We start from the raw sequence: 70,859 nt of genomic DNA on the forward strand, positions 1-70,859 counted from the left end.
ATGTTTGGATTGTAATAAAGCATTATATACTTTTGTTTATTCATCTCATTTCCAATGACATTTCTATACACTTATTTATGCAATTAGTACGTATTACGTCAACCTTTAATATTTCTTTGGATATTTTCAGCACTAGATTTGCTACTTCCTGAAAAGGTTTATAGATTTTTTCATTCATTAAAGTGAATTAAGCAGGTGTAAGTAATATGGGAAGCTGTTGATTAATTAAGTTTGCATACTGTTTGTGTTTTCTGTATAACGTCACAGCTTCATCAATGTCAGTCTTTTCCCCTTAAAGTTTATATTAATATAGTAATTAAAAATTTAAAAATAAAGGAACAAATTATGCATTTTTTCTTTCATTGGTTTCTATAATATATAGAACACGCATATAAATAGAGATGTGCTTAAAATATGGATATTGCGAATTGCGAAAAGAGAAAAACAGCCAGTATATAATTCCAATAGGAATTAACTCATCTAATTTTCATAATAAAAATCGTCACGAAACTATTTTTATATGAATAGAAATGGAAATAAATGAAAAGTGACCAATACAAGCGAACTGGAAATGAAACTGTTCTAAAACATTACTTAACGTTGATCACTAAGTAGTCAAAAATATGTTTTGAGAAAATTAAACTGAAGTTCAAGTTTTTCTATGAGTTTCTTGTAAAATTTGAGGCTATGTATATTATTACAAATAATCCCTGGTTCCTTCTGAAACTACCATCAAGACGAACCTTCAGACAAAAATTTTAGACAAGAATCGGAGATATATAGGTCGGACAATTTTATAACATTGACATTGAGGAGTGTCCAGCGGCTTAAGTTTTTTTTTGTTTGGCAGATATAAAGTGCAGCTAAAGTGGCATAGAGCCTGACCCAATTAACTTAGATAATTGGAAAATTTGCTCTTTGTTAATAGCGCCCCTAGTTGTTATATTGGGAACTTGCGATGTATAGAAGAAGGTGTGGTATTTTGCGATAGCCTTCATAAACGCCGTCATTTATTCTAAAATTCGGACAATTAGAACTTAGAACCTTAACTAGATTTATTTTATGAAAAAAAAAAATTTGACCCCTACTACCTCGGGTCAGGAGGGTCGGGGGTGTTAGATTTTTTGAGTCTAAAATTTGAGTCCAATTATTGCCATAGGGGCTGAAAACCATTTTAGGGTTTTCAAAATGGAGGAAAGAACGGTGGGGATTTGAGGATCAATACACCAAGTTGCAATTTTAATTTGATATAAAAACTTTACTGAAAATCACAAGTTGATATTTATCTTTGTTTCAGAGATATTAAGCTCTAAATAACGGCCGGACGGACGGATGGAAAATTTTTTATTGATCCATATATTCGTGATCAGGAAGTAGCAAAACACATTTTGACAAAATTTGGGGCTGTATCGAAGGACATGGAAATCTTGTGACGGTTGTACGTGTCCATTAATTCTGTATCACCTTATAGGCAAAAATGAAAATCAACTTACGAATTTCACTAATGATCTCCAGGTAATTCGTATGGAGTCGTATATTTTTATAAAAAGAAAATTTTATTATCTTATTCAAACAAAATGACTTACTTGTTTTGGACTATGACTCAGGAATGACAATCTTCATTCTCATATCTTAGAAAATCTCTGGATGGCATTATATCAAAATATTGATAATGTTTTCTAGGACTAAAACTATAATTAAGAGATATTACACATTTTGTTTCCTAGGACCAAGTAAATACTAGACAGAACATATCTATCTTGATTTTTGGGCTTTAGGTTGAATACAGGCGTTATAGTATTATAAGATATATAAATAATGGGAAAACAATAAAATCAGAACGTCATTTCGCTATCTTTTCATTATTTCATTTGCATAAACTTGAAAATGCATAAGAGATCGAATTCTGTATCGATAACATTCAATCTAGATTTGTTTTATAGACAGACGGCTGCTGTAAATTAGTACATAACATACAGTGCTCAACGAGATGAACCAATCTTAGTCATTTTATTGTATTTTTTATTATGTAAATAGCAAATTAAACTGTATTTTTTATCCCTTCAAAAGTTTTAGTAAATAATCTAAACAAAATTTAGAGATTAAATATAATATCATTACAACATAGCAGGCTTTGCGTACAAACTAGAAGCATTCCCATTATTAAATTTAAGAAACATAATTTTGAAAGGAAAAAAACGAAAAGACACGCTGAAATCATTTAACTGTAATAACATTAATATTTTTTTTCGTTGATGTAAAATGATACATATTGTAATAATATTGTACGTAGGATATAATCATATTTCGAATAAAATTCATACTTTGGTAAGGTCAATGTTGCAATAAGAAGTTTCCCAACAGATAATACATAAGTAGATTCATTATAAACCCATGCGTATTGCAAGGGAAAAATCTCTAGTTATTTTCAACAATATGCTTCATTTTATTACTAAATTTTTATTGCAAATAAATATCATAAGGTAACACCTTTTATTTTTGACAATTTCAAGTTTTTAGTAAAAGATATGGTCATATTTAAAACTACATAAGCCTAAGGTTCCAGAAAACTTAATTCTTAACCTACAGAGTAGAGTGGGGCAGTTTCAGGAACTTTAAGTGTTTTTTAAGACTCCTTTGCTATAGGCTTATAGACTATAGGTATAAACAAAATAAATTAGTCCAGCTAATTTCTCTTACGTATTGGCTTATATAGGGGAAAGTGCTCATGCTTTACATTACACAGTCCCAAGCTTTATAATGACTAATTTTTCGTATGTTTTCAAATAAATGTGACTCATCGCACCAATATTTTAAAAACTAGAGGAAAGTGTCCTGTTTTTAAAATATAATGCAGAGGCACATTTATTCAAAAACATAGGAAAAATTTAGTCATTATGTAGCTTGGGATCATGTAAAGCATGGGTACTTTCCCCTACAGAACATTTCCCATATATCAATTTATTATCACAAAATTATATAATTTTATAAAGTCATGCATGCTTGAAAATAAGCAAAATCTTGATCAAGAAAATTATTTTAATTTCCTAATTTTAAATGAATTAGAAAAAATTCCTAAATTTTTGAATAAGAAAATTATATTCTCAAAGAGAAGGATAACACAAAAAGAAACTTCAAAAGAATTAATAAATTTGAAACTAGATTAATTTGAACCACAACTCAAGAATCTAATAGATAATATTTAGAGAAGAGCGTAGTCCAAGCTTTTACAAATTTAACATCAGATAATAAATCAAGAAAATTACTATCACTTTGTTCACAATGAAATTATATGTTTTCACTTTTCCTAGCAACAAGTGAAGACTGTTTTAATAGACTTATAGGAAATACACACCTTTAAAACAAATAGTATCTGTGTCCTACAATAAAAAAATCCTGTTTTCCTTTATTTGGCTTTAACTGGCACTTTGTGGGATTGTCACATAAAGCTTTGTGCGAAATCTACTACTTTCTTCTTGAAACGAAATTCCATATATTGTAATGTATTATTTGCATAAGACTACAATAACAAAAATATCTGACAAATTTTTCTTATTAAAGAACTAAATATTCTGAACTACGGGTGATCGATCGCGTCCGTTGTGTTTGAACTCCAAGATCACACTGGCGTATATACTGAAGAGTACAGTAGAGTTTCCCTACTATGTGATCGTGCACATAGCGAAAACCTTGTCTGGGTCGCTTCGGCTGATTATCGCAGGCCTTTCTCCCCTGCCGAAATATATATTGTGCAATTTACATGTAATGCGAGATTACCGATTCTCGTGTACTTAATTTAATTTATCTAATTGATGACGAACCCGAGTGTTAATTCTTTCGGTCTTTACTTAAATTCGATAATTGCTAAAGTCAAATCTATTATATATTGATTCTATACTCATTATGGTCGTCAAGCTTGAGACGTTATAAACATTTGCAATGTTTTTGTACAACATATAGCAATAATAAATTATACTTGTACACTCATATGAGTCTGTAAATAATTCTTGCTTTTGCATTCCTGACTTGAGATCAGCAAATGAGATGAGAAAAAGGATGAATAAAAAGTGTAATAAAACGCAGTGTAAAGAGGATCACTCGGTTGGTGCAATAAATAGAAGATGGTCAAGGTGGAAAATTTCTACTTGTTCTCAAGTAAATCTTCATCATCTGCCATACTACGTATAGTTTATTATAAAACATCTATTTTTACATTATCGCTATATATAGTTCTCTATAGCATAAGATATTTAACACATTTTCTCTTAAGATTTGCTGGCAGTATTTCAATAATAAAGTCACAGTTTTTGCAAGTAATTTCTCAGCCTTTATTTATTAAAGGAGCACAAAAATCAAATCTGATAATAGTATTTCAAATACACTTATATTTTGGTATTATATCAATGATGATTTCATATGCAAAATTATTTATATTGAAAATGATAATTATAATGCAAAATTAATATTTAAAAAATTTCATGATTTTCAGTATCAAGTTAAAAAACTAAACATGTAGTATTTACAAAATTTCTCTTCTATTGTATTATCCCAAAGATATTTCTAAAAATAACAAAAAAAAAGTCCAATAGATCTAACAAACCTTAAAATAATAGGCTAGTGAAATTAAGGGCATCCGTAAAAATAATTTGACTCACACATGTGACTATTTTAAACAATCTTGTTAAATTGAAAATGTCAATATTAGCTTTTTCCCAGATTTAACAAAATAAAATTACATTGATTGTGTATCTGCACAATTAAGTCAATAGCAACACATTTTAGCACATTATTATCATGTTAATTTCAATAATATTTTTAGCAGTGGCCTTACTATATGATTCATTTGTTTGTCTCGTGAAAGAAAATATAAAGAACTCGAGAATTATTCTTCCTGTATTTAAATTTAAATACCTATGTAGGGAGAAATGGAGTATCTTTGGAATGGGGCACCTTTAAAAAATACGATCTTTTCTCCTATTTATAAATGGAACTGAATTTTATTGTGATATAATCAAGCTCTATAAACCAATTGTAAAATTAAATTGCATCATGATATGTCTCAATTTCATTTAAAAATAGGAGAAAAAGCTCAATTTGAAAGTTACCCCAATTCGAAGGTACCCCACTTTCCCCTATGTACGAAACCTGAAAGACTTCCCCTAGTGTCGATCAAATATCCGTCGCAATAAATATAAGTAATTTAAAAATTAACTTAAGAATTAGACCAATTACAATTTTATTCTAAGGACTTTATCAACCTTTAATACAACTTTCAAATATACTAGGAGGAAATTATTCTACTGGAGTGCTCGTATTCCCGAGATCCGGGGAATATTAGATAATGATTTAACACTAACATGTTAGGATTTGTTATTATGGATATTATCTGTTTTTGATTGAATAGGATGTCTGTTAAAGAACGCGAGAACATTAAGAATCAAAACATTTTGCAGTTACTTTTATGAAGGCGATTCAAATTTAGAGTTTTTTTTTATTTAATTCGTTTTATTTTAAAAGAGCCATAATGTTGAATTAAGATGACTGACTATATTAACATTTGTTAGATGGCGCCATTAAAAAGCTTTTGGCAAAAGTTCAGATTCGTGCTGTTTTCTTTTTATTGGCGTTACATCGACCAATCACAATCTTCCATCTGTAGCCGCCATATGTGAGAAATATATTTATCTCATTCTGACCAATATTTTGCACATTGTAAATATTTTATAGGTAACTAGTCTTCTCGCTTTACGCTGAGCTTTCGTGTGAGACTGGAAATCACTTCGTGTGCACATCACTCTTGGCTTGTCATTTCAAAAGTGTGGTTGCTGATAAATTATTTTAATATTAAAGTAATTACAGATAAGTAGAACTTTGCAATATATCCAGGTGCAAGAGGAATAAATATGAAATTTAGTGCGATTGCTATTTTACTCGTGGCTAGTTTGGCAGCCACAAAATGTGAAGTGTTTTTCGAGGAGAAATTCTTAGACGGTAAGTTTTGCCGGGTGTTTAGTGGAAAATGGAATGATGGGTGTGTGTTGGAGCGATAGAAAATCAAATGAAAAATGTGGGGAAAGTGAAGAGATGAGTAATTTTTCATTTAACCCAATCAGACACGTGGCAGGAGACGTGGACGTATAGCAAACATCCAGGAAAGGAATTTGGTAAATTCGTGCGTACTAGTGGAAAGTTCTTCAATGACGAGGAGGCCGACAAAGGTAAATGGACCTGCCTGAATACGTGTCACTTTTCCCTGATGTCTCTGGGCATGATGAAAAGTGATTTTCTACAATAATGCCTAGTATACTGCCACTGACCGCTTTGTCTATATGCTATTTTAGGCCTTCAGACTTCCGAGGATGCCCGCTTTTATGCGCTTTCCACAAAATTCACACCATTCACCAACAAAGACAAGCCACTCGTTGTGCAATTTTCTGTTAAGCATGAGCAGAACATTGACTGCGGTGGTGGATACCTCAAAGTGTTCGACTGCTCCCTGGAGGAGAAGGATATGCATGGAGAGAGTCCTTACTTGATTATGTTTGGTCCTGACATCTGTGGTCCAGGCACCAAAAAAGTCCATGTGATCTTCAATTACAATGGCAAGAATCATTTGATCAATAAGGAGATTCGCTGCAAAGATGACGTCTACACTCATTTCTACACGCTGATCGTCCAACCCGATGGTACTTATCAAGTTCTAATTGACAATGAGAAGGTGGAATCTGGTGTGTTGGAGGAAGACTGGGACTTCTTGCCACCCAAGAAAATTAAGGATCCCGAAGCCAAGAAACCTGAAGATTGGGATGAAAGGGTAAGTGTCAATCTAACACGCGAGGAATTATTGTAACACGTGATTCAGATAAGATATCCCAAAAAAAAAAAATTTGGTGTCTTATCAAGGCGGGTCAGGAAAGCAATATATCATTTCTAATGTCTTTGTAGGCCACAATCCCCGATCCAGATGATAAGAAACCAGAAGATTGGGACAAACCCGAACACATTCCCGATCCTGATGCCACAAAGCCTGATGATTGGGACGAAGAGATGGACGGTGAGTGGGAACCACCCATGATTGACAATCCTGAGTACAAGGGTGAATGGGCACCAAAGCAGATTGACAATCCAAACTACAAGGGTATCTGGAAGCATCCTGAAATTGACAATCCAGAATACACTCCAGATGAGAATCTCTACTTGCACGAGGAGGTTTGCGCTGTGGGTCTGGATCTGTGGCAAGTGAAGTCTGGTACGATCTTCGACAACTTCCTCATCACAGATGATCTCAAGTATGCTGCTAGTGCAGCTGAAACTGCGAAGAATACCCAGGCTGGTGAGAAGAAAATGAAGGAGGAACAGGATGAGGAGGAAAGGAAGAAGATGGAGGCTGAGGCTAAGGCCGCTAAGCCTGAGGATGACGAAGATGAGGATGAAGATGATGAAGATGTTGCTATTCCTGGCGAAGTTGAGGATGCCGAGGGTGAACACGATGAATTGTAGACACAACAATGAATTTGTTTCAATTTCTCTTTTCCGATGAAGGGTGATTCCAGGATTTCTCCTTTTTTTCTGAACAAAATACTAAAAACAAGAAAAAAAAATATTTTTTTATCTTTACAATCAGTCCTCGTTATAATTTTTTTTTGCATCAGAATTTATAGGTTCGGATTGAAGTAAAATATATTTGCAAGTTTGAGAGAAACATATACTTCGGATTATCGAAACGCAAATGTCTCTTTCGCAAGTAACAGGAGGTTAAAAATCATTTTTATACACTAATTGTAGAATGTATATAATATAAAAGCGGATGCTATTGTGGCTATACTATAGAAAATTTTGTTCTAAAAAACAAAATTTTTAGTAAACTGAATGTGAAATGTTTTTGTTTGAAATTTTGCAGAAAATAATGTCTGGTTACACTTATTTATATATATATTTAAAAAAAACAATAAATATTGCAACTAATTATAAGCAGAATTGAAGTTAGGATATAAAAAGGTCACATCTAGAATTATGACATCTAAAAACTTTAAAAACTTTCTATGAAAAGAAATATTTGGTTTCAATCGTGGTTCAAATATTTGGATTATTTTACATAGACCAAGCAAAAGTAATTTAGTAAATGTTCAAAATATTGGTATGTCCATTAAATATTCATTATATTCTTTTCTAGAAATCATTTTGAAACTATTAAAAATAAATTTCCACAAAGGCATTGAAGTATATTTATAAAAAAAAATGGAAATAAAAATCCGAAATGATTGACTCAAAGTCAATTATACAATTGAATCTTTTTTTTCCAATTAAAATTTTCGAAAATGTGAGCCAGACATTACAGTAATTTTTAAAGAAAAATCTATAAAATCTACATGGATATAAAACACTCTAGTAAATTCCAGAAGCCAATAATTTATTCAGAGATATAACTTGCAGAATTACCGTCAAAAATATATATTCCTTGTGTTTTTATACTACATGAAAAAAGAAATACTTATAATACAAGTAATATAAAAGAACATTTAGGTTTAAAATGTATGACTGATATAAGATTAGAATAATTTGTATTTTCTGAGAGAGTAAACACAAGAAAAATGAAAGCGTGATGAGTCAAAATAAAATATAAATTAATTGAAATAATACATGTTTTATTCCTCGTGATGAAAAAAAAATCATATGCAAAGTTTTAAATTTTATGAAGGAATTAATTTTCTGCTATAAATAAATTAACTGAGACTTTCATATCCAATTAATTTACCACTTAAAAAGTTTAATGAGTGATGAAACTTTAGTTTTCAATCAGTTCTTTTGCACATAATTGTTATATTCAGATATAAAATGCTGAGAACTATTTTTTTTTACATATTCTTTTTCAATCCAGCATTTATTTAAGTTGTTCGGAATTAATTAGGTTGTAGGCGGGCGCTCCTGGGTTTAACAATATCTCTTCTAAAGCTTGTAATGCAAAATGCATCTTAATTCTTATTCACACTTTAAGAAGTGCAAGTTTATTATGAGTGTTCAGATGTATTTGTTCAGTTGTTGCAACAATTGAATAAATAAACATAAAATCAAAAACTAATATGAGAATTTTATTTGATTCTCTTCGAACACAGACAGAAAAAAAAATTAGCTATCTAATTTTGGGATTGTTTAGTTTAAGTAAATAATTTTGTAAAAACAATTGTTAACGTTGTAAATAATGCAACAATTCAGGAAAATATTATCAAGAAACGTTAAAGAGACTTCACTCAACTTATTTAAGGCGACTGCCAGCATTTTTTGAGGATTCTTCATATATGTACCTATATTAATCTAAGCTCTTTGAAGCAGTGTCTGGACCATTTGTTGCAAATGTCCGGCTACATTGACTTATGCTATATAGCATTCACTTTTCTACTACTCAATACACATACATTTATTGTATTTATTTATATCTTCTGACGAGATTTTCTCCATGGTTTTGTGAAGCAACACAATCACTTTCATGGTAGGAGGAATGTAACTTTGCTGTCTTCTCGACTATCCAGAAATTGTAGACTGTATTGTGGACCAAAATGGGTTTTTTTTTTTTAAATTATTTCATATTAAAAATAATTATTTCCAGAGTTGATTACAGTAGACTCTCTCAAATTCGGGCATTTGGGACCGAAATGTCACCCGAATTACAGAGAAATTCGGGCGACAAACATTTTGAAATACAACGATTTTCTGTTCATCTGCATACACATATTGAGTTTACATACTCATATAAATATATCGTAAATTGCATGAAAATCCCTTAATAATGCTAAATCACATCAAAACTAAGACAAACCATGCCAAATTTGAGCATATTTGATTCATTCGATAATCATAATCAAATTTGAAAAATGACAACTTTTTCAAATGTAACTCCTGCCTGAATTAGAAAGTAGCCCGATCTTAAAAGAGCCGAATTAGAGAGAGTCTACTATATTTTTCATCGGCTAAAAGTTTCTTGATAGATTTGGAAAAGTGACACAAAATATTCAAATACGTAGGATGACGGCATTAACTTGTGGCTTATCTTTACTTCTGGCCTCGTTGCAGTTTTTGTCAGAAAATGATTCTGAAATCCAAAAAAAAAATGTGTGTTTTATGCGCTTATCTCTATTGGAGTCCCGGGCCTATGACATCCAAATTAGCAGCCCACTCTTGTCGATCCTCCGCCACTTCAGGGAGTTGTTCGGGTCGATTTCAAAGCGGTCCAAGGCAAGATTCTGAATTTGATTTAGCTACCTTGTCCTAGGTCTGCCTCAAGGTCGACGCCTCCTCACAATGTCTTGTTAACTCGTAAATAATGTGTGTTAATTATAATATTTTTAATTTTCAGGTTTTTCTAAATAATTTTGTGACATTCTTAAGTCTTTTGCGAGGAGGCCATAAGTAGAGACAGAGGCCACAAGTGATGCCGACACCCTACAGCTAATTTCTAATTCCTTTTAATCCTGTTATTTTTTAAGTTATATCATCTGATATGCACTTTTCTAAAGTTTGCAATGGTCAATTTATTCATATAAAAGTATGATAAATATTCATAAAATATAAGTATTTTTTGGAGTAAGAACTTGAATTACTTTTTTATTATGTTGGAAAAAAAAACTAAGGAAAATATGCTTAGTCTTCGTGAGCCAAGCAACTTCTTAATAACAAAGATTCACTCTCCTTTACTGAAATAATACAGCGAGATCGAGTAACAATTGTGAGTTCCCCGCGGCTCCGTAAACACTCGACGTCTCACATTGGTTCAGCTACAGTCAGTGATTCAGTTGTATCCACAGTGTTGAAGTTAACGGTAAGATCACAGAGATCTTTTCGTTCTCAGTTTTTCTTCAGATTAAAAAAAATCAGTTTGTGTGACAAAGAATTTATTTTTATTTAAACACTTATAAAATTTTGTGGGTAGAAGAAAGTTTAATAATTAAAAATGAAATTTATTGCATTAGAACTCGTAGAATAAGGTACATTAAAGAAAGACAATGCATATCCGGAACTTTGTTGAGAATGTGAAAGACTGCTGAATAGAAGTGACGTTGTGTGTTTCCTCTTGTGAAATTTAATGCTAAACTATTTAACAACTAGAGAGAGGAGTATTAGTTGTATTTTCTTTATTGTGGAGAAGAGATCTTCAGTGACTACAGTAATCATCTTGAGACAGCAATCTTCAGTTCTTTGCTGAACTTTGCAAAACTTAAAATTCGTGAATTATTGGAATACATTCCTCAATGGGTAGTACTCATGATTCTCCACAATAATCTGTGGCTGCTGCAGAAGAAAATGCCAAGGCGACGACAAGGGAATGCACTCCTCGTCCTCTACTCCTCGTAATTTATTCATCTGTTGGTAAAGAAAAGGTAGTGCATTCACGTGATCTACAATAATAATTATATATAAATATAGCAAAGTTACTATATAAATAATTTTACAATTTTTACTCTATTTCTATCAGTTCCTACTTTTCTCCTTGTTGGCACTATTGAAAATAATTTACATGAAGCTGTATGTGGCCCTGATCAATTGCTATTAACCATATTAATATAAATTCGATCATTTGGATACACAGAGGTTTACAGATGATCCGGATGATCTTTTTCTTCTTTTTAGAAATCTCTTTGTCTTATACGTAATATGAATTGACTCATGTTCCATTATTTTGCCTTGCAGTTTCTCTTGAGTGATCAAATTCTTGAAATCCCTAAAAAGTGAGCGAAAAAAATTGTAATTTTATCTCAACGTCCAAAACTTCGCGCTCTGATTACTTTTTAACGGAATGAAATACTCTGGCAGAGTATTTTATTGAATAAAAGAAAAAAAAACTAATGAAAAAACAACAAATATTTACTTGAATTGCATTCACCTTTTGTTACACTGAGATCGAGGTGAATTGAAAAATTTCTTTTATGTTGAAACAATCTCTTAATCTTATACATCTGGTGACTTAGAACATTATGCACTTTACATTGCACATATATTTAGATGAGATTTTATTTAATGGAAGATTAGTGAGGTTCAATTATGTGGGTTTATAATAAAAACAATTATTCTTTTGATCAAATAGTGTGCAAAATATAATGAGAAATTCTACCATTAAAATGCTAATGATTTGCGATTTATGAAAAATCTCATTAATTATTCTATGTGTATTTTAAGCAAGAGCAGATTACATTGTTGAAGAATATACAATTATTAATATATGTATAGTGGCATCACTGAAATTATGTTACCTATCTCTAAATGGTTCGGTGATTGCAATTCTTCCATATATATGGCTCACTTGTATAGTCTTTCCTTCGCTAGATAGAAATAAAAATATGTATAATCGTAAAAGAAAGAAAGCAAGATGGAATTCTCAAACTCACAAATCCGATATTACTCCCTTGCCTTTGAAACAAAGCGTACGTCAGGAAGAAAGTAAAGCTTGAGAATTGGTTTTATGTATTAGGTGAGATTCTTAACAATCTCACATCATATTTATTTGAAATATCATCGTAAATCATATTTATTTGAAATATTGGCAGGAATATTAGAGTCCAACTACGATGGTAAGTTGAGTAACACTTTTTTTTTTAAATATATACATATTTTCCGCATATTTTTAAAATGAACCTCGATATGCAATTAAAAACTAGACTTCGGTAAGGGACGATATAATTTCAGGATACTTTGGATGCCATTTTCAATTTGTTCTTTATTTTTGCATCTCTTCTCTCAATAAATGAATGATATAGTTTTAAAACGTTCCACCTATTTAAATTATGGTAAATTTTAAAACATTCATTGCCGGTCATAACCGAGTGGAGTCGGTTCAGGCTTGTAAGGAATTCCAAGACCTTTCCAATAAGCTCAATCATGATACCATTAGGTTGAGAAATGTGCTGTTTTTAGAGCCTTTTTAGCCTTTGACCTTTAAAATCCGTTATTAGAAATGTATTTTCGTCTTTCGTATATGGACGAATGTTCTCCTAATAAATCTCTAAAAGATATCCAAAAATGAAAAAAATCGCACGACGCGTTTTCGAACAACCCCAAAAAACATGGTATTAGAAGTCTAGAAAGGGGGTGGGGGAAAATGAGGGGCATATTAACGACCTCAGATTCGACTTGGGGGGGGGGGGAGCGGCTCACCTAATGATTTCGAGTAACTATCTCTAACTGTTTGGCCTCTGGGCGTAATAATGGCCGGACAAACAAATAGTGTGTTTCTCAAAAAACGTCTGAAACTTGAAGATAAAAAATGGTCCCCGGGAGATGAAAGGTGGAAATATCATCTAAATTTGGGTGGGGGGGGGGGTGGTTAGTGGAAAAATCGAGGAATTAAACTGCTCTCTCTGTGGAAATCAAGCAGTAAAAATCGATATTTGGGTCTCGTAATTTGGAAACCCCATTAAGTATATAATTTCATCTCTATTTTTTCGTATTGTTTAAAAGTTGTTTGATTATTGAACGGATTGAACTATTAGGGGGAAGTGGGGCACATTTAAAAGTGGGGCACCTTTGAAATTGGGATTTTTCACCTTATGTTGAAGTGGAACTGAGCCATATCATAATGTAATTTAGCTTCTCAATCAGTTTGTGCAACTAAATTATATCACGATAAGGCTCAATTTTATTTAAAAATAGGTGAAAAATCCCAATTTCAAAGGTACCCCACTTTCAAAGGTGCCCCACTTCCCCCTATGAGGACAATTGGATTGAGCTAATACAAGACTGATAAATAAACGAACCGTGTCAGAAATTGTATGTTAAATGGTCTTTAAATGCGTATGACTCAACGTGTTACGTGGGGGTGTTTCTATATTCATTATGTAATAATTGTGTGCATTTTATTGACGTCTTACATAGTAAATCCACCTTCCCTCACTTCATACCATACCTCTTCCTGCACAAATCTTATAAAAAACCAATAGAAACTGGTGTTATTTTTGAGAACTGAAGCCTAAAGTTAAAACAAATATTGATTGAAATAGTTAAATAAGTAAGATAGACCATTCTATACCCTTGAAATGCAATTTGAGCATATAAAAAATCAAACAATATTAATTTAAACGTAAATGCAAAAAATATAACATACTATATTAAATAGAAATTGTTAAAGTAAAAAATAAGGCAAACCATAACACGTGTGGAGATGTTGGGATTTGCAAGAAAGTACACTAATTTTAGGATATGTCGACTTTGTCCATATAAATAAGATTAAAATTTCCTTTTAAGTACCATAATAGGTGAACACAGGGCAAATTGAGAGGCCAAGAATTTTAATATTTTATTCAACTGAAAAAAAAAGATTGAGATTTCAAATTTTCATTATGGATAGAGAACATGTCACATGGATCTCATTAACCCTTTAAGCACCATTTGAACACTACTGGTGCTCCATAGAAAAATTTTTTTCTGAAAATCTAGAGTTACTTTTTTCTAAATTTACAATTACTAAGCAGAAGATTGTAGGAATCTTGGATAATTTTACTAAACCTCCAGATATATGCTATTTAGTGAATATTTAAGCTCAAAAGTAAAGAATTTTCAAGTTTTTTATTATGATTTTTTTTCAGCCCATTTTATTGTAGATTTTGGGTAAATGAGCAATCAGCAAATAATATAAGATAATATGTAAACTGAAAAATATTTTTTACTTAAGATTTATTTTCGTTAGAATACCTGCGTACCAAAAGGAATTATTAGGATCTGTGAGCTCTTAGAAAAGGGGTACCCGTTTCCCTCTTGCAACCAGATCCACCCCTCAAGTTTGCACGCGCGCACATCCTTAATCTACCGAGTCTATAGTCACTAAATAACTTTCTTTCTCGTCCGTCTTTTAATCTTATAATCCCTTTCTATATTAGCGATTGCTGTTAAAGTCCAGGGATGATAAACCGTAATCGCGTATGCGTGCAAGAAGGAGAAAATGGTCATGCCAGGATGATGAATGAATAAGTGATGTCAGAGGATGTTTAATGGTCAAATACCGCCGGTTTTGGCAGTCGGCAAGTCAGGGGTTTAGAAGAGAGATAGTTTGCACCAATTAGTATGTCAATATTTGTCCTAACAGGCACTGGCAAAAGTTGTAAAGGTACTAAATATTAAGAATATATGCCTGTGTAGAAAACTATCAGGTCTATCTATCAGATCAGATTTCGCTACAAATCTCCATAATAATAATTCAAAATATTTAATAGTCTAACTTAAGTTTTTTTTGGAAATTATATTAAATTATTAGAAAATTTAATTTGTTGTTTAACAGAGCCCCGGCCTCTCCTATACCTTTCAGAAAAATAAAAAAAAGTGAAAAAAAAACATATAAACTAGCAAAGGCTATGATAAGAATCTTTTCGTCTATTTATGCATTGTAGTTTTTTAATGACCTTTTTTATTGCACAACGTGTAACCTCTTTTTTCCCATTGTTTGCCGTTCACGTGATTCTTTTTTCTTACTACGAAAATATATGTATTTCCAAATTTAAACATTTAAAAATACAATTTTTAAATCGGAAAATTCTCTGATTCTTTTTCATTTAGAATATGACAATCGAGATCGAGTAATTACATTATGTACACTCTCTACATTAATTGATTAATATGTTACTACGTGTAAACTTGCTATCAAAGTTAAACATAGAGAATATAATATTGTTATTTTTTTAATTTATAGTAATAAAACGTTGCATAATTTTTCATGTAATTATGAGTGTAATTTGAAATTGTGTTAATGAAATGAAAATTAACACAATCTCATGTAAAGGCAATTAAAAATTTATACACGAGATTCTTCACTTTTATTGGCCATGTAGCACTATATAGAGACGTAAATTAAAATTTTCGTTTTTATTTAGAGGTCACACTTGTCCCCAGAGATAAACCATCCCAAGGAAACTGACAGAATTACAAATACACTGCAATAATTTTTTCTTTTTTTTTTGTTTCAGGATATGCAGTCTATTCTCTGATCAACTATATTTCTATACAGAGAAATACAGAAAGAATATCTCGTGAAAATAAAGAAGCTAAAAAAGAATGTCTTCAGAACGATCAATACCACATCTTCGAGATATTTTTGGGATATCTAATTACTCACCTTTTAGTGGAAGTTCTCAAAAGCCAGCAGACCCTTATCATGGCAATCTTTCAGGGGCCAATGAAAGTAGTTCTAACAAGAAGCAGTCAAAAAAACGGCGAGATAAAAATGCATCAAATGGAACGGGAGACGTTAAAACTCTTGAGAGACACTTGAGTATGAAAAAAACCATTAGGAAGAAAATTATGCGGGATTTACAACAAGCCTTTGTAGATGATCCTAGTGAGTTTAAAGTAGACAATCCCACAGCGGATCAACTAAAGGCTGAATTGAATGAAGAAGCCTTGAGATTTGGAGACAATCGTCGAATGAGGAAATCCGACAATTTTCTAGACATGCTTCGGGGAGATCACCAGAAGACTTACGACTATCAAGATGTTGACCATCATAGTCAAAAGCGTGGTGGAAATAATTGTGATTATGGAGGAAATGAAAAACCAAGTTTTTGGAGTCGTATTGGAATGAGAAAGGGCAACAAAAGATAAAGCATATCGCTGCTTTATGTGAATATAATTCCAATAGAATTTGTCATAAGGCTCATGATAATAATAATAAATTAAGAAATTCTACTGATTTGTGTAATAATATAGAGCATTCACTAACTTTACCAGTGAATACTCAAGTGAATGAACGACTAGAATTTAATAAATATTGTGGAAAATGTTCCCGTTAAATACTATAAATGTTTAATTTTATTAGCAACTAGGTGAGATCACAGAGGAACAAATTCATAAAAATGACACATTTGAAAAAACTTCAGAACATGAGTAATAAAATTAACTAAAATTATATTCATATTTAATCTTGTAGGGGAGACCGGGGTACTTTTATCCAACAAATGCAGATTATTTTCGCGCATGAATTGTGAAAAAATGATAAGATTTGTCTAATGTTTTTATGTATACTAATAAATTTGAGGAAATTTTTATTTTATTTCAAGAATAGTTCCCAATTTACTTAAAATTATTCAAAAATATTGCTAAGGAAAAAAGTCGCAAATTTTGATTCGTGTGCCTTCATTATACAACAATTGTATTGCAAAATGTTAGAGAAATTTAATATTGATTTACTTTCAAAAGCTATGTACCTTTCAACTTTAAGCTACAGGGAATGAATACAATTTGTGGATATTTGATACAGAATCAACAATTAACTTAATATATGGCTTCTTTAACCAGTGCTGAATTAGACACTCAATATGCACTATAAATACATTCTGTGGACCTTGATAACATAGCATAGAGAGAAAAAGAGTTTAACAATTTCATACCTGGTGGAATTATGCTTTTCCCCTTACATTTCATGGATTTTGTATTGCAAAAAGTTTATTCAGTCTTCAGTCCTTTTTGAAACAACGATCAGTGAAGAACGATTGTTCAATTTAGTTTTTATAATGTTGAGAAATATTTGGAATCTTTTTTGCATATGTGCTGACAGTAAAGAAAAGAGAACTGAGAAAACAACAAAAAATCTTTCAGTTTTCTTTGCTACTCTCTGTGTAATTGATTTATTTGGTGTATTTCCAATTGTAGCACTTCCTGAAGCCATAATTAGTTGTGGTCTCTACGGTATTCCCCTTGTTGTGTTTGTGATTATTGTTCAGATATATACGGGTGTTATCCTGGGAAAATGCTGGGTTATAGCAGAAAAAATGGAGCCTAGCATAGTTGAGAAGAACAGGTGATATTGTTTTGGAAATTTTGATTTCATTTAATATAATATTATTTCTCGGACAGATATCCCTATGCTGCTATTGCAGAGCTAACTTACGGGAAGTATATGAGTATTTTCGTTACCTTTTTGTTGGATATTACTGTATTTGGCGGAGGAATTCCCAATTTACTGGTAGCATCACAGAACTTGCAACTCTTGGGACTTCGGATTTCAGAAGGGTCTTTTGATCTATCTTTTTGTTTATGGTTAATAGTTATTGGAATTTTCATTTGCCCAATTATGTGGCTAGGAACGCCAAAAAATATGAAGTTAGTTATATTTTGCATTTTATTTGCAAACTAAAATCTCATTAGCTTTTTTATTATATCTACAGAGAGTTGGCCACTATATCAGTAGTAACTACCAGTTCTGTAGCTTTTTTAACATGGTACTGCATAGAAATGGATAAAAGTAATTTAAACAGACCTGATATTCGAATTGAGGATCTCAAAGGTACTACCTTCAGTGTAAAGAACCTCTTAAAAGCATATGGAATTATTGCTTTTCAATTCGATATACACCCTATGCTTTTAACAATCCAGATGGACATGAAGAAAACTGAGAAAGAAAATATTGGTCTTGCAGTTACATTAGGTATCATTGGTTAGTATATTTTTGTAATTATTATAATGAAGTAATAGTTATTATCATATTTTAAGTCATATTTTAATACAATAGTTACAGTTGCTCTATCGACAATCACAACTCTTTTAGCTGCATTTAAATATGGAACGACCGTAACACCAAATATTTTGGAGATTTTACCAAGAAGCTGGCCGCTCTATCTGATTATTTTATTAGTTACCATACAGCTGTGCATTTCTAGTGCGATTGGGAATTCAGCCCTTTTTCAGCATATTGAAGATATTTTATCAGCCTCACGAGACTTTACTCTAAAACGTTGCCTCATTAGATCATCGCTTGTCTGTTTGGCAGTAATTATTGGAGAATTTCTTCCTAGATTTGACATGGTTATGGGTTTGATAGGAGGAACATTAACAGGGCCATTAATATTCATTCTTCCACCACTTTTCTTCACACGAATACTCCATCTGGAAGAGATATTCTATCAAAAGATGGAACAAATTAGTAGTGATGATTGTGATTTCCGAGGAAAAGTTTCTGAGTATGGCACAATTTCTTTAGGTTCGGCCACTAAGCAATTCCCATATTTTAGTACTAAATGGAGAAATGTTGGAAAATTTTGTGAGATTCTCCACAGTGATTGTCTTATATCAATTTTTGTTATATCATTTGGTTTAATAGCTACGTTTGCCACCACATATTTCAATGTATCTGAAACACTTTCAATTATCTCATTCTCGTCACCGTGTTTTCAAAAACTCAGTAATGATTCATTAAACATTTTATAACATGATTTTCACACCTCTTTCATAAACAATGAAAATAATACGAAGAGATTCAAAAATAAAACAAATTTACTGAGAATTTGTGATTCCAATTTAGCTCAGTTTTTGTGATTAAATAATTTTTAATAATTTAGTTTACGTCGTTTACGTTGTGAATTTATGGAGAAAAAAATCAAAAAAAAAACAGTGAATTTTATAGAAGTAGATTAAAAAAATCCTATATAAATATTTGGAAAATTTTTCTTAAATATTGTAGATTTCATATACGGCAATTTGCCCAATAAATTTGTTTTACTGCCTGACTGTTCTTCAGTCTACTAGCTACAGACAGACTTAAGTATTTAAATACATTTTACTGTAAAATCATAATCAAGGACAGCTTTATAAATTAAAATGAAAAATTAAGGTCTTTAAAGAAATTTTGGCTACACAACACGGGTTTATTTATATTACTACATTTTTTCTGAAACATCTGTTGAATCTTTTCAGACTCTAGGTATTATATAATACACCATACGTAAAATTGGACATTTAAATCCGTTCTATATATTAATTCAAATTTTTAAATAAAGGCTGATTTTTCTATCCTGTGATTTATTTATTCTGAAAATGTGGAAGACTTTCATGGTATTCTGCTATCACATGTAATTGTGTTCCTCATTGATTTATCAACAAAGTTTAGGAGTTCTGTTACTATTTCAATTAGCCCTAAACCCAATTGTGCCTCACAGGAGGATAAACTTAGATGTGATTCTGTTTGTCGTATTTTTTTTGTAAAATATATTATTAATTTAAAAATTTAATTTCCAATTCATATCAGTGGATTACAGTGGATTACGTGGGTCAAAAAACTGGACAACAGCATTTTTTCTCTATCTTTTCAACATAATAAATTTTTATTTTAATTCAAGTTATTAAGCATATAAAAATACAACATTTAAACTATATTTTCTGAAATTTTCATTCAAAAATCTTAAAAACTCACCCGTTGGGACATGATTTTCGGAGACCTTTTTGAAAAAACTTTAGTGGACAAGATTTCTCCACTTGGTAAAAATAAAAATGAGGGGATCATCGAGGATCCTTTGAAAGTGTACCTGTTTTGACACTTATATAACTCCATAAACGGATAAAAGCAATGGAAAAGTCATCTTTGATATATGGAAAAAAATTTAATATGAATAATAAGTTTCGAGTTCGAATAAAAGACATATTTTTTTTTATATTGTTGAAAAAAGATGTAAAGAAATTACTGTTCTTTAGTCTGCGTGACCCATGTAGTCCTTTAATGACATTTGAATGACTGAGCAGACGCTCTTTATACTGCAGCTGGCATTCGAGAACTTTTTCAAGGTACAGGTAAAGCAGGAGAAGAATTTTGATTTTTATTAGATGTGTTTTATATTTCATTTTCTTTGCATTTTGAAGCTGACATACATCTCTGTTTTTTTTTGTAATTTTCTTTCCTTTTTTGTCTTTTACTCTTTTGTTTGTCTTTCACAATTTTAGAAAAGGACTGATTATGTGAATAAAATAATTTGTAATTATATAGTAATAATAATAATAATAATAAACTGAATCTGCTCCTGTCTTTACTATTGATCAGGTTTGCCTTTACATTTAAATATAATAGTAAATTTAGTCCATAAAATATGATCATCCACAATAATTTATAAAAAAAAATCTAATGCAATAAATATATATAACCTATATAATTTATCTGTCGCCTATTGAAAACATAATGTTTAAATATATATGGTAATACATTTTGTCTCGTTAATTTGTGGTAAATTATATTTTCACCTCTATTTAAGTACAAATTGATACCACATTTTATTTTTTACTACTCTTTTATTCAATGCCATTTATAATTATTTTGGCAAAATTTGCAGAGACAATTTCAATAGAGCTTGGAGAAAATATTTCCTTTGCAGCCTAATGTCTTGGAAAGTTGAACTCAAAATAATGTTTGCCGATTGTAATGGTAGTAGCAAATTGGACATTATTTTAGTAAAAATGATCAGTAAACATGTAAAGTTGGTACTGAAATATTATTGGGAAAGGGAAAACTAAAAAGTTATCAACTATTTTAGTTTGTTAGTAAACCAAAATTGATTTTTTATGTGTCATTTTGAATTAATATTTTTCTAGTATAAATTTTTTACCAACTAAAAATTTGCTAATTTACTAATAAAAAAGGTTTTCTCTTATTAAAATATGATAAAATTAAAATAATAAAATAATAACGAACGACCAATGCCATAAGATTGCGGCGGCACTTGGACGTCGGCTGCCGCATGGCCGGCTTAATTTTTATTAACGCATATATACATCGAAATTTTAATCGAAGCAATAGTGCCTCTAGTGAGTATTACGTGAATTAAAAATTATCAGTGCATGGTGAAAGTGACGGAATTTTGTTTATGTTTTGTTGGTGAATTTTTACGTAATATAGTTTTTTTTAAAGAAATTACAATAAATCACAGAGATAGGTAAGTTCTTTTTGCTTATTGAATATTGAAATATTTCGGGAACAATATAGTAAATTAATAATTTGAATATTCAAGATGTTCTCTCGTATCTACGCATCATGCACAACCAAACAAACAATTCGAATTATTGCACAGAAAAACATTAGTAGAATGTTGGCTTCAGGGAAAGTTCTCACGTTGAATGATATTAAGCACGATGCTCCCAATGGTGTGTTTTATATCCCCATAGAGACGCACAAGGCAGAATTGTTCTATCGTCAGGAAAAATCAATAATCCATTTGGATCACACTGAAGTTCCGAGTGAGCTAAATGGACGTGGCGTTGGAAAAGTTCTTGCTGAGGTAATATTCCCTTGCATTTAATTTCACCTTAAATTTTACATTAATTATAATTTTTCACTTTGTTGCAGGGTGCTTTCAAATATGTTGCAGACAATAATTATAAAATGAGAGTTCATTGCGAATTCCTGCAACATTATTTGGAGAAATACGGCTCAGAATATAAAAAGTTCGCTGTTTAACTATAGAATATTGAAACCTTAAGGTACATTATATTGAACACATTATATTCATACTTTAAAAAGCAATTTGATATAGAATTTATCTTAAGAAAAATGGATGACCACGATTTTAAATCAATAATTCAACACTATGGCCGAGAAAAATTTTACCATTCAATGCAAAATCGTGCCTTTGATGGCTTGTCAAAGTTTTCCGGGAGCCCTTGTTTTAGATTCTATAATGGTATTGCTCTCGTGCTTGGAAATCGCAATCAGGAAGGTATTCGAGAATTGACACCCATGCTGGGTGAAAAGGAATTCTCAATGGCTGTAATTTTAGCCCTGATGTTCGCTCACAAGAGATGCACTGTGGTAGACAAAGAAGCAATTTTGAATCTAGATGTTAAGCTTAAAGAAGAACGCAAGCAATTAACAGCCTACTCAGCGTATTATTCAGCGGTATTTCTCCTCTTAACTGGTAAATATGAAAAAGCAAAAGAATATGCAGAAAAAGCTCTAAAGCTCAATAGCAATTTTCCTGATGCACTGAGCTTAAAAGGATGGACTGAATTGTTGGGAGGTAGTAGGATTAATCGGGGGACATTGGAACTTTTTGAAAGAGCTCTTGAATCAGGAAAGAGTATTGATGCTAGTTTGGGTCAAGTGCGTTACTATCAAATTAACAACGATTACGAAAATGCCATTGGTATTCTCAATAAATTATCCATTCGATATCCAGAACTAAATATACCATTAGTGGAGAAAATGAAGTCTCAATTAGCCAATTGGCACTGGGATCATTCAATGGAGACATCATCCAGGATTCTCAATTTGGAACCGACAAACATCGAGGCTCTGCGAGTGAAAATTTTAATATTGGCCTGCCGTGATGGGAATTATGGTGGAGGAGCTAGAGAATTACAAAAACTTCTCAGTGCTATGAGCAAAGTGGAGCCTTCAAATTCAGAATTATATTTCCAGATTGGTCAGCTATTTTCACGAGTTTGTGGGCGAAATATAATGATCCTGGATGAGACAGTTAAATTTATTGAAAAAGCAAATCAACTGTCACCAGGAAATGCCACATACCTAACTGAATATGGATATCATGCCTATTTGGCTGGAAAGATGAAAGAAGCGACTAAGAATTTTAAATCAGCAACTAAAGTAGATGACAGTGCTATTCAGGCTCTTTGTGGACTGACTCTTTGTCAATTGGCAGAGTCTGGGCCATCACAGCAAGTTAGTCAGCAAATTGAATTTCTTACGGAAATTCAGGGAACAGCAAAATTACCCCTTTTGCTTTGGATGTCATCCAAACTCTTTCACGATGATTCCCAAAAAGCCATTTCCGCAATGGTTGAAGCATGTGAAATTCAATTCAAAAATCTAAGGACTTTGTCATTTGGATCCGAATACCTCAGACGTTTCGATCCGGATTTTCTTCTGGAAGTGGCCAGAGATTTACTTCAGCATTCACCCATTCAGTTGTCAGTGTCTATGGGATCTCTTTCGTCACGCGAAGGACTCCATATATCGCTTAAACACAGTTTAAATATTCTTGAAGTTATTGTGAAGGCATGTCCTGGACTAATACAAGGGGTATTTCTCCTTGCAAAAGTGCAATTCCTTTGCGGTGAGATTTCCACTTCAACAAGCACCCTCCAGCATATACTTACAGATATTGATCCAACATATTCGGAAGCTCATTTACTTTCGGCGCAAATTAACATTCAGCAAAAGCAATTTCAGAGAGCAGCACAAAACTTAGAAATCTGTCTGAGTCACAATTTCAAAGTTCGCGAAAATCCTACTTATCATCTTTTCAATGGAATCATACAAAAAAATGATCATCAGTATGATGATGCTCTTAAAAGCTTTATAACGGCTATGAGCCTCATTGGCGTTAAAACTGATGCCATGAATGTTAAGATACCCGTGCCTCTGTCCACAAATTCCTCACCAAAACCTATTTATACTCTGAGCTTAGCAGATAAAGTAACGTTATACTTGGAAATGGTAGATACATATATGCTGATAAACTTGAATTCAGATGCAACTAAATTGATGCAAGATGCAATGGAGGAATTCTCAGGTACATCTGAGGAGGGACGATTGGTTATAGCAAATGCAGACTTATCTCTTCGTCATGGGAATATAGATACAGTACTGAAGCTCTTGAGAAACATTCAATCAGGCCAACCGTACTATATCCAAGCAAAGACCAAGATGGCAAATATTTATTTGATCCATCGTAAAGATAGGGTTGCATTTGCTCAGTGCTTTAGAGAGTTGGTTGAGGAATATCCAGAGCCTGAGAGTTACATTATGCTTGGAGATGCTTATATGTCAATTCAAGAGCCCGATGATGCCTTAGATGCCTACAAGGAAGCCTTAAAACGCAATCCTCATGATCCCAATTTAGCCAGTAAATTAGGCAGAGCCTATGTTAAAACACATCAATACACTAAGGCAATAAACTACTACAATGAATCGTCAAGTATGTATCCGGAAAATTCACTTCTCAAGCTGGATTTAGCAGAATTATATCTTAAATTGAAACACTTCACCAATGCTGAACAGACTCTAATTGATGAAATTGAAGGAATGAAAGACGGATTGGAGGATGTTGATATGTTGCAATTGAGGACCAAACAACTTCTTTTGCTTGCACGTGTAAGGGAAAAAGCTGGTCACCTAAATTCATCCCTTTCAACTCTCAAGGAAGCTCGAGACAACCAATATAAAGTGCAGCAGCGGTTGAATCTCGAATCTACACTAATTCCCGAACAGAGACGAATACTTTCCAGGTGAGTTTTTATTTTAATGATGTCATAGTATAGTGCTGTTTAACCAAGTAGAGATTTTAGAAAATAGTAGTAGTAGAAATTATTTATATTTCGTAGCGTCATGTTCTCAAAATTGGCAAAAAGTGTCCGTTATTTATATTTTTATATTTCTTTTCTTCCCACATACTTATCAATTATCCCGAGCCATTAATTTTTACATTTTTTAAAGTCTAATATTAATATCACTGATCAACTTCCTAATGATTAAAAAAAAAATCAAGAGAGAAGCAACAACAAACTATGCCTCATATTATAAGCCGCATATCGAGCAAAACTTTAATAATGGTTTATTTTCTGTCCGTGGAAAAAAATCTGTCAGAAGGTCAAAAGTCAGGAAGTATGAAACCCATCATTTAAACATTTAAACATTAAATGTTTAAAATTCAATAATTTTCATTTAAAAATCAATCTATTTCAGTATCTAGATTTTATCCTTGTATAGCTCGCAGTAATATACAGTCCAGAACGCGAAGTATTATGTTGATGAAGTGGATGAAGCATCCATGTGAAACGTAAAAATAAAACAGTCGAAACATTTGAAGCGACATATTCAAATGTCTTTTATGACTATAGATAAATTATAAATTTATTGTAATGGGAGCAGTTGTTAAGACAACATTCTTATTGAGACTTATTCCCAAACCACAAGTTTAAACTTTCATTTCAGTAGGTTTGAGTTTCGTCTTATGTGATCTGCAAGTCTGTTTCGTCTTCGTAATACAAGATAAAGTTAATAAATAAAAGGAATTTAACCTTATATCAGGGTGTCAATAAATGCCGAATTTAAGAAATGGCATGTAAATCAATAAATTGGATATTAAGATCAAGATTCATATTCGTTAATTCTTTCGAACAAAATGACATTTACCTTGTGTATAATGTAAAGTGTTGCGTGATTTGATGAATCAGTATATTGGATATCAAGATCAAGATCTATATTCGTTAATTCTTTCGGACAAAATGCCATTACCTTGTCTGTAATACAAAGTGTTGCTCTCATGAAGTATAGGGTAAACTTTTAAAAGTATTTTGAGAAAGTAATTGGAATGGCTTAAGGTTAATTTCAAAAGTATTGCGTGATTGAAGTAAAATATTAAATGTAAATTGATGCATTAGAAGTTTTTCGAGTGATATTTCCAACATTTTCGTTAAAATCTCATGATTAATTCATAAGTGATATTTATTAATACTTAATCTAGATAAGATATATGCGTATACCAAGTTGTAAATAAATGCAGGATTTAATAAATAGCATGTAAATCAGTATATTGGATATCAAGATCAAGATCTATATTCGTTAATTCTTTCGGACAAAATGCCATTACCTTGTCTGTAATACAAAGTGTTGCTCTCATGAAGTATAGGGTAAACTTTTAAAAGTATTTTGAGAAAGTAATTGGAATGGCTTAAGGTTAATTTCAAAAGTATTGCGTGATTGAAGTAAAATATTAAATGTAAATTGATGCATTAGAAGTTTTTCGAGTGATATTTCCAACATTTTCGTTAAAATCTCATGATTAATTCATAAGTGATATTTATTAATACTTAATTTAGATAAGATATATGCATATATCAAGTTGTAAATAAATGCAGGATTTAATAAATAGCATGTAAATCAGTATATTGGATATCAAGATCAAGATCTATATTCGTTAATTCTTTCGGACAAAATGCCATTACCTTGTCTGTAATACAAAGTGTTGCTCTCATGAAGTATAGGGTAAACTTTTAAAAGTATTTTGAGAAAGTAATTGGAATGGCTTAAGGTTAATTTCAAAAGTATTGCGTGATTGAAGTAAAATATTAAATGTAAATTGATGCATTAGAAGTTTTTCGAGTGATATTTCCAACATTTTCGTTAAAATCTCATGATTAATTCATAAGTGATATTTATTAATACTTAATTTAGATAAGATATATGCGTATATCAAGTTGTAAATAAATGCAGGATTTAATAAATAGCATGTAAATCAGTATATTGGATGTCAAGATCAAGATCTATATTCGTTAATTCTTTCGGACAAAATACCATTACCTTGTCTGTAATACAGAGTGTTGCTCTCATGAAGTATAGGGTAAACTTTTAAAAATATTTTGAGAAAGTAATTGGAATAGCTTAAGGTTAATTTCAAAAGTGTTGCGTGACTGCAGTATAATATTAAATATAAATTAATGTATTGGAGATTTTTTAAGTGATATTTTCAACATATTCTTTAATATCATAATTATTTATAAATGATAATTATTACTAATATATTTTTTTTTGGTAAGGATGGAATTTTATTTAAAAATTCTATATTTTCTTCTGTAATTTTATAAATTTTTGTAAATAAGCGAATTAAATATGTGAGATACAAGAAAATTTTCAGCTACTATTGTTTTTTTTATATGTTGTATAAATTTGTGGCATTTTTTTGCAGAATCTGTATTCTCATGGCAGAACAATCTATTCATTTGAGGGATAACGATCAAGCGATTCATCACTATAAAGAGGCCCTCAAATTTTCTCCTCAGGATGTTACCATACTAGCATCAATTGCGCGGTTGTACATGCAAGTCAACAACATGGATCAGTGTCAGCAGACTTGTGGACAAATATTACAGATAGATCCAAACAATGAAACAGCATCAGTTATGATGGCCGATCTATCATTTCGCAGAGTAAGATTATTTAACTTAAGTAGGTACGCTGTATATATTGTAATTTCTTCTTTAAACTTTTTTTTTTAAAGATGGACTTTGAGAAAGCTGCTTATCATTTCTCGCAACTTCTTCTCAATCAACCAAATTATTGGACAGCATTAGCGCGCCTTATTGAAGTGATGCGTCGATCAGCAAGGTTATCCGAAGCCGTGGATTTTTTGATGAGGGCAGAACAGAGTTGTATTCAACCATCGTTTGACTCGGGTTTGAATTACTGCAAGGGATTATATGAATGGTATATTGGTAATCCCAATTCTGCTCTGAGATTCTTCAACAATGCTAGGAAAGATTCTGAATGGGGTCAGCAGGCCATATTCAACATGATTGAAATATGCATAAATCCAGATGGTGAACTACCAAATGAGAGTATGGCCGAAGGCAGTGAATTTGACTTTAGAGATCCGCAGGTTATGGCAATTCGCACGGCTGAGAGATTACTTAAAGAATTAAAGCCACGTCCAGGTTGCATGGACAATGAATCTCTCAATTACAAGTTATTGCAAAATTTCATTCTGTTGGCTAGTAAACAGAAGTCAACCATTGAATCAGCTCTCAATGGATTTCTCAATATTGCTAGTCAGGAGGAGTACAAAGAGCATGTTGGTCCAATACTTGGAATGTCATCGGCCTATGTCATGATAAAACAATCTCAAAGGGCAAAAAATCAATTGAAGCGAGTAGCAAAGTCTTCGTGGACATTTGAGGATGCGGAACATTTAGAGAGATGTTGGCTTCTTCTTGCTGATCTCTACATTCAAGCCAGTAATTTTTATTTATTTTTTTTATTTAAAAAGTTTTTAATTTTGTTTTTGCTCTTCTTTATTTATGTTTAATACAGATAAAATGGAAATGGCAGCAGAGTTACTAAATCGAATTTTGGAGCATAATAAATCTTGCGCAAAGGCATATGAGTTATGTGGAATGATAGCTGAGAAAGAGCAAGTTTATCGATCAGCAGCAACGCACTATGATGCAGCTTGGCGCTATGGAGGAAAATCTAAACCAACTATTGGTTACAAATTAGCCTATCACTATATGAAATCGAAGCGTTATGCAGATGCCATTGATGTTTGCCAACAAGTATTGAAATTGCATCCTGACTTTTCAATGATCAGAAAGGATATTCTTGATAAATGTCGTAACAATTTACGAAATTAATTGTAATTTGTCATCATATGTGGTCACAATTCTACAGAGCAAGTGAGTGAATATATTTTTCACAATGAAATATTTATAAAATAATACGTATAATTACACAGATCCTCCTGATCCAAAATAATTTTTCTTAAAGTTTCTTTAACAATTATATACCTTATATTAAACACTTTGGTAATTTTCCCGTTTATATGTATGCACATAAATATGACTTTTCATAAAGTTATTTGAATAATATTTTTTGCATGATTTTGATTAACTACAAATCGAGGTACATAACTTGTGTGGCTGACAGTGCACCACAGAAGCTGAGAAAACTTGCAACACTGACGACTGCTGTTGTTGTCCCAGTCCATAATACAATGGATCCCATGCACAGGGACAGGATGAATTGAGCTAAGAATACCATACTGCTCACAATTGCAATATCTGTCCCTAAACCACGAAGTTCAGTACCTAATTTTGCATTTCCTTCAGCAGTTACTTCGAACTTTTAAAAACAAAGAGAATTAATGTAGAAATTTGCAATGAATTAATATTTCTATCTACCACAACTTACTGTTCCTTGTGAATGATAGTGGGCTATAAGGAGATAGGGCATTGTGAAAAGGGTAGAGTACATAACACCTGCTGTCCAGCTAAATAGGATAACTCCTATTTGGTGCTTTGTAAGTGCCATTAGAGTCATTCCAGTACAATAGAAAAGGAGTCCGCCGATGTAGGTACGTTTTGCGCCAAATCTTTTAATAAACTTTTCAATAATGAGTGAGTAGCAAGCACATGAAAGTGAGTACATCGCCATTCCCCAGCATCCAAAGCGAACGCCACTTTCATATAGAATCCGTTTTGGATCATTTTCCAAGGCCTGACGGCAATGAAAATCAATTAGAAAATTCTGTCTTAAAAAATGAGAAATGTCTAATTTAGTTTATACCTTTGGATCCCCATTAAATACAGCTTCTCCAACAAAATCTGTGAAGTAGAGTGAGTAGCATACATGTGCAGACCTGAAAGTAATTTTATTTTACTTTCAAGTATATAGCATTATATTGGTTGGTCTCATTATATATATGTATATCCTTTTATTCGGATAATGACAAATTGAAGAAATTGAATTTTTGACTTGAATTAGACATTTTTTTCAAGTTCAAATTACTATGCAAATCAAGGGGTAACTCATATTGAGAAACCCTCGTTAATTGTCAGAGAAACGCTTCGCGAAACCCGAGAAACCCACTTTTTGCATCGCGAAACCCGAGAAACCCAAGAATTGCATCGCGAAACTCGAGAAACCCAAAAATTGCATCGCGAAACTCGAGAAACCCAAAAATTGCATCGCGAAACCCGAGAAACCCAGTGTCTGCATCGCAAAACCCGAGAAACCCAATTTCTGCATCGCAAAACCCGAGAAACCCAAAAATTGCATCGCGAAACCCGAGAAACCAGAAACCCTTGTCAGAAAAAATGGGAATGAGTTACCTCTTGATGCAAATGCATAGTAATCTAGTACAATATTAATCGAAGTTTATTTCTTGAAGACATCGGAGTATATTATATGGGAGAATGCTCACCGTTATTTTTATGAAATATATAGCATAAAGTGTAAAAACTAAAAACATTCTAACCATGCGAAAAGCGTTTTAACCTTGAATATGTTAAATAACCGAAGAATAATGTTAAATCTATCTATCTGTCGCAATTTTGGAGATTGAAGAAATAAATTGAAATACAACGGAGGGCTGGATCGGCTGGATGCATACCGAGATTCAGCCATATAAGGTTTGGGTTTAAGTTGCGTTTGACTTGTAAATCCGTCGTATATATTCATACTAAAAGAGAGTACATAGAAAGCATACATTTTATAGCAGATATATAGATAGGGGAACTGTATAAAATTTTGGCATGGTTACAAGTAAGCACAAAAATCTTATGTTTAACACTAAACCTACCGATCGTTTTTGGTAGTTTTTCGGTCAAATGACAAACCGCGGAAGAGGAGGATACTCAAGAAATTTGTCTTGGAAAAGAGCAAATAATTAAAATTTAAACACTGAAAAATGTATTACATGCTTATTTTAAGAAATTTATAAAATTTGATAGGGACATTGTACCATTTAAATATGTGTTAACTTTAAATCGGTTAATTTGACCAGGGCTTGGTAGGTTCAGTGTTACTTCTTATTATTTTATTGTTACTTCTTATTCATGAAAGTTGTTTGGATCCTTGTAAATAGTTTACCGTGTTTGTTTTCTCTAAAATTATTCTTAATACATTTTAAAATGAAAATAAAATATATAGACATTGCTTTAGGTAATATATCGGCTACCGTGATTCTCGTAGTGCCTTTTCCTTTTGGAACTCTTAAGGTCTTTTTTTTTGTTTTTTTTTACATTGTACAACCTTTCAAAAAATAAAAATTTATGGAATTTTTGGAATTACAAGCTGGCCGGAATGTGGTGCAGTTTCCCTATCAATGTGTGGTAATAAAGAAAAACCATTTCCAAATAAATTACAGTAAATCAGTAAATGAAGAGAGTAAATGTCATTTAGTAACGGCTTAGGGACAGATTGGCATAGTCCATAATGCAAAGCGTTACGCTCGGTTTAATCGTAAAAAATATATAGCAAAAACAGATAGAAAAACTTATTATAAAAGTATTACGCGACTAAAGTATATTAAAATGTAAATTGATATATTTCAAATAAGGATGATAATAATGCGGCATGTATTTTTTAAGTATTTTTAAAGAAAGCGTATAATATTTTTTCCAATAAAATTAAAATTTTTACAGTTTTCGTGCATTTAGTTGTTAAGTAGATGTATGTTGATTAACAAAAATGAAATTTAATAATTAAATTTCTATTTTTTTCTAATTTGAAAGATTTTAATTTAACAATGGGAACTGGCGCGATGTTTTTTGGAATATCTTAGGTGTTCGCCAAAGGAAAAGAATAATAACATAATATTTTAATATCACACAGAATAATAATAAGGAAATGACATATTTTTTTCATACCAGCAAAAGAAATTTGTGAGACACAGGATCCTCAATGAATAAGGCATCCAGAGGATGGATAGAAGATAATGAGACAATGAAGCTACCCCACTTTGATTTTGGTCAGGAACAGTTACAGGGACGTATACATTTTCTGTGAAAGTTGTCTCTGCAGTTTCTTCATCGGCAATAGCGCACGGGGAATTAATAGGAATCGGTGGAAGAGTATATCTTCTCTGTTGATTCTGTGAGAAAAGTCATAGGATATTAGATATCCTTTTTAATCGTAAAATATTGAAAACCTACATTTCTTGGAACAGATAGTTGTTCATCATTTTTGTCATTCAATGACCCATAATTTTCATTATTATGGTTGATAATGCCAATATGAATTTCTGCAGAATGTCGTTTTGTATTGATATGTGGTATGGGTAGCGGTTCTTGATCAACTTGATCTTCATGCATTTTTTTCTCCAACTCATCTAATGGTATTTCGTTAAAACTAGTAACGGTGAAGGATACGCATACAACGAATATTATAGTTATGAGAGAGAATACAGCTTTTACATGTCCTCCAAGTAAAATTCCAATTGTAGTTTCATCCCAGTTAATTCCACCAAGAGAATAGCCAAAAAACCCTCCTAAGCCAGCCATGATGGTGAACGTGGAAAGACCCCTGGCATGATCCTCCGGCAGGGTTACGTCGAGTAGGTAAGCACGTGAAGGACTTTGACATGCATCTGCATCAAAATCCAAAAGAACAGTACCTAAAATTGTGAAGAATATTCCCCAAGGATGAAGATTTTGTATTGGAGGGGGCTCAAACTCAATTGAGTTTGTTGCTGATGATCGATGAGGAAGTGCAATACTTTGAGTAGAATTTAGCCATGTATCATTCGTATTGATCCCAGAATCGCCAAAGGCATAACCTATATTTTCACCATTTGGCACCAAAAGTAGTCCAAAGAAAACTCCAATCGACAGCAACAGAATAAAAGGTCGTCTTCTGCCGATTCTATGACGACAGCGATCACTCAATGAGCCCAGAATAGGCGTTAGAAAAAATCCAATAAGTGGCGACAAGGCCCACACCATAGTCATCCTTTGATGAGATACTCCAATTTTCAAGAGAGTTGGAGATACGAAGGCTGTCTCTGCAGCATATGAAAACTCAATCCCCATCACAGCCGCTGATATTCGCACTAGTTCTCGTCGCGTCTTCCGCCTATATCCGAGACAAAATAATTTAGGAATTGTTATTCAAATCAATATTAATATTGAATTGTATTTATTTTTAAAATTGACAAATACGACTAAGAAATTATCTCTAAATCAGTTTATTTGACTTTAAATTAATCATAAAAATACCGATTAACGATATTTTTGTATATGGATGAAAAAACTAAGGCCTAAAATATCTATAAATGGAAAGAATGCGATATACTTTCGGGATATCACATAAAACATATTTCCGAAAAGGAATAGGTTTTCACTGCTATTAATCCAACAAAACACATCGAGATGGACTGAATTACTAAATTAATGCAGTATTCGGTGTAAATGTTGCTGGAAAAGTATCGAAGAATGGAAATGCATAATAGGTTCAATTGTAGGTATGGATATGAAACAGAAACTATGCTCTGAGCAAATGTTAATCCCAGTAAGATAAAATTGGATATAATGCCCTTAAGTTGACCTATTGAATTATGTGTTAAATTTATTTACATTAACTATAATATTTAACGAATTTAGAGACCAATTATTATACTATTACATATAAATCAGTGAAAATTTCATAGAAAAAAGCAGAAATCCGGAGAATTTGAAGAATGGTCGACTTTAGAGCACGTTACGTCAATCTGTTTATATTGTAACTAATTTACCTCAATACAGTCCCACATGCCCTTTTAGGGCATAAAATCTGAGTGTATTAACTTGAGTAAAGGTTTTGCACTTAAGACAATACTTCGGGAGATCAACACATATGCGTGTGAATAACCATATAAGGACGAGACGCTTTCCACTAAACCAAAATCAACAATAAAAATGAAACCGTTAAGCAAAATCAATGAAATGTGTTACATCTAACCTTAGAAAATCCAATGGACCACCAGAGAAATTGTTAAAATAATATTTAATTTTCATATATTCCTCCTTTTATACAAAAAAAAAATGTTTTAATTTATTTTCATTATTTATTGAATGATTAAAGTTAATCATTCATTTAGTATTACCTATATTTGGATGAGAAAATCATTTTGCGAAATTAAATCTTTGAACCAATAGAATTTAACTTATACGAGCTCGAGGTTGCAAAATCTATTTAACTACACCATCCCTTTTTATGGTGTTACTATAAGTTTAGGACGAGCCAGTAATGAATATTTCTATCATTTACACTATACTCAATGACACAATCTCGTCTGCAAATACTGTATATTATTCCTTATCGTCTCATTCCTGGGTAAATGAAAATGTTGACAATAAAAAGAGATTACTAGACCTCATGCTGAGTCTCACCAAATAAAATAGAATGTAAAGTGACAAGCGTTCTAACAATCACATAAAATGCTAAAGACTGAAAATGGACAATAATTATGCGGGTAATTCTCATAGGGAATAACAATTTGTCAAATTGTCTAAAATTCTCTTAGAAATAATTATACTTTTGTCAAATATTACCTGTATATGTGGGAGAAATCATTGTGACTGGAATCTTCATCACCATAGATGGATGATGATAAATTTTTTAAGACACTTTTTGCATCCTCCCAGCATCTCACTGTATTCCCCTCACGCCAATTTCTGTAATTGTCTTTAACTTCATCACGCCACTCATGAAACCTTCCCAAATAACCTTGGTATGATTGTAACTTCTCCATAACTTTCTTTAAATACTCACAGAAATTTATGGAAACCTATATTTTAGTTATTTATTTTATTCAAAAATGATTATCACACAATTTAAAGAATTTGTTGTAAGGTCATGGAATTAGAGAATGGACATGCGAAGTATGTGAAGTATTATCGCAGAGTATTAAAATAATCTAATTAAGAGTTTGACTGGATTGACTGAATAAACCTTATGAAATTGAACAACTTTGTATACAGTTAAATAATTTAATTTTATCTGAATAAGAATTTAGTTTGCTTTAATGAACATTACGAACTTTCTTTAATAATATCTCTTTCGTGTGCGAGAGCTCTAAGATAAACGATCCAAACAGATTGAAATTTGAAGACTAACTTATGCTAAGACACAGTCCCTGAGTTTTGCCGATTGCTGGGCGACTTCACTAAAATGCTCGTATCGTAGAGAGTGTGCGCAAATTTGAATATCACCAGTGACGGAGTTACTACGGAAAATCATTTCATTGCTTAGCATTAGCAGTATAATCAAGTTTTTGAGGATCAGCCGCTGTGGTGGTAAGGAACAGTTAGGTTGCTAAAGTATGACTGACAATTTCAATAATAATTCCACATCGTGCCTTTGTAGTGTAAGACTTTTAAGATTAATTTCACGAATGAAATTCTCCTATAAGTATCTTTAGGAAATAGCTAAAGGACTGTTTGTTAATTAGAAGTAATAAGAAGTATTAAGAAAAGTGTAAGTAAAAACATTGTGAGGATATTGCCTTGTTTAGAAGAATGACTCTTCATAGAATCAAGTGAAAGTGAGTGTACATTCAAAGTAGTGGAAAATTTATCCCAATAAGTATTTCAAACCATTAAAGAAATTTATATATGTATATATAAACATTCTAGGTATTCACAAAGGATATTTTTGTATCTATCGCTTGTGCTATCGATGCACATACTTGATTTTTATGTTCTTATGTTGACAAGTCCGTGACCACGAGCAACATTCGTAATCCTTATATATATATATATATATATATTGTTTGAGCTTGTCGTACGACATGTCATTATTATTGCGGGGGAGATTCATCAGTCGACAGCATTTTATTCTCCATCCAATTAAAGAGAAGCTTGACTACAATATACACCACGTTTAAGTCCCTTTCCTCATTTCCTGAAAAATAAGCAGTTTTTTGCGTTATGAGTTCCCACAAGAAAGTATAATGACAGAAGGAATAAGATGCTTTGGACTAATATTGTGAATTAATCGTTTACTTTACTTTTTTTTTTGGAGAAACCAATTAATCATTCATGATACCTGTTGATTCTTTAGAAAACTCAGTGAGTTCTCATGCTTTTCTTCTCTCTTACCGTAAGGATAATAATTTTATAACCGATTAATTGCCCTGAAAAAAAAAATTAGATAAGCACATATATTCTGTCAGTAGAAGAGGTTGAAAGTTTGGAGTGGTATATCTCAGCTCCTGATGAATATAATTGGATGAGTGAACTATTGTTGAAAAGCTTGGTTCATTAGCTTTTAGAATCTGGTATACTTAATCTGCTATAGATAAACTATGGTCATCCAGAACCATTTATGTCGAAGAAGACACATTTTGCAACATTTTTTTTTGGCCATCTACTACTGGGACCAGGATTGACCCACTTTTATCGCACAAGGACTGTTAGAGGAACTCAAAAGGTACAATTTGTGGAAGAAACTTTTTTTTTTGGACATCTTACTTTTTTTTATTCATCGACTTTTGCAAGAATTTTAACATTTTACACGCATAGAAAAAAATGACAGAAATCCTTCTATCTTATTTTCTGGACAAACTAATGATGATATCGACTTGGAATGTTCTAAGTACTCCCCCATAAGTTGATCCAAGGAATCCAAATATCACATCAATTTCATCCCCACGTCTATCCTTCCCCTCCAGAAACCACTCTTTTAGGATTTCTGTAAGTTTTTTCCTTGCGTTTAACACTTCAATGGTTCTGGATGACCATGGTTTATCCATAGTAGATTAAGTATACCAGATTCTAAAAGCTAATGAACCAAGCTTTCCAACAATAGTTCACTCATCCAAATATGTTCATCAGGAGCTGAGATATACCGCTCCAAACTTTCAACCTCTTCTACTGACAGAATATATGTGCTCATCTAATATATTATATATTTAGTGGTTTGTGAGACATGTAATTTAAATTTCACAATAATGTTATAAATTTTTTTCCAATTTCTTTTTAATGCTCAAAATTCAACAAAAAACACTAATCCTTTATGAAAGATACATATTGAAATTATATAACTTCTTTTAGGTTCCGTATCCCCTTTAAGTTACAGCTGAAATATTCTAGCAAAGTTTTCGAATTCCACCCTGTGAACTTTACGGCACTTAATTTTAGAGAACTTGCGATTGACAACCCATCTCTGGCGTAAGGAAAAATAATGTATTTCTAGAAATTCCTCTTCGGAAAGGATTCAGCTTATCTATGAGATGTGGTGTTGGTGCAGTATTGTTTCAGTTATTATTTCATATTGTATTATTTAACGCTCCTCTATAATGATCATAATTTCTTCGAATTTTAGAATTCCGAATTTTCCGGAGTAAATGTTCCTTCGCTTATCTGTTAATCTGTATGCCTGTTCAAGAACTAGAAGTCAAACGGTAAGAGCTATTGACTTTGACCATTTCGAGATTCTTTCTTTTATAAAACAGCATTGGGAAAAATGTTAATTTTCATATTTCCTACTCTCTCCTAAGTCACTTAAAAAGCTCTGTTTGCTTAAAACATACTTCTATATCTCCTTTTCCAAAGTCAAATTAAAAAAAAATGTTTAGACCTAGTTTGTTAGATGTTTTCTAACAGTTTCAAGTCTAAATTATATCTAATATGCATTTGACAATCAAACATCATAGTCAGAAATTCATTTGAAGGGTTTTAAAGTTTTTTTTTTTTTTGGAAATGCTGCCAATGAATTAATTTACCCCTTGATTGTTTAAAGTCGGTAAGCGTTCGAAAATAAATTCAAAGGAAAAATGGGTTGTTTTATTCAAATTGAATGGATGAGAAAAGGAAATATATTACAATTAATTAATTTATTAATAATAATACACGATTTAAGAAATTAAGCATTATTAGGGGACACTAGGGCACCTTTTAAAATAAGGGTGCCTTTGGAATTTGATTTTTTATCCTATTTTTAAATGGAATTGAACTTTGCAATATTATTAAAGTCTTCAAAAAATAATTGTCAAGCTAAGTTATATAATGATAATCTCAATTGCTTTTGAAAATAGGAGAAAAAACCCAATTTCAGGGTATCCCATTTCAAAGGTGCCCCACTTTCCCCTATAGTATTGTATTATTTTTTTTCATCACGAGGTAACGCCCACCCAATATGCGTCCATCGACGTCTTGGCGTTTATGATCAATTTCCAGAACAAAGTGATGGAAAACTCCTTCGCAGGTTAGATATAAACCATATTAAACATACATATACCTATAAGATATAATAGTTGCTTTTAATAGGAGATGTCAACAAGAGACAGAGGCGAAACAGATACAGCCTGGTTAGTTTAGTTTTTCAGCAATGTCTCGTGTTATATTTTACTATTATTTATTCTTTATCATTCTTACAACAAATTGATGAATTGAATTTCACAAACACAGACTTATATTATTGGCAACACCACAAACTAGGAACTACCATAAAATTGGCACACATTTGCAGTCTCACACAGGCATCCATCGAAAGCAAAAGGAATGCCCGGATATTGGCGCTTTGAGTCAAAGTATTTCAGCACGTGTCTCATCACTCTCAGTTTTTGAGAACATCTGATAAATCACACTTTTTTTCGCAAGATACTTCGAAATTAATATTGCATTTGGTTGAACTAATATAATTGTTGGTCAGTTAAAATTACTATGTAGTGCATTGCATACAAGTGCGACATGCCCCGGCAATTCTTTGCCAAGATCAAGATCACGTTAAAATATTATTTAGGTATTTAGATCAAGGTGGTACAAAGAGTATAATTACCATCAGAGAGTAATTTCAGCACTTATTCCGTACACTTTCTTCTATTTATTCCCAGACGACACTACGATGGTCATTGATGCGACAATGAACTTTCTGGGTTCCATATAGAACGTGTCCGTGTTTAGGAGAGAGAGAAGAGTTTAATGTTCGAAAATTTTAAAGGTTCAAACTTCAGACTAAATACACATGAACTCCACTGCAGTCAACAGTCTTTATCATAATGATTAACCCAATGCTAGATTCAGTGGCAAATAGCAAATTAGTAAATGAAGATTGGTCATGAGCAGTGCCATATTTTCTTCTTTTTTAATTAAATTACTCACACTATAATAGATCATTGAAATCTGGTTTGTAGGGAAAAAGTTAGTGGGGAGGCTGAATGTCTTTAACACCTCAAATTTATATATCACATAGAAGATTATAATTCGTATACTAATAAAAGAATGCGCTTTTCTTAGACATGTGTACTGTCGCATTATATTCAATATCGATGTCCCTGTGGTAGGAACAATCCTATAGTTCTACTGAGATATTCTAATTTTAATTTTATTTATTCTCTTATGTATGGTTTAGTTAGATAATGTCATTTGTTCAATAAAGACATACTCTCATAGTGCTCTTAAGCTTTTAAAAAAAGACTCTTAAGTATACTTTTGAGGAAGAGAAAATTTTTGGTTTACGGTTGTTAATACATAATAATTCATAAGGAAAGGCATGTGGTGCTAAATTTAAAAATTTCCGTTGCAATAGATATTATCGTATGGAAAAAAGAAGTGTGGTGAAGAAGGAAAAAGTCATATCACCTTGAACAAGAGAAACACACGAAAATTTATTGATTTGTCTCCCCGAAATCTAAATAATGTATTAATGCATTGAATATGGATATTTGGGCAGTGTTTTCGGAGATATGAAATTCAGTGTACATTAGTTGATTTTGTGTGAGATGACCAAGAACAAGGAATATTGTGAGCTAGTTGGAAAATTCCTAGTTACTGTGGTGGTAGTGAAAGGGGCAGAAGATCAACACTTTTGGGATTGAGCCACTAATTTAAATCTTTTTTAAGCAGCTCAACGTCATTGTTTTTTTGGCGAAAGAGTATGTATGGGTTTATTTACATTTCTACGGGTCAATTAAAATCTGTAAATATTCCTTCTTTGGTGATGAGTGATTTTTTTTAACTAATCAGTTGTTGAGAATTTTATGAAAATTGTTTTAAAGCATAAAAGAATATTTATGAAAAACAAAAATATTTCTTTAAATAGAAAATTTATTTTAATTAGTGGTAAAATATAGTATTTTAGACATTTAAAAATTTTAGCATCATCTCTGACGTAAGGAAGAAAGGCACTATACTGGATCCACTATTAATACGCCGTGATACTTTTGAATTGGACTCAATAAATCTAGTTGATGTCCAAGAATCTGATACTTCGGACATTGATTGCCTTGCATTTCTTGATCACGACGAAGAAGAGGAAGAAGTAGTAACAATTGCCCAACCACGCTATAAAATGGGTATAACATCTTCAAAATATACAGACCTTATGCTTTTTTATCACTGCCATTATTATTTTCTTAGGGCTCGATTTTATGGACAGCACTGCTGCTGACTACGAAAATGCCCTTTTGAATACAGGATTTGGAAAATTTCACTATCTACTCTTGACAGTCTGTGGACTAATCTACATGAACACAGCAATAGGCATCACAATCTTGTCTTTTGTGCTGCCGTCTGCCACGTGTGATTTTCAGATGACATCGGAGGACAAAGGTTGGCTCACGGCGTCACCAATGCTGGGCATGGTGATCGGTTCCTATTTTTGGGGGTGTTTAGCTGATACCAAAGGTAGGAAAATTGTCCTTATTGCATCCCTTCTGCTGGATGGAGTTTGTGGTTTGACGTCGTCTGTGGCACAATACTTTTGGCTCTTCATGTTTTGCCGATTCTTCAACGGATTCGGGTAAGCCTGGTTTCTTTAAAAAAAATATCCTTAATTAGGTTTCGTTACTTATACTCTGGTGCATAAATAATACGTATTTAATTATACACATTTGTAATTACATGTGTAAATGTTTTTTTTTTTTTAAATATTTGGGTGTCTTCTGAAGGTCTCTAACTTTAACCGTTTGGCCTTTCGATCCATTTAGATGATTTATTTAGATACTTAACAAAGTAAAGTAACTTTATTTTTAAAATTATTTCATATAAGAAAAAATCTACCAAAATCCAGACTCTTTTTATAGTATGCGAGAATTTGTATAGTAAAATATAAAATCTTTGGTCATTTGGACAATTATTTTAAATTAATTACGTATATTATTTTCTTAAGAAGACATCTATTTTAGCGCTTTATCATATATTTACTATATTTCTATTTATTTTAACTTACTAAAATTTTGATATTATTTAAAACCTTTATTTTGAGTGAAGAATGCCTTAATATGAATTATTTCTTTTTAAATATAATGTTGAAGTAAGTGGTTTGTCTGACTTAGAGAGTTCCTTGAAAATAGTTTGAAAAGGTAAAGAAAGAATTCAATATTTTCAATTGAGTTAGTAATTTAATGCTATTTATATTTCACGGAATTCTTTACGTTTACCGTGTATCACAAGTTTCTTTTACATACTCCCTGCGTTCAAAACTTTCATTAAATATTTAATAGGTGTTTTGTATATCTTCAGAATTACAGGAGCAATGGGAATCTGTTTTCCGTATTTGGGTGAATTTCAACCAACAAAGTACCGAGAAAAGATTCTGTGTTGGATGGAGATGTTCTGGACTGTTGGTATAATAATTCTACCAGGAATTGCATGGATGATAATTCCGTTGAATATAAAAATCGACCGAAACGCCTTCTTATTTAATAGTTGGAATTTATTCGTGGCAATATGTGCACTTCCAAGTCTTCTTCTTGGTTTCTGGTTGTGCTTCTTTCCAGAAAGCCCAAAATTTCTTATTGAATGTGGCGAAACGGATTTAGCATTGGAAGTCCTTAAAGATATTTATGTGGCAAACACTGGAAATGATCGCAATGATTATCCTGTAAAGACACTCAAGGAGAAAGAAAAGAGCAGTGGGATAAGTCAAAAGACCAACAAATCTATCCGAGAATTGAGTATGAGAAAACCAAAAGAATTTAAATTACTCTGGACAGAAATATGGGAGCAGACAAAAGCTTTATGTAAACCTCCTCATCTTAAACATACAGCTTTGACGTGTATTATTCAATTTGGAATCACATCCAGGTACAATGTGATATCATATTTGTTAAATTGTTTTATTAGGGATTGACATTATTTCTGTTGATATTTTAGTTACTATACTCTTATGATTTGGTTTCCCGAGTTATTCTACCGATTTGAGGAGTATGAACAAGCACATCCTGATCAATCAGCCTCTGTTTGTGATGTTTCGTCCATTGTTCTAGGAAATGTTAATGGGTATTTATGAAAAAATGGTAGTCATATGTATAATATGGTATAATTGGTAAAATTTAAATTTTTGTTACTGCAGAACTTTTGTTGATGACTTCTGTGGATCTCCTATAGAAGATAGCGTCTATATTCACACAATCGTAATTGGTTTAGCATGTATTCCAACTAGTTTATGGCTACCACTTTGCGTTCACAAACTTGGGGCTCGTTTCTTTTTAGGTAAATAGTGACTGTCCATGCATTTAATATCCAATAATCACCTGTTTTGTTGTCTTTTTTACGCTCAATTTATCTAAATAGTTTTCAGCCTCGTTGTGGCCGGAGCTGTGACTATTGGTCTCTATTTTGTAATTGATTCAACCCAGAATCTCATCTTATCTTGCATATTTGAAGCATTGACTTCACTCGGGATAAGTTTGGTCTACACCGTTATGGTAGATTTGTTTCCTACAAATTTGAGGTAAATTTAGAATAACTGTTGATAAGTAATTTCCATAAAATAAATATTTTATATTATTTTATTCAGAGTTATGGCTGCTGCCTTATCGTTAACATTTGGTCGAGGTGGTGCTTTGTTGGGAAATCTACTTTTTGGTTTCCTGATTGATCTGAATTGCGTTGTTCCAATTGTTCTTTTTTCATCAATGCTTTTTGGTATGTTTTATATGCTTAATGTTTTTTTTTCATAATTGAAATCTAAAATATTTATATTTTTTTCGGTGCAGTTAGTGGTCTTCTCTGCTATTTATTGCCAAATACAGGATCTCAGGCCTTAGAATAAAAAGCAATAGTGAGTGTATGTTTCAAAAATTAAAAAAAAGAGAAAAAATATCAAGAACAAAAGAATGTCTTGTAATTGGACGTATGACAAAATATAGACATATCTCGAGCTTTATATAATTTTGTATTAGAGTAAAAATTAAAATCCTTACAGTTGAAAACTTTTATAATCCGGTATAGAGTATACATATATTACAATTTTACAATAAGTACTACTTCCTGTATTAAAACTCCATTTGCTATACGACTATATTTATAAAAGTGTTACTATATACATATAAGTTGTCATTAATAGAAACCGAATTTATAATACTTTGGAGAACTAATAAAGACTCTGGATATCGGTAATTTTAAGAAATTTTGTAGTAACAATAGAAATATTCTCTTCATTGCCTTAATCATTAGGTATTACTCATAAATGATTAATCACTTACTTGTATACTTTTGAATGACGAGATATTGATAATATTGCTTATTCTAAGGTATAATTAATACTTAGTATTGCAAAAATTAGAATATATTTAAATATACATAAAAATGCTATATTTCTGTTATTACACAGCACTAATTGTCTTACTTATAACATCTAATGGTGATACAACTAAGTCCTCTATTCCTTCGTTTTTGGTATCTATGGATGCTGGAACAGCTGAACTCAATACAAAATGATTGTTGTAGTATGGAGCAAATATAGGATATTGGGAAGATGCATTGAAACCAGAACCAGTTAAATAATGTCCGGTATATAATCCTTGTCTTTGAGCAATTTTTAGACGTGACGTGAGCTGTTTTTTCCATTTTGTCCTCCTGTTCTGAAACCATGTTTTTATCTGCACTTCTGTGAGGTTCAAACATTTGGATAATTCCATTCTCTTGCTGACACTTAGATATTTATCCTGTTTGAATTCATTTTCCAATCTCTCTAATTGTTTGGCACTGTAAGCTTGTCGCGGTTTTCGATCGACACCTGGCTTCCGAGATCGTTTTCCGGACGTCTTTGGACTACCTAATTTAATAAAAAATAAATAAATTAATTTTCAGCATTAAGGTTGAAGACATAATTTAATTTAGATACACAATGTTTTGTTTATCTAAATAGCAATACGTTAAAGCTCAGCTGCTTTTAGAAATATGCAAAAATAGCGTTTTCGGTGTAGCACCACCTTCCCCTGTTATTGAATAAATTATGGTATGATAAGGAATAGTAAACGAAAGCATATTGATATTTTTAACATTAGTATTTCAAATAATCAGATTATTATATGTGTTGCTCATAGCAAGAATAGGTTATTATTTTAATAGGAAAATGCAAATACACTTTTGATTTATAAGCCGGACAAGTAGACTCGTTCGTGGTCCTTAAAGATTTAACCCAAACACATCAATCGTATAATACACCTACATCATACTGAAATTACGCAATTTTGAATAATTTATTTCTGCATCGATTGATGTCCGAATTGCTGTTAGAAAGCATTTTAAGATTTCCAATAACATAGGAAATATTACCAGATTGAAGTAGAAATACATTTGTTGATTTTTTTTAACTCTACGCGAAAAATCCTACAAGGTTTTTACACAAAGTTGCGTATGGAAAATTTGACATCTCGTTGATTTGATAATTTTCTTCAATATCTTTTCTGATTTAACTTTTGGGAAACTTTTTTTTTATAAATAAATGGTGCTTGTGATGGTAAAGAATATAAATTTAGTGATTATTAAGATGTGTGTTTGAAAGCATCTTCCCTTCACCCCCAATGATAGATTTTTTTCTTTTCACAATTAAATCGTCTAATACTCTGTTAGAAGCTAATTCCAAAATATGAACATGCTCTCTTCAGTATTTGTAGAACATTGAATGTCTTAATGGAATAATCGGCAAAAATTCTTCTCCAAGTAAGTTGTCCTTTAGATACTTTTCTTATTGGTAAAAAACTGATTTATAGAAAATATTTAATTTCATATTATATTTATATAGCAGAGAGAAAACATGTGTTAATCAAATATTTTGTGTTGTGTGATATTTTTCAGACCACTTTTTAAATATTTACATTTTTTTTTGTTACAATTTATGAAGCAATATTAAATACCATTCAGGATGACACTCATCAAATATTTGTACTAAATTATTGCAGTACAACTCAATTAGCACCATTTCAGAAAAATCTTTTCCATTTCTGCTCCTTCTCAGATGGTTTATTTAGAATCTGAGAATTGTCAATTCACAATCAACAATAATGTGTAGTTTTCTTTACTTTATACATGTTTACTGTACAAGTAATTACAGAAAAATGATAAAATATTCAAGAAATTTTTCCGTAAATTTTAAAATTCACTATTCAAATTTATAATTACATATTGATTAAACAGTATTTTTCTGTATTTTTTCTTTTTGGTTTTTGTGAACTCTCGTTTTATATTTTGATTCATACACTAATTTGGATCTAATATGGAATATAAGTACACAAAATTTAATAAACTCATGAAAGAACAAGTATATTTTAATTTTTTGACAAAATCATTTAAATAAATTAATCACAAGTTTGAATTATTTAACTTATAGGGTATATTGGCTAGATGCAGAAAAATATATCTCTAATACTTTTCAAATTTTGTCATAAATTTGTTTATTTAAGAAATCTCGTTGGTTTTGCATTTGCAATATATATATATATATATATATATATATATATATATATATATATATATATATATATATATATATCCGCCCCTTCCTTTCCCCACCCCCCTCCCCCCATAACTATGTTTTTGGATATGTTTTAGAGGTTACTTAGACGGGCATTTCGTCAAATATACGAAAATAGTAGGTGAGATTGTTAAAAATCTCACCTAATGCCGTTGGATAATTTCTAATAGCGGTTTTTCATGATCAAAAGTTTGAAGAGCTCTAGAGGGCAGATTTCTCAACCGAAGGGGTTAATGTTTGGATTCGTTGGAAAGGTCTTGGAATTTCTAATAAAACTGAACCAATTCCATTCGTTTGAATCCGGAATGAACTGACACATAATAAATAATTTTTATTCAAAATTCTATTATATTACTTCTAAGCTTATTTGGACGATGTTTTGACTGATTTCTAAATAGGTTAAAATCGGTTGTGAACCGGCAAACTTAAGAAGAACTAGTACAGTGAGAAAATTCTGCGGCATCCTTGAACATGTGAACACTACTCTTTTCCTTATGAATTGAAACAATAAAAATATTTAATAATATCGGTAAATGATGCGAAAGTACTTTTGAAGTATAGCATTTAAATTACTAGTACGAGCAATTCGTAAAGCCTGGGACGCTTTGTTACTTTTTTTGACTTCAAATGAATATACCGCAAGTGCGGGTGACTTTGACTACCCCCTCCTGTACCTAAGCATTTCTTTACTTCTAGAGCTTAAGGATGGGCTTTACCGATCAGATCTACCATGTCTGATCGGTAAATTAAAGAAAAGCTTACGAATAGGACGCGGTCAAAATCACCCGCATCTACGGTACTTTGAGTTATCATAACTACAGCAAAATTAATTTTTTTACAGGGTTTCCGAAAATCAGATCCCAACGGTTAAAATTTCAAGATTCTTAAAAGAGAATTTAAGAAAATATTGTTCAACTGCTATATATTTTTATGCTTAAAATTTTAAATTATATATTTTATATACTCATATAATATATATAAATTTGTTTATTTATTATCTGAGAAAAATTGAAACACGTTTTTTGCAAGGCATCGAAACCCACTTAACACCTTAATTGTTGATTATGAGGAGAATGTAAGGAAAATTTAAGAGATTATTTATTTAAAAATTAGTTATCTTTCATGAGTAAAAATCCAATACTTCAAAATTTTAGCACAGATATTCTTCACCTAAATTCGATGTTAGGAATATGGAAAAAAATGATTTAGGGCTATTTTCAGAATCTTATTTTCTTAGGACCATATATTCTTTACAGGACATATATCAAATTTTATCAAAATTTATTGATAGTGAGTGTTTGCAAAGTATTTTGATTCTAATAAAAAATTTTAATCCATATGTTCTTATTAAAATTCAACATACGACGTGAAGAGTGGCAAACTACTTTAGTCTCACATTGTTTTTATACTACGTCGGTTTTTTTGCATATTCTAAAAACCAAGTCTATTTTGGAAAATGACTTGAAATATGTTTTTTATGAATCAGAAGAAAATAATGGTCCTGGAAATAATAGTAAAATCGTAAATTTTTTAAAAAGAAAATTGAAAGAATCCAAAGTCATTTGGATACTCATGAGCTCGCGAAAAAAAACAATAAAATATGCAATATGTCACTTTAAACTAGTGATATATTACTTTTTATTGAATAGTCAACTTAAGAATATATCTAGTTTATTGAAATATTTTACCTTGCAATCCTAAAAGATAATTATTTTGAATAGACGTATTTTTCGAATGTAAACCAATCCAATTTGAATAGATGAAATTCGATGAATGTGATGATTCGTTCTGTGTATTTAGAGAAACTCCTGTAGGATGATACATTATGTGATTGGGGAAGTGAGACTGAATTCCGGATTTTTCAATAAGACGAGACGCCTGAGTTCCCAGTAAATCCAAAATACTTGACGAATAAGATGTAGGTGAGATTTCAGGCGAATTGATTGTTTTCACTATAAGTATCAAATATCTTATGCTTAAACGAATTCATTATCAGAAGTACTTGGCAAGATTTCACACTTACTGTTGTCATCTTTAACCGACGGCTGTACTTCTGTTGATTCATTTATCTGAGACCGATTATCATTATCACATTCAAAATTATCCCGATTTCCTTCAAGTCCCAATATGTTATCAATAGTAAATGAGTTTTTCTTTTCATTTATACCCATATCTGTAAATTTATTTCCACTCATAATTTGTGACGCATAGTGAGTCTTTTTTTCTATTGATCTTTGGTGTAATGCACATGGATGAACTTGTGGAAAATTGTTTAAAGTTTTAGATGCAAAATTATCACATGATTCACTTGAATCACAACTGTTTACTGGACTTCGACACAGACTCATTGTACCTATAGAAATTTATATTAATTCACTGGTTACAAAGTATTCTTCGTTTGCATTATCTAACCACACACTAAGATAGAGTGCGTGTGCTATCGAGTCACTTGAAATAATCTTTCTGAGATGGTGAATCTTTGAACACCTGGAAATCTCTCCGAGAGGCGAGAAATATAATCAAAGTTCCGCCCATTTTTCACACCTCCCCCAGAATATTTCATCTTTTTCCAACTGTGCTCTTTTGCTCAACATGAGATCATCGCGAATGTACATCACATGTCTCCTTCTAGCATATTCAGCCATCCCAATGATGCGAAATATAAAGTGTAGACATTTATAATTGCCTTCCAAATTGAATAAATATTTTTTTCATATAGTTCTTATAGAGAATCTCCGGGTTTTGCATGAATTTTGAAATTTGATCTTCCCTTGGTTGATTAAAAGATTCAATAATTATGTTTTTTTTTCAGCCCATTAATTTAAATTTTTAGAATCACACTTTATTAATAAAATAATGTGGTTTGCATAAACATCTAATATAGGAAACCAAGCTTCCTCACAAGCAAAATTTCTAAGCATTTTTTTTATATAATACAGCGATAGGGTTATCAGTTCAGTCATGCTCCGTAATAAGATAAAGCTCACTGGATATAATTTTTAAACACTTGTAATGCCAGAAAAAATCGTGGTAACGTAAACAGGATTTTAAATCGTCACATTTGCATTATGGAATGATTATCTTACCTTTTGACTAATTGTATATATAAAATGAGATATTCTGCAATGATATTTGAAATTAACTGCGACTTATGCCGGTCACGCTATTACTAAACAGACTACCGGCTGCACGATAAATGTGGGAATATTTGCACTGTTTTACTCTGGAAGTTGATCAGCCATGCTGAGACGGCGATGGACGCAATAATAAAAGAATTACCACGTTTTGTAAATTGTTGCACTTTTAAAGCATTCATCCATAAATAAAATATCTATATATCAAGTTAAAATGATAGAATTTTTATTAATAATGATTTATTCTAAATCTAAAAAGAAGATAAATTAATAACTACAAAAAGCAAAACAGATATCCAGACTTTGAGTATAAAGAAACATATACTCGTAAGTTATCGTATAATAATTTAAATTTCTTGTTGAATAAAAGGTATGAGTCCTCCAGGGTCGTAGACGGTAGATTTTCATTTAAAAATCCTGTGTTTTGCTGAATGTAATGCACGTTTTCCGTACTGTGTAAAGTAAAATATATTTTAAAGCTTTTTTCAAATTTAGATTACTTTGCTATCTTGTTTGATATCTTGTGAGCAAAACATTTTTTTTACAAGGCATAAGGTTTTTCAACATACTTAAATCACAGAAATCTCAGCTAAACACTATTCTCAGTAATACTATTAATTTTAAAATCTTAAGTCCACGAAAATTGTGAAATATTGGTGACAAAGAAAAAATTAAGAAAATATGAACCATCCGAAAATATCTAAAAAGTTTTATTATACTAACTAAAATAGAATATTTTATTACCCAAAAAGAAATATTTTACTGTTCATAGATGTTTCGCCACAAAAAATTGACTATTTTCATACGATTATCGTAAATGTACATAAACATGTAACTATTGTGTACTATGTACACACATTTCTGTGCAAAAAAGGGTACTATAGGGTTACATCCAATCGTCTATTGCCAATCGTCCATAACAGTTAATCAAATTAAGACAATGAATTAGTCTTATCATTAATCTGTCCTAAAATAGTCTTAGTCTTGATAGTTCGAGTATCCAGTTCTCAAAAGACAAAAATCGTATAACTGAAAAATTTAATTGCATATAAAAAGTATATTTAGTGCAGATTGCAAAGATTAACTGTGACTTTTTACTGTGTTAGTAAGTACAAAAAAAGGACTTAAAATAGATTTGTCAAATATTTTCTCGTAATTAATAAAGTTTATTGAAGTCAGAACAAAATTATTTTAGGGATTTTTAATTTAAAAAAAAATAAAATAAAATTATGGTAGACTCCGAAATGGATTCCGAAATATACATAGATCATAAACGACTTTTATAAAAAGAAAACGTAATGATCTCTCAAGCAAGATTGCAATCATGCTATTTAATTTGTGGCGATCAATGGAATATTGCATAAAAAATTAACGAATTCTGTAAATACATCTAAACAAATAAATATTCCCATCTCTAGCTGAATATTCCTCCGTTCCGAAAAAAGCCGTACGTTTGGGGAAAAGTTAAAGAATAAAGAATGGTTTGTAGGAAGATTTTTGTTATTGACAAATATATTATGTATGAATGAACTACCTATATGAACTACCTATCTATGTATGAATGTTCAAGATTAATTTTGGAGTCTTAACACAACGGTAAGTTGAGGAATAAAAGAAAGATATAAAGTCGTATTTTTAACGTTTTATTTCAATGAGCTACTGTAGAAATAATAAATTATTGAAAATTAGATTGCGATTAACGTTATAGACTTTTGTTCTAAATTTTTAGTGTGTAAAAGAAGAAATCAATAGTAATTTTTGTTATGACGTTTTTTATTACTCTAACTTTGCACGACTTTAGAAAACCGTTAACAGGTGTGCTATTACGTCATAGGTGAATGAACAAAATGTTTATCTGGACTATATCCAAAACATTCAAAAATTTAAAAAATTAAGCAGTTTAGAAGATATAATAAAAGCATATGCTTTTAGCAAAGAAGGGAAGAGGTGGGGGAAAAATAAAGGGCATGTAAATGATCCCAGGGTTGACTTATAGGGACTCTTTCGAATAATACAAGTCGCTATCTCTCATTATTAGTACATAAAATCTCATTTGAAAAAAGGGGCAGAAATAAGACATTGGTTCCTTAACTTTATAATCGTGGCATACAAACAGATATTTTGTAGTACACAAATCATTTAGCAAACAAATTTATTTAGAGAAAACGCATGACTTTTTCGGGATGGAAGGAGCATAAAATAATGAGCAGGGTGAAAAGAACACCTATTGCCACTTTAAGAACTCGTGTCAGGAGAGGGCCTATTGACTTCCGACTTTGTACCATTTGGAATACGAAATTTAAAAATCTATTTTTATCAGAAAACGAAGTTAATTGAAAAAAAACATCATATTACTTACATTTTATTGAATACTTTAAATAAATTTCAATATTTTGACAAAACTGTCAATAGGGGTTTGCTTTCGAAGAAGTGTTTCTTCGACTCCTAGTGATGAACTTATTCTTGTAGGTTTCGAATCATACCATAACAGGACTGGAAAATGTGAAAATTTTTAGCGGAAAAATTTACATAAAAGCTAGTGCAAATTTAAATTTAATTTACTCTTAAAAATATTTTTTTTTTGACAAAGGTTTTAAATCCGATTTTTAAAGGATTTAAATTTAAATAAATTTAATTTTCCAAAAGTTAGATCCTCCAAATTTCATGGATTTTTTGAGAAAAGCAATTTTATATACTTTAGTATGGTGGGGAATTTTAACAAAACTCTCTTGTATTTTGATTTAATCAGTTTGATATATCAGTTGAAATAGGCGGTTTTTTAATCAATATATTTAAATTATTTATTATCGTTTTATTTTATACCAAAGACGAGTGCAAAATAGTAAATGTTATGTAATGTTAATTTTCTGTGTTACTTTTAATTATTGTAATTTATTTAAGAAGCTGAAACAATATTTTGCTTTATCTTTTGAAAGAAAAATATTGCGCACAAAAGTTATCGCGAATTGGGCATAAACTATTATTATATATTTTTCCAAAATTGTACTGACATTAATCAACGACTAAGTTTGATATTTTTCTTTATTTTTTTTATTATAGGTTTATAATCTAAATAATATACACATGAACACGCAAAAGAAAGATTTTATTTTTACAAAAATTTAAAGTTTGAACTGTAGGTAAACACGGTCCTTTTATAGGATCTTGGAGACGTGACTACCCATGTAACAATGCTTGTGCAGTATACATTATTTAGGCTCCTTTAACTAGGGTTTATATAAAATCCTTTGAGGGTTAACTGATAAATGAGCTGACTATATTGTGTGAAAAATGGTTAAATATGGAAATAAATCGCTTAAACTCGCACTTAGAGCAGCAGCTGTTCATCTCTCACTCTCGGTGATGGGCTATTGTTACCAGGTGAGTGCTGCACACTTTTCCATTTCCATCAAGCGCAAACCACCTCAAGGATAATACTAAAATATCTATTATAGCGTATTAGAGAGGATACCAACACGGCATTTATCATGTAACTGAGCGAATCATGGTGAGTGGGTGTCTCAAAATTCAACACATAATTCCATTAATAGGGAATTCTCACCGTGAAATCCGTGAGAGTCATCACCCGGTCCTCTCAATGATGTTCACACGAAGGAAGTGAAACAGATTGCATGTTTCAGAAATTAGACAGCTTCCGTAATGAGGTTTAATGCGTCCAGAGATATATGAGTCCATAACACGGATATCTTTTAGTAATTTTTCAAATTCAGGACAATCATTTATCAGTGATTCTTTCACATCTTTTCTATCCCTTTTCGACGAGCATAATAATATGTACATATATATATAAACACCCCTTTTAAACCTTTGAGAAAGAGAGTAATCCTTAAAATGGACCTTTTTGTATGCTTTTCTGAGAATGCTACTTTTGAGTTTTTTTATTGATATAATAAAAGCTCAAATTATCCTTAAAATTTTCATCATACACATTTACACACAATTATAGAAATATGGTAGAGTTACTTATACCAAACACCAGCCAATAGCTTCGCGTAATTCTAACAATACAAAATGTGAGATATTGGGGCGGAGTCATATTGGAGCTTCTTATTCTCCGGGTGTTAAATTTGTGACATTTCTACATAATATTTACACTTCTAATAATTTTTATATTTTTACACATGAGGAAACTAGGAAAATTTTCTTACAAATGAAAATTTAATATTGTCCTTAAAAGTGCTCGAACCCAAAAAAAAATGAAATATGATTTTGTTGCTGTGCCTAGCTCGATGTATCAACATCGTCTTGTGAGGTAAACTGCTGTAGAAACTGCCATCAGAGAATTTTTAACACAAATGTGTCAACTATAACATTACCATAAGTCAATATGTTTTGTACAAACGAGAAGAATTTTCTTCATTTCACACATTATTGCAAACGGTGGATGATTATTTGAGCATTTCTTTGGCTCTGACACTGTCATACTTGGTCTCTTCGTAATGTGTGAATTTATTTTGGTAATTGACTAATAGTCGTTAAAAATTTTGTTAATATACTTAATATACAATAAATAGTGGTAGAGTGGAAACAAGTGGGAAAGCTCGTTTTTGTTTGCTCACTAATTAAGGCTACATGGTCATTTAGAAAATTTCCTCAGCGTTTACAATTACAACAATATTTTCAGTAATATTTGACATAAATTACAAGAAATAAATGCCGAATACTTTTTTAATTTAACATTTAATTTATACTGTATTGATGTTTTTTTGTCTGTAATACTTCAAAATATTGTATAATCTGATTTTTTTTAGAATATTTTTGTGTTGAGCAATTTAATAAATCTCTCATAATTATCACAAATTTTCTATGCATTAGCACTCAATTAAAATTGCTTGTTCAAAAATCGTATGTTTAGCTTTATAATCTACTAATAGATGTATTACAGAACTATCACACATATAAACGAAAAAATGAACTAGAGTTGTTAAATTACTCTTATCAAGTAATAAAGTGTATGAAAATCCCACTCAATCAATGATATCTCTAGACGTAATATTAAGAGGGGGCTGTCAATTAGAAGGACAAAACTTAGGTCTTCGCGATTTATTTTGGTGGAGAAGGAAACAACTAAACTTTTCGAAATTTTTGATATTATTTTTATAGATAGTACTTAAATAATTTTTTTTTGACAAAAAAAAAATATTATAAAATGGCGGTATAATGGGTAGCAATCTGCACTTCGTAATTCTTGTCTGAAAAAAACTCAAAAAAAGTAATTTTTATTAGCGTATAGTTAAACTAAGAAAATCCGTATAAAATCATGAATTTGGAACATTTTTATAAGGTTTTTCAGAAAAGATGCATTTTTGGGACCAAATTTTGGCTTTAACACACTGTAAAAAATAAGTTTTCACCAAGAGGTTCAACTAGAAGAGAATTTCACATTAAAGAGAAATAGCCTTTACTCTTTGTGGTGGGCCTTCATTATTTTTATTGTTATTGTAAAAAAAAATAGAAGTGGTAATTAGTCTATTTAGTAGATTTAGTATCATAACATTATAACTTCCAAAAAAAAATCCTTTACTAACTACAATGTTTTATGTTTTCAAAAACTGTTAAAATGTTGCAAGAAACATTTTTGATCAGTAAAATTAAAATGGTTCATAAAATCTTAATTTTCTTTTTGACAATAAAATTTCATTACTTGTACTAATTCAAACAAGAAGAGTAAGAAAAAATACCTGTACATAGAAATTAAAATAATCTTCTTCTTTTCTTTATGGTTAAAATAAACGCGTTTTTTCATGTTCAAAAATTCAATGAAATAGATTTCCTGTCTAAAATCTATTTTCTTCTGTTATAAATTAATAAAATGAAATATATTGAGCCAAAACTGGGATGGTCCGTCTCTTCTTCATTTTTTTTGAGTGTCCTAAATTGAAACTTTCTAAAACTAATTTTTCGAAGTGTATATCTTCATCGAGTCTTTTGTAATATTGATATATTCAAAAGAGAGTTTTCAAATGACATATCAGTGAGATTCGTTTTCATTTCGGGACAAAAACGTGTCCGTAATATTGAATACAGTACACTCTTCGATATCCAGCACTTCGATATCCGGGTGACAGCTGCCAAACACTGGCGGTTGATATATTCAAAATTATTTTCACTAAACATGAAGTTTGTCCAGAGTAAATTAAAGTATTATTAACATTGTATCGAAGTTTTTAATACATAATTGTGATAAAAAATGAAACATAAGCACACCATGAAGAAAATTCTCTTTTTCTTTGTCAGACAGAAAATAAATTCACACTGCACAAAATAGAAAAACCGTTGATCATTCAAAAAACCTAAATGTCATTTTGTCCCCCAGTCAGCCGGATATCGAAGAGTTTACTGTATAAAAAGGTTCTATAAAAAGGACACTTTTTAGGTTTTTCTTTTAAATTAATCTCAAAATGTTTGTTTTTAAAATTCACTTTCACCAGAGATGCATTTAAATAAAAAATGTCGCTTATTTTCATTAGGACCTTAAAATGTTCAGGAGATGTAAAGGATGAAATAATACATATTTTAAGATAGATATAATCAAAATGGAGTAATTAGAAATGACAATGGAAATTTTTAAATTTTGGAAAACATCAAGAACTTTTAAATGTATTTAGAAAAAATCTAAACATAATCACTACGGTACTAGTGGATTTAAGATTTATAATATTTATAATATTTGTAGGGGCCGTTTTCGAGAAAAAAAAACAAAGAAAACATGGTTTTGGAGGTATTGGAGTGGGGTGAGGAGAAAAAGAAAAGAAAACGTTTAGAGATATCACTTTTTATTGAGGTCACCGAAGACCAGAAGTTAATATCTTTTATCGTTTAAGCTCTAAGACAAGTTGTTGGTGACAAGTTAAAAAAAAGAGAATGTAAACTGCTCTCTTTGAGAGTTCGAGCAGGAAAAAAAACAGTAGGGGAGACCGGGGTAGAATTAGCCACCAAATGAAATTTTTCATTGCGTATATAATTTGTACAAAAAATGTTTGTATGAAGCTGATAAAGATTTCAATCAATAGGAAGGGAAGTGTATACAGGGTGGTTGAAAAAAAATTCAACAACTTTCAGAGCGAATAGCTGTCAAACCACTGGTGACAGCGGTTTCATATCTTGCATAGTGGTAGTTCATTTTATTGGCTAAAAGCCTAGAAAAGCATTTTCGATAATATTTTGTAAAACTTTTTTAAACCGTAATGGAACTCAAACGTGACAATTTAATATCGGTATATTTTGCAGGAAATGCAGAAGCAGTTATTGTTAGGGCTCTTCAAAACCGTTATGTAATTATACTTTCCGTTTTTTCGAAACATAACTCGGTACAGGGACACTATAGCAGCATTTTAAAATGCTTTGGTGAAGGTCTAAAAAAAATGCTTCATCCATAGTCATCGTTCTTAAAGTTAAGAAGCAAATTGAACAAAATCTGCGTCACATTTGCAATCAAATGAACTCTGAGACGCATAGATCGCAAATAACCATGAAATAAATATTGTTAAAGGACCTCTATATGAAGCCTTACAAATCCTGAAAATGAAGAGACATCGTCGATCCTCATAAAGAAGTTATGCTCGATCGACGACAGAGTAAATTCGCTTGCACGTTAGTGGTCAGTTTCCGAAATGTCATCTTTTCTGATAAGAAAAATTTTTAATTGAGCAATTAATGTTCAAACAAAATAATTGTGTCTATCTAAAGGAAAGATCATACGATAATTTAGACGTGCTAATGGCCACCGGAAGTCAAGGACCACCTTATTTGAAGGTCTGGACTTCCTTGAAGACAAATTATCCCTATCCACTGGGGTTTTTAGGCTTTTTAGGCTATACCGTCAAAATGAATGGCAATGTGTTTCTTTAAATTGTCCTGGAAGGAGTGTTGGAGTCGTGGACAAACAAAAATTTTAGTATGAAGTAATGGAAGCTCGATCAAGACACGACAACGTGTCAGAAATCACGCTCCGAATAAGATTTGGCTAAAAAAACGTTTCGCACTTCATTTTGGGAAAATAATGACCTCCACAATTCTAGGATGCAAAATCGTTTGACTTTTTTAAAAGAGACATTTTTTTGGTCAATGTTAGGACTAAAAAGTATCAATGAGCTAATGACAGCCCTTCCTTGTGAATAGCAGGACATTCAGAAGGCTCGCATTCGTACAAACTACGATGCATTTTTTGACAGACTTAAGACCATAGTCAAGTCAAAATAAAATCGTATTGAACAAAACCGATAATATTCTAAAATTTTGATGTATTTACTACTATTTTTTCTTTATTTCAAAAAAGTTGAACAAAAAATGAGGATAATATAGCGCTTTAGTTTGTTGCATTTTTTTCAGCCACCCTGTATTTATAATAAAGAGTGGTTTGGTTTCCTCAATATTCCTTAGAAGGCAAACTATAAGATATCACTATTTAATACTATACGTGGCTAATTCTACCCCGGTCTCCCCTACCAAATTTTTTATTTATAATCTTTATAATATATATAATAATTCTTATTATTTGATTTTTTTGTGCTGTAGATAACCCAAAAAACATTTCATATTCATAAATTTTAATAAAAAAAAATCCATTTACATCAGATTTAGAATCAGGTGGTAGGCTGTTCTCCTCTACAGCCACATTGTACTTCGAATTATTATATTTGTAAATTCGACAATTGATAGAAGAGAATGAAAGTTGAAGAAGGCAATTTGTCGTCTTTAAAAGATTTAATTAAAAATATCTCTATTTCTTGTTCTATTTACATATTCTAGGCATTGTTATTTGTTACAAAATTTTCTGTAAATTTTCGCAAGAACGTAACTCGCAAAAGGATTATATTTGTTGATAAATAAATTAACTCCTCTGGTACATACATATTTTTTAAATTTAAATTTTATATTTCTTTTGTGTTCCTATTTTTTGTGTCGCAACTGTATTTTCCATTTCAATAAGTTCTGAAAAGCTACTGTCGGCGTCAACCGTCTGCAGAAAATTATATAGCCATAAGATAAATCCAACAATAATGTGAAAGCTTTTTACACAATCATAAGATAAATTATTGATTTTATGAGTAATATAGGAATCTCCCTAAGTTCCCGAATTTACACCCTTTCTTGCCGTATAAAAATCAGTTAGAATTATAACAGTATAAAAAAAATCAAATTTGTTCTTGTTTTTATGTTGAGATCAGAGATGGAAGTAGAAGCGCATTTTTCGAAGACCGTCAGCTTGACAATTCGATAATGGATTTTTGCCATGTTTTCGAAAATATCTCTTTCTCAGCTGTCACACGAAATTTTATGGCAGCACTGCGCCTCCACCATCTTAAAAAAAACCTGGCTTCCTTCAATACGAAAAAATTTCATATAATTCTAGTGTTAAAAGTATAGTTATTAGGTCAAAATTGGTGATATTGTAGACTGATTGCTGTCGGGAGGTGTTTTATCCAATCGGCGCTCCGTCAGACATATGTCTATCGCCGATATAGCACCACAAAATTAAGAATGACATTGCCCAGCACAGCACGAGTCTATGCGGATGTGAATTCTCATAAACCGCGTGAATATTGGGACTATGAGAACTATGGAGTGGACTGGGCGAATCAGGATGATTACCAATTAGTGAGAAAATTAGGCCGGGGTAAATACAGTGAAGTATTTGAAGCATATAATGTGACCAACAACGAAAAATGCGTGGTGAAGATATTGAAGCCAGTCAAAAAGAAGAAAATTAAACGTGAAATTAAAATATTGGAGAATCTCCGCGGGGGCACCAATATTATAACATTACTGGCAGTGGTAAAAGATCCTGTGTCCCGAACACCAGCTCTTATCTTTGAGCACGTCAACAATACAGACTTCAAGCAGCTGTACCAGACCCTCACGGACTATGACATCCGCTTCTATCTGTATGAGCTCCTGAAGGCACTTGACTACTGCCACAGCATGGGTATCATGCACCGTGATGTGAAGCCCCACAATGTGATGATTGATCATGAAAACAGGAAGCTCCGCCTGATCGACTGGGGCTTGGCGGAATTTTACCATCCGGGGCAGGAGTACAATGTTCGTGTGGCCAGTCGTTACTTTAAGGGGCCCGAACTCCTTGTGGACTACCAAATGTACGACTATTCGCTGGATATGTGGTCTCTGGGTTGCATGTTGGCCTCAATGATATTCCGGAAAGAGCCCTTCTTCCACGGCCACGACAATTATGACCAGCTTGTGCGCATCGCCAAGGTTCTCGGCACAGAGGAGTTGTACGCCTATCTAGATAAGTACAACATCGAACTAGATCCTCGATTTAATGATATCCTCTCGCGGCACTCGCGTAAACGATGGGAGCGTTTTGTTCACTCGGACAATCAGCATCTTGTGTCACCAGAGGCGCTTGATTTCCTGGACAAACTGTTGCGCTATGACCACTATGATCGTTTGACTGCACGCGCCGCCATGGAACATGCCTACTTTTTGCCCATCATCAACGGACAGATGCCGCCGTCCAAGGGAAGCAATCAATAATCCATCAACCTCAACTCCACCAAATCCTCCGGCGGCGCCAGCAACATCAGCATTACACGGACCAACGACACCACCAATCAGACCCACAGTTGATGACACTCCCTTATGATTCACCACTATTTGCAGAGGACAGATCTCTTTCTGGATGCAGCCCACGGTCCTCATTACAAACCGTAATTATATTGAAATCTTCTTATATAATCTCATTCTTCAAAGGTGTTTGACCTTGTTCCAAATATTCTAATTGCATCTTTTCTTTCATTTCAGGAAAGATATAACCTTCATTTTTTCGTAAGATGGTATGTATTGCTGATGCATCAATATTTTCTGTAAACAATTTTTTTTAAGTCGTTATACAAAGAAAACTTGACAAATTTTTTATTTAGAAATATTTTAGGAATTTATTTCTTGAATATAGATAAACTTTACATAATCGGTTTTAACCCTTTAAGGACGACAGGGTCAAAAATCGGGGGTTACAAAAAATCGCTTTTTATTTCTTTTTAGAGCAAAACGCATCTTTAGAAGACTAGGAAAAATTTCATTTTTGGGTGATCGGCGACCCAATCGTCCTTAAAGTGTTAAACAATTTGGTTTATTGTAAATTTTCTAGTTCAACTTATTTATATCACTTTAATATTTTCTATGTCGGCCTGGTTTAATAATAATTTTCTTGTGGCAAAAAATCGTATATTAATGAAATTCGTATCGTATTAATAATTGAAATTCAATTAAAATTAAAAATCATTTCGTCTTAAAAGTTAAATAAATTTAAATAAACCAAAAAAGGCTAAGTAAATATTTTTTTTTGCTTTCAATGATAATTTTTTTGTCTTTATCCTCTATGTTTTGCAATTATTTGTAATTCGTGAAACCTCTAGAAATAATTGACACGGTTATTTTATAATTATTCTATTTCTTTATAATTATTCTGAATTAACAAATATAAGGCTTATTCTTTTCACAAAGAAATACGAATTTTTAGTAAATTATACCAATTTTTGTTATTATGAAGTTCTTGATTATTATTATTAGAACACTTTACTGAACTTATAGAACTTAAAATTCGATTGCTAATATTCACTTCTTTTTAGCATTTTTGTAATTAATTTTATTTCACATAAAAATGTGGTGAAAAAGTGTCCCAGGCTTTGCGTAGTGTTCGATCTCGTGATTTAGATGCTATACCTCAAACGTTTTTTTTCGCATCATTTACCGTTTACCGGTTCTCAACCGATTTAAACCGATTCATAAATCTTTCAAAAGATCCCCTTTAAATCGTTTTAGAAGGAATAAAATTGATTTTCGGACAAAAATTACTTATCGATTAATAACCGGATCATTATCGCGTTTCACAACTCATTCGAACCGATTTATAAACACTCAAACAATGCATAAAATAAACCTCAGGAATAATGTAATGGGATTTCGAATAAAAATTAGTTCATTAACGGTTCAAAACCTATTGGAACCGGTTCAGTTTGATCGGAAATTCCAAGACCTTACCACATGATACCATTCCGATGAGAAATACGATCTCCAGTGCCTTTTTAAGCTTTTTTTTTAACCTTTGATCTTGAAAAGAAAAGTGGTCTCCGGGCGGTGGAAAATGGAAATTTTGGGGGGGGGGGGGGTGAAAAAATTGAGAAATTATATTACTGCCTTCTCTGTTGAGTTCCAGCAGTATAAAAAAAAACATCAGAGAAAGTTCACAAATTCGGAATTGCAGTATAAAAACATGCCTTTTCTTTTGATAAATTTAACAAGACAAAGCAAAAATCATTCGTCGAAATGGTCCAGAAAGTACGAAGAAGCCTGGGGAAGCAAAGTGTCCAAAACAGATATTTTTTCACGTTCTTCCCTAAAGTACTTGACGGATTTCTAATCAATACATTCTAATAGGAAAATTCCTGCCTCACAACTTTGTTGAAGTGGGGCAATCATCTTTCAGATGGACACCTAATAAAATAAAAAAAAACAACTTTGCTGATGATCGCTTTCTTCTATTTTGAATCAATCAAAAATGTCGATACATACATATTGACTAACATAAAGTAATTCGTTACAATTATTTTGCTTTATTACTGAAATATTATTTTTTTTTTTAAAGATATTTAATCCTTTGCGATGTTTAACTTCTATATATTAATGGACACTGTGGGAAAACAATTTTTTTCGACTTTCGAATTTCCCATTCTTCTAGATGAATACAAAATATAAGCTGGATATGTTATTGTCCAGTTATAGTTAACCAATTTGTACCTATCATATTCGCAATCTAGACGATTTTGTATATCTCATTTCTGTACAATTGATATACGAATTGCTATCGTGAAAACACTTTTATATTCAGAGTTAAAAATATATTTTATTGCCCTTCTCTCTTTAGTCAGAAATTCCAAGACCTTTCTAACGAGCCCAAACATAACACCATTCGATTGAACAATACGTTCTCTAGGGCATTTGTGACCTTTGACCTTGAAAAACTCTTATTAGGAATTATTCAATTGTATTTTCGTATAACGACGCAATGACCACCTGTGTAAAACATATCCAAAAATGAAAAAAAAATGCCCGACGCGTTTTCGAACAAACCCCAAAAAATATGCTTTTGAGAGGATGGAGGAAATGAGGGATGACCGACTTATAAGGGGTCTTCCGAAAGTCCCTAGTCTATGTCCAACCGTTTGGCTTCTAGAGCTGGCGACTGCCGTACGGATCATACGGACACACAGCGCATGATTCCAAAAAACTCGAAACTTCAGATTTCCAAAATTCTACCAAAATACAACCCCTTCGGGTAAGGAGTCGAAATATATAGAGTGGAGTCTACACTTATGGATGTCATACAATTATGGACAGCGTGCAAAAATTTTAAATTCTTACGTTAAACAGATTTCGAAAAGTTATAAAATTATTAGTTTATGATGTAATTAACAATTTTTTTATTTTTCGAAATCTGTTTAATAACTTACGATTTTTACGTTGCCCATAAGTGTGTATAACACGTAAGTGTAGACTCCACCCTATATAAGTTAAAATCGAGGGATTACATACTGCTCTCTCTGTGGTGTTAGAGTTGTAAAATCACTAAAATTGGTTATTATTTAAGGATTTCTGACTTAAAACTGGACTAAACCTTCTGTCTGGAACACGTGTTACAGTATAATAAATAAATGGATTTCGTAACGAGTTAATATAAAGAATTTATATTAATTGACAAAAAAATGCGGTTTGAGTGCCTTAACATATTTTTTCGTATTCAGTACAATCACCTACTTATTATTCTGTAACACTGAGAAAAAAGAGGGTGCGATTAACTCTTTCGCGTCATTAGGGTCATATATGACCCGGGGAAAAAACAATTTCTTTTGACTATTTACATTAATTGAAATCTATCGGTTTGTGCACGACATCATAATAGAAGGATGTAAGATTCTTGGCTAATTTTCTCAAGACTCCAGATATTCAAGAAAAGAAAATATTTGAGATCAAAAATCACGAATTTCGAACTTTGTGAAATGACTTTTCTTTTTCAAATTTTTTTATATTCATTTATTTTTTTCAGCAAAAAGTTCTTTAGAAACACAAAATAGAATATCCAAAGATTGTATATTGCTTATTTTGATATAATAAATGACTCTCAATTTTCCAGAAAAGCGTGTAGAATTTTCCGGGTCATATATGACCCTATAGTCCCCAAGGGTAACAGTGTTTTCGTCCCAAACCTGCAGCGAAATGTAGTTGGGACATTGTTTTTCTTTGTGAAATGCAGGTGGGACATCTTGCTCCTGGACATTTCATCTTATATCTGATGAATTATAACATATTTTGCAATATTTTAGAGTATTCTGCAAGCGTCTCATATTGTGCAATTGTATTGTGTGTGAATAAATATGTAGATAAGTTTATTTTTGCCAAATACCACTCAAAATATTGTGACAGTGACTGTTCAAGGGATTACCAGGAAGATTCCTTGAACACCAGGAGTATAGTGTTCATCAAGACAATCCAGTTTGCCATGGTTTTGGCCAAATTAGTAACTTCAAGCAAAAAAAACTCTTAAAAAGCCCGTGATATAGATTTTGCAAATGGTAAATACACTTCCCTTGAGGACAACAGGGTCATATATGACCCGGGGTTTTTCCGAGTTTTCACGCAATGGAAATTTTTTTTCCTCTCTGAACTATTATATTTGATCTTAAAGCATTAGGAAAAACTCAATTTTGCATGAATTCATCTGCTGAATAAAAATGGGACGCGAAAGAGTTAACATTTTTTCCTCATAATTTTAACACTTTTTAGGTGTAAAAATACATCAACATTTTTTAATGTTAATTTTACACCTCTTTAAGAGTAAAATTAACATGAATAGGATACCTTTAACACGTAATACACCTAAAAAGGGTAATATTTACACCGATTTCGGATCAATACTGCAGGGTAAAATTAACATTTCCGGAATGTTATTTTAACTTTTTCGAATTTCTCTCAGCGAAGAAGCTAATTCCAAAACATGAATATTCTATCTCCAATATTTCTATTTAAAAATATTCAAATTTTTAACTTGAAGGATAAATGAATTATCTCTGGCGTGAAAAAGAATTCCTCCGACAAAAAATTGTGTTTTTTTTTCGGTTACCAGTGACATTCTAGTTCGTCTGGTTAATATGGGTTTAGGTTTCAAAGTTAAGGCATTCCAGCAAGGAATATGGACTTTTTTTAATGTGCTTACAGGAGATTATTTTGATAATTTTATAAGAACAGGCTTTTCTTGATAAAAATCTTACGCAAAATGACTTCAAACGCAAACTTTTCATTAGGATGGAAAAACTGATATATTATATATATTATATAGCCATATTTTTTGGGGTAGCCAAGAGTCCCGTTTATTATGATAAAAATTCCAAGCCTCTGTTTTACATCTTGGAAATTATCGAACATTGAAATTTTCAACTTGTTGCATAATCTAAAGATTTTTTAGATAAAATGTGACAAATATAGGCAAAGAAAATACAGAAAACAAAGTTTTTTTTTATTCAGGACAATTTTTCATAGAAATTATCAAAGATCATTTGAAAAGTATCACTTGTTTTAACTAAATAATAAATGAATAAAAGCAATTAAAAGTCATCTTTGATGTTCACTCTGATAAGCGAAAAATGTTGTTAGTAATAAGTTTATAAAAAAACATGTTCTCTTGTGATGAATGTGCATTTAAAGTTTGAAATTTGATTCATCCTTTGTAAAATTATCAAATTTGGATCAAAATGATCCTTTTATTTTTACCAGTGAATTTTAAAGCTGATCGCACACAATTTTTTCGAGTTATTCTATAGTAAAGAGAGGTAATCCGGATACTTTTCATAGAGTGCGACTTTAATGCTTGTTTTTGGACTGATGAAATATTTTTTTCGCCATTCCAAATCAATAGAATTATTCTTTGTTTAATTTAGAATCATAATAGAAATAGAATTTTAGCAATAATATTGATGAAAATTAATAAAATTACGATAATATTAATATATGCGCAAGAATGTTACTGCGACGCTTTTATGTAACTCCGTTGAATTCGATCAAACTCGGATGCTCATTTTAAGGAAAAGTTTAATGCATAAAAATGAGAAGATATTATTTCAAAAACATTTTTTTAGAGTTTTATTCCATCAATTCATTTCATTAATTTATTATTTAATTATATATATTTTTATTTATTTTAAGATTGCACTCAATTCTTTGATTTTTCCTCGGTTTTCTTGGCTGACTTCCTTCCACGTTTTTTCTTTTCAGCTTCAATTGGCATTTGAGCCTTTTCCTTTACCATGTGTTTCTCCTTTAGTTTTATCTCCTTTTCTTCTGCCCTTATTTTTTTGTTCCTCTCTCTGGTCAACTTCCGTTCAGCAATTTCTTTCTTTTTTTGTAAATCCTGCCTCAATTTTTCCTCCTGTTCCGCGATAATTTCCTCGGAAGATACAATATACTGGTGTTTCACATTGCTGGCTTTGACCCTCTTCTTCTGACGACGTTTTGGAATTTCTCCTGGCCAGAAATAGCATTGTTTTAGTGTGTCGAAGATCGGTTGAGTTTCAGGAGGATCGAGAGTCTCAGAAGTTGCAGAGAGTTGGTTCCCAGGGATGACTGGATCATTTGAAGGATTATTGTCGGTGGCCTGATCGTGCTGGTTATTGATAATGGACTCCTCTGAATGTTGGAAAACAATTTTCGGGAAATAAAGACCAGCATAGAAAAGTGGCCCATCCATCCAGCCACTCTGTGGTGACGTTCCCATTTTCCATCCTTCTGCGTTGTGAATGGCAATTTTTGGAGTAATGTCAGTTTTATGAACAGCCATTGGAGGAGCAAGTTCGCCAGTAGCTGACACCATGAAGAGTACTGTGATACATTGCTTCGGTCCTGAATTTTTAAGAGATGGAACTACACGTGAACCTCTCCTGGACAGGACATTTCCATCTTCCGGTGTCAAAAAGAAGGCACTTTCGTTGCAATTAAAAACACGGTCTGGTGAAATGCTCAGAAGGTTGTGTTCTGTGAAATATCCAAGACAATTCTGAAACCATTCCGTGAGATCTTCAGCAGTAACAGTAGCTCTTTCCAATGAGAAGGATTTTGGCTTGCGCATGCTGAGCTCTGGATGACGCTTAAGAAAATTCCTGAACTAAACGTCTCCGGGTCTTCCAGCTGTAAAATGGTTTGGAATTTTGTAGACCTCACAGATGAGTTTAACGCTGTCCAGAACTTGTTCCTTCCCGATGGGATGCCAGCCATCCGCACATCCCAGGATCCATTTGACAAGCTCTTCTTCTTGTTCTTTTGTAAGCGTCCGTCGTTTGGCCTGCCATTGGGGCACTCTTCCGGGTATCTGCCAGTCAATTTGTTGTGCAGTGTTGTTCTTGGGACATTAAATGTTTTGGATGCATATGCTATGGTAGAACCATCTCGTACACACTGCAAGGCATTCCTAAGACCTTCCTTAGAGTAGGGCTTGTCCTTATAGGTCTTTTCTTTTGTTCCCTTTGGCATCTGAAACAGAAAAAGAGTCCTGAACAATGCAAATTCTGAACCAAAACATTGACTTTCACCGCATCCGACATGCATCGAAATGTAAACATTCACAAAAATCACTTATTTCTGTATGAATTATTAATATATTATCAATAAACTCTTACTCACCTTGTAGATCAATAACTACACTAACTTTTATTGATAATTTTGATTGCAAATAATGTTTTATTATATAGAAAAAACACTAAACTTTTTCCAGCGACGAGCTGTCAACAGCAAAATTTTCTCAGAAATTAAATTTTTAGTACACAACCCAGCTGACCCGAGCTTAAAAAAATATTTCTTTTACCCACTTATTAAACCGATAAAAATATAATTTTTGGTTTTTCTTAAAGTAGAATAGTTATATTATGATACTTCAGTAATTAATTACAGAAATAAAAATATAAATTATATTTTAAGTGGATGTATCCGAGTTAAATCGGTCGCGGCATCCGAGTTTTGCAATCGTCGGAGTTACATGGCCTTACTATAATTCAAATTCAACTCGGAGATCTTCATTTTTCACTAAGATTAAGATTAAAATTTGTCTATGGGTCGGTTATATTCCTCTCGGAACCGCTGCTGCCCAGGCCACTTCTCCTGTTCTATCCTAATCCCCAAGACGGTAAATCTACTCTATATCACAGTGTTCTGTGTGCGTTCTGATACGCACAGTACCGCTTTATATCACGGTACACCAGCCTCGCGGTTTGTGGATCTGGGCAGTGAATGTGTATTTGTGTATTCGACTGAATTTTGCATGTCGAAACTTATTTGCTATATCAACCTCTCTTTTTTAGACGGTGCATTGACAATGCATTGGCATTACTTTTTCATTCATTCACTGGACGAATTCGAGACTAATACGACAGCTAAAAATCTGCAACTGCCTAGTTATCGAACCCGAGACCTCACAGTCATAGAGCCACTACTCTATCCACTGAGGCCCCCTCATTTCTTACTAGCAGGATTGTTAATTTTAAAATTGAATGCGATTATTTTATTATTTGGGTCCAATAATTAAAAGAAATATATTTATCACTGAGTTGCTACTTAGGTGGCCATTGCTCCGATTTTACTAAATCGATTTTATTTTTTAGTAGTTGAAATCAATAATTCTTTAGGAGTAAAATAATTGCTCAATTATTGCGATAACGAATTACGCTCTATAATTTTTTTTTATATAGTCATTCGAGGAGAGATGGAACACCTTTTTTATATTCAATATTGCGGATACGTTTTGAATGTGGGACGAAGACAAATCTCACTGGTTTATCATTTGAAGACTCTAAATTTAAGATATCAATATTAGAAAAGACTTCGAAAAATAGGATTTAAAAAAAAAGTTGCATTTTGAGGCACTCAAAAAAAAAGTGAGGGTAAGGTGGAACACTTCTAATTTTAGCAAAATATTTATAGGTTATTTTATTAATTTAGAATAGGAGGGAAGTAATTTTAGACATGAACATTGAATGTATTAGAGTTTATTGTATTTTTTCAGTATGAATGATTTATTTTGTGGAAAATGTGGCTCATATACTTCGATGGCAATTTCGCTGAGTGTATCAAGTCAGTCTTACCAGAAATTTAAGGAAAAGGGACAGATAATCCTAACCGGCTTATGTAGGTGAGATTCTTAACGTGAGCTAACTCGGAGTGCATGCAAATTCGATTTAGAGCTGAAGTTGGGAGACGCCATTCAGTTATCTTGAATCAAATTCGTGAAATTATACAAATTTTGTATTTAAACCAAAATATCAAGGATTTGGATGAACTGATAGAAAAGTGATATATGGGTGAAATGCAGACCAGAATGTTCTCTATAATTTTCCCATAGAACATGATCTCATCGATTACTCAGAAGCCAAGATAAGCGAGGTTTTTTGTTTCTTAACTTGTTTTTTCATCCAGAGTTCCCCAAGTAGTCATTTGTTGAACTTCAACTATATCAAGGAATTGTTGTATTTTGTGGGACTTTCCATTTAAAACCCTATTTTAAGTGTCTTGGTGGAGTAGAGGCAGTCAAATTGGCATCTGAGTGATTTCAAAGCGTTATTATGGGAAAAATCAATTTTTTCACACTTAAACGGCAAAATCGGAGTGATAGCGTAGTCTGAGTGGAAAATGATGTATGGACGAAATGTAGAGACAAATGTGCTCTACAATTATGTCGAAATAATCATCAAAATCGGTTCAGCGACAGTCGAGATAATTGAGGTTATGTGATATTGAAATTGGTTTTTCGACTGTGGCGCCCCTGGTGTTGGTCCCACGAAGTTCAAATATTTTAGAATGTTGTAGCATTTGGTGAGATCTTTCGTTTAAGCCCTCATTCATCAAAATCGGTCACATAGAACCGGAGATATGATTTTTTGAATTTCGTGAACTTTGACCCCTCATATCTCCGGTTCTATTGAAACCACAGCGCGCATGCGCACCATTTTGGAAACGTCCTAGACTGGACTACAACATACTAAAATTTCATTAACTTGCACAATGCCGTTTTTGAGAAAAGTGACTTTGAATTTCGATGAATTTTGACGCTATCACAGCGCCACCTGTGGTGACTTTTTGAACTTCCATCTGAAAGTGCTCATCGAGACGAAACCAAAAAGGTAAAATTTAGGTCGATATGTTAATTAGAACCGGAGATAGAGGCCGGTCAATGTTCGAACTTTGACCCCTTATAGCTCGGGTCAGGGGTTATGGATCGACTTAAGGTTTTTTTTGTTTGATAGGTATAATCAACGGCTACAACATACTAAAATTTCAGCCCGATGCACAATGGAATTTTTGAGTTATTTAACTTATAAGATTTAAAAATTTTCTTTTTAATAATAGCGCCCCTAGCGGTGGTTTTATGAACTTGCGATGTTAGAAGGGGAAGTGGCATTTCACGAGAGCTTTCCAAAAAGCCCTCACTTTTTAAATTCTGACAATTAGAACCGGAGTTATGGCCATTTTAAGAAATTTTTTTTTGGACCCTTATAGCTCGGGTCTGGGGGGTCAGGGGACCTTAAGTTTGGTATTGATGGAAAGCTCTAAGGCCCAGCTATAACATACTAAAATTTGAGTCCGCTTGATGCCATAGGGGCGGAGCTATTGAGAAAACAAAAAAAGGGGGGTCTTCAAAATGGCGGAAGGAGGGGTGGGGGGTGGGGGGTCAATGCACCAAGTTGCAATTTTCACCCGATATATAACCTTTGCCGAAAACCGCAAGTCGATATCTTTTTTAGTTTAGGAGCTATTAAGCTCCAAAGAGCGGCCGGCCGGCCGGCCGGGAACGTAAATTAGCCACATATATATTCGTGATCAGGAAGTGCTGAAACACATTTTGGCCAAATTTGAGGTCGATCGGACGACATGAAATTTTGTTAGGATTATAGTAGGTGAGATTGTTAAGAATCTCACCTAATGAGATTGTTAAGAATCTCACCTAATAATTTCTAAGATTTACTTGAAAAGATTTTGAAGAACATTGACCAAAATTCACACCGGAAATGTTGCCAAAACTATTAAGTTCCATCTCTCCTCAACCCCAAAATACACGTATTCTTATGGCGAAATAAAATTTTTTTGGCCATTTTTCAGACATCCAAAAAATTCAATTTCAATTTTCTCGTACAATTTTAAAGGTAGAAAGCTGTAATTTGGGGGTTTTCATTAAAATGTTGAAGGGCACAAATAGACCAAATGAGGTGGAGATCGTGCATAGGGTGTAGTCAGGAGGCGAAGTGGTCCATTTCTCCCACTGTTCCAACTCTCCCCGAATGACTATATATATAAGTTCACTTGCTTTTTTTCATATTATATGGAAGTTATTCGATGATTTTTGTTTGGGTCACAAAACGCAAAAACAAAAGAGAACAAACTTCATTCTATTTCGCATTTTTTTCTAGATTTAGTAAAAGAGTTCGAAAAATGACATTTAAATTTAAAATGTAAAAAATATATATCGTAAAGCATCTTCGGTAATTATTTATACAATAGAGATATTTCATGGTTATTTTTTTGTTTCAGATTCAAAGAAGGTTCAGTCACATATTCTGAATCTTACCCATCATATTCATCAATGCAAGAGAAACTCATCTGCAAATAGTGGAAAGACACTGAAAATTTTCCAGAAAATCCGCAGGAAGGATGTTCACTGCATCTTACTGTATTATAGAATTCATTTATTCTAAATTAATGCTCAACTCACAATAACTTTTGTTTTATAAACATATTTTTGAGATTTCAGTGAGAGTGAATGAAAGCTAGATCTAGTCATCTTGCTCACTCTTATAGGAAATTTTGAAAACACGTTTACAAATAAAAGTTATTGTGCGCTAGGCATAATACGGTTTGTCTAATATTTTCATTTAAAAAATTTATTATTAAATAGTCCTGTCTTAGAAAATACTATCAAAAAAAAAAAGATAAATGGCTGATGTGTG

At 32.0% G+C, this 70,859-nt stretch overlaps 9 protein-coding genes across 20 annotated transcripts in view; 6 read left to right on the forward strand and 3 right to left on the reverse strand.

Moving 5' to 3' along the window:
• Nucleotides 1-5,642: 5,642 nt before the first annotated feature.
• On the forward strand, nucleotides 5,643-8,634 carry LOC129799451 (calreticulin). Its single transcript, XM_055843327.1, has 4 exons — nucleotides 5,643-5,991; nucleotides 6,114-6,218; nucleotides 6,342-6,814; nucleotides 6,946-8,634. Exons 1-4 carry the CDS (start codon nucleotides 5,904-5,906, stop codon nucleotides 7,498-7,500), a joined length of 1,221 nt encoding a protein of 406 aa, XP_055699302.1. The 5' UTR covers nucleotides 5,643-5,903; the 3' UTR covers nucleotides 7,501-8,634.
• Nucleotides 8,635-16,029: 7,395 nt separating this feature from the next.
• On the forward strand, nucleotides 16,030-16,774 carry LOC129799453 (uncharacterized). The gene has a single exon (XM_055843329.1). The coding sequence runs from the start codon at nucleotides 16,030-16,032 to the stop codon at nucleotides 16,573-16,575; it is 546 nt and encodes a 181-aa protein (XP_055699304.1). The 3' UTR covers nucleotides 16,576-16,774.
• A 709-nt stretch (nucleotides 16,775-17,483) lies between these two features.
• LOC129799452 (proton-coupled amino acid transporter 3) lies at nucleotides 17,484-19,758 on the forward strand. Its single transcript, XM_055843328.1, has 4 exons — nucleotides 17,484-17,770; nucleotides 17,827-18,072; nucleotides 18,138-18,406; nucleotides 18,482-19,758. Exons 1-4 carry the CDS (start codon nucleotides 17,484-17,486, stop codon nucleotides 19,174-19,176), a joined length of 1,497 nt encoding a protein of 498 aa, XP_055699303.1. The 3' UTR covers nucleotides 19,177-19,758.
• A 2,343-nt stretch (nucleotides 19,759-22,101) lies between these two features.
• LOC129799454 (tetratricopeptide repeat protein 21B-like) lies at nucleotides 22,102-29,109 on the forward strand. The gene is made up of 4 exons (XM_055843331.1): nucleotides 22,102-24,975; nucleotides 27,435-27,675; nucleotides 27,747-28,479; nucleotides 28,556-29,109. The coding sequence occupies exons 1-4, from the start codon at nucleotides 22,280-22,282 to the stop codon at nucleotides 28,873-28,875; spliced, it is 3,990 nt and encodes a 1,329-aa protein (XP_055699306.1). The 5' UTR covers nucleotides 22,102-22,279; the 3' UTR covers nucleotides 28,876-29,109.
• Nucleotides 28,894-35,259, reverse strand: LOC129799455 (proton-associated sugar transporter A). 2 transcript variants are annotated; one of them, XM_055843333.1, is made up of 7 exons: nucleotides 35,040-35,259; nucleotides 34,552-34,757; nucleotides 32,176-33,094; nucleotides 31,891-32,114; nucleotides 29,807-29,879; nucleotides 29,432-29,737; nucleotides 28,894-29,362 (listed from the first exon to the last, which is right to left on the reverse strand). In XM_055843333.1, the coding sequence occupies exons 2-7, from the start codon at nucleotides 34,749-34,751 to the stop codon at nucleotides 29,132-29,134; spliced, it is 1,953 nt and encodes a 650-aa protein (XP_055699308.1). In that variant the 5' UTR covers nucleotides 34,752-34,757; nucleotides 35,040-35,259; the 3' UTR covers nucleotides 28,894-29,131. The 2 variants fall into 2 exon arrangements, with proteins under 2 accessions (XP_055699308.1, XP_055699307.1); XM_055843332.1 differs by having other exon boundaries at nucleotides 34,552-35,259.
• Nucleotides 35,260-35,265: 6 nt separating this feature from the next.
• On the forward strand, nucleotides 35,266-43,534 carry LOC129799456 (synaptic vesicle glycoprotein 2C-like). 11 transcript variants are annotated; one of them, XM_055843334.1, is made up of 11 exons: nucleotides 35,302-35,543; nucleotides 38,122-38,206; nucleotides 38,269-38,309; nucleotides 40,099-40,295; nucleotides 40,360-40,741; nucleotides 41,464-42,027; nucleotides 42,097-42,222; nucleotides 42,296-42,435; nucleotides 42,517-42,676; nucleotides 42,743-42,870; nucleotides 42,942-43,534. In XM_055843334.1, exons 3-11 carry the CDS (start codon nucleotides 38,272-38,274, stop codon nucleotides 42,995-42,997), a joined length of 1,791 nt encoding a protein of 596 aa, XP_055699309.1. In that variant the 5' UTR covers nucleotides 35,302-35,543; nucleotides 38,122-38,206; nucleotides 38,269-38,271; the 3' UTR covers nucleotides 42,998-43,534. The 11 variants fall into 11 exon arrangements, with proteins under 11 accessions (XP_055699320.1, XP_055699309.1, XP_055699317.1 ...); XM_055843342.1 differs by lacking the exon at nucleotides 38,269-38,309; XM_055843344.1 differs by lacking the exons at nucleotides 38,122-38,206; nucleotides 38,269-38,309 and adding an exon at nucleotides 39,847-39,875 and having other exon boundaries at nucleotides 35,461-35,476.
• Nucleotides 43,535-43,542: 8 nt separating this feature from the next.
• LOC129799458 (homeobox protein ceh-31-like) lies at nucleotides 43,543-48,160 on the reverse strand. The gene is made up of 3 exons (XM_055843346.1): nucleotides 47,727-48,160; nucleotides 47,392-47,655; nucleotides 43,543-44,002 (listed from the first exon to the last, which is right to left on the reverse strand). The coding sequence occupies exons 1-3, from the start codon at nucleotides 48,049-48,051 to the stop codon at nucleotides 43,551-43,553; spliced, it is 1,041 nt and encodes a 346-aa protein (XP_055699321.1). The 5' UTR covers nucleotides 48,052-48,160; the 3' UTR covers nucleotides 43,543-43,550.
• A 9,935-nt stretch (nucleotides 48,161-58,095) lies between these two features.
• The window catches only part of LOC129799459 (casein kinase II subunit alpha), a 14,808-nt gene continuing 2,044 nt past the window's right edge, over nucleotides 58,096-70,859 (forward strand). The window contains exons 1-3 of the mRNA XM_055843347.1: nucleotides 58,096-59,531; nucleotides 59,626-59,657; nucleotides 70,444-70,859. The exon at nucleotides 70,444-70,859 is cut by the window's right edge and continues 2,044 nt beyond it. Coding sequence (XP_055699322.1) covers nucleotides 58,342-59,358 — 1,017 coding nt within the window. The 5' untranslated portion in view covers nucleotides 58,096-58,341 and the 3' untranslated portion in view covers nucleotides 59,359-59,531; nucleotides 59,626-59,657; nucleotides 70,444-70,859. The remainder of the gene's footprint in view (nucleotides 59,532-59,625; nucleotides 59,658-70,443) is intronic.
• Nucleotides 64,712-66,909, reverse strand: LOC129799460 (uncharacterized). The gene is made up of 2 exons (XM_055843348.1): nucleotides 66,550-66,909; nucleotides 64,712-66,399 (listed from the first exon to the last, which is right to left on the reverse strand). The coding sequence occupies exon 2, from the start codon at nucleotides 65,996-65,998 to the stop codon at nucleotides 65,087-65,089; it is 912 nt and encodes a 303-aa protein (XP_055699323.1). The 5' UTR covers nucleotides 65,999-66,399; nucleotides 66,550-66,909; the 3' UTR covers nucleotides 64,712-65,086.

This window comes from Phlebotomus papatasi, chromosome 1 (assembly GCF_024763615.1).
Source record: "Phlebotomus papatasi isolate M1 chromosome 1, Ppap_2.1, whole genome shotgun sequence".
Lineage (NCBI taxonomy): Eukaryota > Metazoa > Arthropoda > Insecta > Diptera > Psychodidae > Phlebotomus > Phlebotomus papatasi.

Coding starts and splice junctions, on each gene's coding strand:
- LOC129799454 (XM_055843331.1), top strand. CDS start 22,280: ATGGATGACCACGATTTTAAATCAATAATTCAACACTATGGCCGAGAA. Junction 27,676..27,746: donor CCGATCTATCATTTCGCAGA/GTAAGATTATTT, acceptor TTTTTTTTAAAG/ATGGACTTTGAGAAAGCTGC. Junction 28,480..28,555: donor TGATCTCTACATTCAAGCCA/GTAATTTTTATT, acceptor TGTTTAATACAG/ATAAAATGGAAATGGCAGCA.
- LOC129799451 (XM_055843327.1), top strand. CDS start 5,904: ATGAAATTTAGTGCGATTGCTATTTTACTCGTGGCTAGTTTGGCAGCC. Junction 5,992..6,113: donor CGAGGAGAAATTCTTAGACG/GTAAGTTTTGCC, acceptor TAACCCAATCAG/ACACGTGGCAGGAGACGTGG. Junction 6,219..6,341: donor TGACGAGGAGGCCGACAAAG/GTAAATGGACCT, acceptor ATGCTATTTTAG/GCCTTCAGACTTCCGAGGAT.
- LOC129799458 (XM_055843346.1), bottom strand. CDS start 48,051: ATGAGTCTGTGTCGAAGTCCAGTAAACAGTTGTGATTCAAGTGAATCA. Junction 47,656..47,726: donor GTCGGTTAAAGATGACAACA/GTAAGTGTGAAA, acceptor TGATACTTATAG/TGAAAACAATCAATTCGCCT. Junction 44,003..47,391: donor TTATCTTTTAGGATTGCAAG/GTAAAATATTTC, acceptor TTATTAAATTAG/GTAGTCCAAAGACGTCCGGA.
- LOC129799455 (XM_055843333.1), bottom strand. CDS start 34,751: ATGGAGAAGTTACAATCATACCAAGGTTATTTGGGAAGGTTTCATGAG. Junction 33,095..34,551: donor GATTTCTCCCACATATACAG/GTAATATTTGAC, acceptor TCTCGGATATAG/GCGGAAGACGCGACGAGAAC. Junction 32,115..32,175: donor AACTATCTGTTCCAAGAAAT/GTAGGTTTTCAA, acceptor CTTTTCTCACAG/AATCAACAGAGAAGATATAC.
- LOC129799460 (XM_055843348.1), bottom strand. CDS start 65,998: ATGCGCAAGCCAAAATCCTTCTCATTGGAAAGAGCTACTGTTACTGCT.
- LOC129799456 (XM_055843334.1), top strand. CDS start 38,272: ATGTCAACAAGAGACAGAGGCGAAACAGATACAGCCTG. Junction 42,677..42,742: donor TTGTTTCCTACAAATTTGAG/GTAAATTTAGAA, acceptor TATTTTATTCAG/AGTTATGGCTGCTGCCTTAT. Junction 42,871..42,941: donor TTTTTCATCAATGCTTTTTG/GTATGTTTTATA, acceptor TTTTCGGTGCAG/TTAGTGGTCTTCTCTGCTAT.
- LOC129799453 (XM_055843329.1), top strand. CDS start 16,030: ATGTCTTCAGAACGATCAATACCACATCTTCGAGATATTTTTGGGATA.
- LOC129799452 (XM_055843328.1), top strand. CDS start 17,484: ATGTTGAGAAATATTTGGAATCTTTTTTGCATATGTGCTGACAGTAAA. Junction 18,073..18,137: donor GGAACGCCAAAAAATATGAA/GTTAGTTATATT, acceptor TTATATCTACAG/AGAGTTGGCCACTATATCAG. Junction 18,407..18,481: donor AGTTACATTAGGTATCATTG/GTTAGTATATTT, acceptor TTAATACAATAG/TTACAGTTGCTCTATCGACA.